The 72,089-nt window shown below is 44.1% G+C and overlaps 1 protein-coding gene across 2 annotated transcripts; it reads left to right on the forward strand.

Moving 5' to 3' along the window:
- Positions 1 to 14,194: 14,194 nt before the first annotated feature.
- Snx19 (sorting nexin 19) lies at positions 14,195 to 52,531 on the forward strand. 2 transcript variants are annotated; one of them, XM_021172128.3, is made up of 11 exons: positions 14,195 to 16,403; positions 19,009 to 19,147; positions 20,098 to 20,198; positions 20,304 to 20,423; positions 22,643 to 22,773; positions 23,617 to 23,713; positions 24,200 to 24,380; positions 26,875 to 27,004; positions 48,987 to 49,171; positions 49,964 to 50,051; positions 51,030 to 52,531. In XM_021172128.3, exons 1-11 carry the CDS (start codon positions 14,715 to 14,717, stop codon positions 51,160 to 51,162), a joined length of 2,994 nt encoding a protein of 997 aa, XP_021027787.1. In that variant the 5' UTR covers positions 14,195 to 14,714; the 3' UTR covers positions 51,163 to 52,531. The 2 variants fall into 2 exon arrangements, with proteins under 2 accessions (XP_021027787.1, XP_029337340.1); XM_029481480.2 differs by lacking the exons at positions 48,987 to 49,171; positions 49,964 to 50,051; positions 51,030 to 52,531 and adding an exon at positions 30,838 to 31,710.
- Positions 52,532 to 72,089: the final 19,558 nt, after the last annotated feature.

The raw sequence follows: 72,089 nt of genomic DNA on the forward strand, positions 1-72,089 counted from the left end.
TATTAAATGGTGTTTATCAGGAAAGTGGGGATTTTGCACACAGTTGAATAAGAGGCAGGGTTATTACATACAGTTAAACGAGGCCAGATTTATGGTATACAGCTGGTCAAGGAGACAGATGTAGCTAATCTTGGTAGGACTATTTTCTGTAGGGGGGCAGGCTTCAGGCAATGAATGTCTGGGAGTTGGGGTAAAGCCACAGACATTGTCCACACACACTAGTGATACCGACACTTGGACCAGAAGGGAGGGCTTTCAATTTCCTTCTGGATCTGAGGCTACATTGGCATGGCTGTGCCCATTTCATCAACATACACATAAAACTCAGACTGTTAGGGTAAGTATCTATAATTTCAGCACTCTTGTGAGAAGAAATGAGAGGCTGAGGCAGACAAATCCCTGGAAGCTGCTGAGCCCAATATTCTGATTGTATACAGCAAAACACCTACAAAAGACCTCACCTCAAGGTGGAAGGAAAGGACTGACACCTGATATATAGGCACTCTAAGTACAAAAGAGCTCTCTCTCTCTCTCTCTCTCTCTCTCTCTCTCTCTCTCTCTCACACACACACACACACACACACACAGAGAGAGAGAGAGAGAGAGAGAGAGAGAGAGAGATTTCACAGATTTGATTACAAAAACTCCAAGATCCAAGAAACTCAATAAACCCCAAGAAAAAGAAACTTGAAGAAAACTTAGAGAAATCTGTAAATCAGTGAAGCTATGTGAAATATTTTATAGAGAGGAGGAGAAGTTAATGATACTAGATCCTTAGGAAAAAATAAAAGCAACGAGATGGTAAAACACTACCTTTGAAGTACTAAAATCTAAAAACGGACAAAAAAAATTCCTCCATCCCATAATTCCATATCAAGAACTACATTTTCCCAAAGCCAAAACTATCAAATGTTCTCATTCATTTCCCATTGCTGTAATAAAGACCATGACTGAAGCCTCTGATCAGGAAACACTTATTTACTCTTACAACTTCCAAACACCGCCCATCATTGAGAGAAGCCAAGACAGGACTTGAAGGCAGAAACCTAGAAGCAGGCACTGCCGAGGAATCACGGGGAGTGCTGTTTGCTGGCTCGCTCATCCAGCTTTCACATCTGACCCAGGACACCTGCCTATGTGGTCGTTGTCCACCAAGAGGACTCCCCACAGACTTGCCCATGGGCCAATTTGACAGAACCACGTGGACAACTGTGGCTCCCTCATCCCAGATGACTGTAGCTTCTGTCAAGTTGAAAAAAAGACTTATCAGAACACAAGGCATTAAAAAAAAAAAAAAAAGGATACTATTTCCAGCATAACTACTGTATAAAACTTGCTAAGTTCTCTAGTCAGAAAGAAAACGATACCAGAAGAGAATAGGTCATACAAAGACTTGAAGTATCACCGGCATCAGTAATTGTGTGTGCTCAGAAATGTAAAGTGTGTCTTCATGACTTAAATCTCTTTAAAGCAAAGTAATGTAGTCTAGTCTCAGGATTTTAAAGTGAGTTGAAGTTGGAATGAATGTATAACAACAATAATATATTAGCCAGATATAAAGAAGTTAAAATCCACTGTTTCAATATTCCTAAAGTATATGTAAATTGTATTGTGTTACTTGATGGGAGACCACATGAAATAGACACTAAAACCTCCAAAGGGGAATATATATCAAATGGGATGACAAAATAGAAAACAGAATGCTTTTAAAATTGCAATTTAACCAAGAAAATAAAAAAGGAAAAAGAAACAGTAGAGATAAAACAAATACAAAGCAATTGGCACTGTAGTGGGTTTAAATTAAAGTAATCACATGTGTGCTTATGATAAATTTAAATAATTAAATACCTTATCTATAACACAGAGATTGACAAATGGGAGGAGGCAGGTCAATGAACTATCTTTGTAAACTCTCTTTATATGTAACTCACATATGACAAGAGGAACTACATGGTATATAGACGGTATCCTATTCTGAACAAAAGCAGGCTTGAGTGTAATCATCTGAAAGTTATCTCCATATCCAGTTTCATTCAGCTAGAGCATCAAAATGGATCATACCACATCACTGAAAATCAGAGGCTTCTCAACTCCACTCAATGTATAAGGCAGCCTTGCTGCCACACCCAACGTAAAGTCAGAAAGTAAAAGCATGCTGAAAGGAATATATTTAAATGTAAGTTTTTAATGTATGTTTTCCTTATGTTTTGCATTAATTAAATACTTTAATCATATTGCATTTTAAATGTTTCTATTTTACACACATGTACATTTATTCTTTATAAACTTTATTCTGTGGGGTATCTGTCCTGGTAAGTTTTTGTCAACTTGACACTATATATAGTCACCTGGAAGAGGGAACCTCAACTGAGAAAATGTCTTCATCATAGGGGACGTACATCCCTAGATATACTGCTGTCGGGAATCCTTCAGCTATGGTGTGAGGTTGGGTATACAGACAAAATTCTTTCCATTGTAGGAAGCTTCCCTGAGCCTTGGAGGATACCTTTCCCAAATCCTGGGATTATACTGCCCCTTGCTGCCTAACTGTGGATGATAATGTTATCTTGTTTAGCATTATTTTTGTTTGTTTATTTGTTTGTTTGTTTTGCTTGTGCAAGTAGTGGATACTGCATCTCAAGATGCTTGGAGCTGCACTGGTACCCAGTCGTTTCATGCACATAGTTGATTTTTCCTTCTTCTGAAGCACCATGGTTGGCAGAATTCCTACCCTGAGTGAACCTAAAGAAGCAGAACCTGAATCAGTTTGTAAATTTTTTTTCTGGGGCATCTGTAGTTATTTCTCAAACATGGTAATGTTTAAAGACATTTATTGTAATAAACAGTGGCACTGAAAACTGTTGGCATACTGTGGCAATGGAAGTGTATAAGATATTTCAGGCAAAATGGCACACACTTATAATCCAAGATCTAGGGAGACAGAGGCAAGGTGATTGAGATGTTGATAAATGCAGAAAACTTCAAGGCCATCATGAGCTATGTAACAAGTCTCTATTTCATCAACTATAAGTAAATATATATATATATATATATATATATGAAATTAAAACATATTTTTCATATATATGAAAATGAAAAAAATGTATAAATGGCTGGCCTCTTTTGTGATGGAGTCTCATAAGCTTTATCACCTAAGGATAACACATTTATCTCAGGAGATTGAATTACATACAGTCTGTGGTGTTTGAACAATGACAAAAACAAACAAAAACCACCCAATCACACATTTATCAGGCCAGCCCCTATTAAGCGGTGCAAGTATATGCTTATAAAATGAAAGTTTCTGGATGTTTGTATTTGATATTTAAAATATTTTATTGAAACTCTCTTGAATGATGAAACTGTTAATAATAGAAGGGGAAAAAAGAACTTGAGTCCCGGTATTGAAATCCCCAGCTCAAGCTTGGTATAAATAAGAGACAGTGTCTACATCCTCTCTGAAAGAGCCCTATCCTATGGGAACAGAGCTGAAATTTCTAAAAGCGAAACTCGAGGTTTTTTGATGAATGACAGCCCACATTAATTTTTGAACCTCACAGAGTACAGACAGCATCCTTAGGAATCGACAAAATGAATAGTAAAACAACTTTTAGATTCCATCACAGTGGCCATCAAGAAAATAAAGAGCAGTAAATGTGACACAGATTCAGGAAAAGAGGAAGCTTTACACACTGCTGGTGGGAATGTAAACTGATACAGACACTAGACAAACCAATATAGAAGATCCTAAAATAATACTACCACACGGTCCAACTACTCCACTTCTGGGTATACAGCAAATCACTTCACTACACAGATTCTTTCATATCCATATTGTTACAGCGTTCACTATAGCCAAGGTATATCAAGCCTAAATGCTAATCAATGAGAAATGGTTAAAGAAAATGTGAATATATATGTATACGTGTATATGTATATATATGTGTGTGTGTATATATATATGTGTGTGTATATATATATAATTATATTAGTTTCAGAAAATGTATATAACTGGACATTGTCATGTAAAGGGAACTAAACCACACTCAGATGAATATTGCGTGTTTTCCTATGCAGAAGAATACACACACACACACACACACACACACACACACTGGAAACAGAAGTGGGATTAAGTAAGAAAATTGAAGTGATCTTCAGTGAGAAGAAGAATATACACATATACACATATAATGTGTATGTATATATATACAGAGTAGAGATGTATGGACCGAGTGTCCAATGAAGGTTTAGCTAATGTGTATCTTACTATGTCATTCTTCTTCCTGGTTCTGGGGTGCATAATTAAAACAGACATTCTCAGCTCTGGCGAAATCCCCACACTGCTTCCCTCACCAGTGGAGTGAGAGCTGTTACTGCAGGCAAGGCCAAGTGCAATCCCTAGAGATGACTATGTCAGGAAAGCGGGAAACCAAAGCAGTTTTGCATCCCTGGAGGGCTTTCGGGGACTGGTGCCATGTCAAGGCCTTGAAAGCTGGAAGGATAGTGAGGTCCACCACATGGCCATTCAATCCCGCTGTTGAAAAGTTAGAAACAGATGGGTTTTGAAAATTCAATGGGCTATCATACAGTCTTAAACAGGTGCCGATTCCAATGGCACCTGCCGTTCCAGATGTGATTTCAATGTTGGAACAAACCGACATCCACACTGCCACCTGGAATGCAGCTATTGAGGGAGAAAATGCTTTTGTCCCTGTATCTGTTACTGAAGACCAGCAGAGCTTGGATGCTCTCGGATGGTAATACAACTGCACAGTCTTATTTCAAGACTCTATCACTTCTCATACCTTAGGTCACTATTTAGTCCACAGGGATTCTGATCACTGTGTCTGGTATAGGAAATCCACAGGCCCATCACATCTGCTGACTAAACCTAGTGCGCTCAAAGTGGTACCTAGTGTAAACTGCATGCCAGGAGGCAGCATAAACAAATTGACAACGTTTGAAGAGTCTTCCACAGATTCAATGTTGTGTAGTGCATGTCAACACATCCCTAGACACTATGGGCACATACAAAGTGTCCTTCTTTGTGCCAAATAGGAAACGTGTTACCGATCCAAGAGTGTCTCCTAAGCCTTTTTATAGAATCCTTCACACAGCTACTAATTTTGGGTGGAGCTTACAACTATCCAGAATGATGCCCAAGATGCTTGGACCAAACCATCCATCAGATCCAATGGATATTGAAGAGTCTGTGCCAAATAAAAGTGTTCGATGGAACCTCTGCCTGGCCCTTACAGGTACAATACAGAGTACACCTTTAGGACTGTAGAGCAAATTCTTAACATTACGAGAAGAAAACGACTTTCCTTTCCAGAGCAGCCTTTGGGTTGATATTGAGTCTTAATTGACATTGGTCTGCCTAAAACTTAAGCTGCCTGCTAACTGGGTATTGTCCGACTGTGCAGGCTGGGCATATACAACATAAACAACAGCACTTGATCATCAGATGAACAGATAAGACTGGGCCCAAAGAAGTCCTTAAGATAAAAAGGGATGTGAGGCATTGCTCATATTATTTCTAGTCACTCTTCCGTATATTACACTCTCTTTCCCAGTCTGCACCTCTGGCATTGTCTGGTATTCCCTACAATCAGAGGGTGGAGGAAGAGACAGCTCATGCTTGGTGCACAGGTGGTTATGCAGGGTGCTCAAACATCATACAGATATGCAGAAGGGCAGCATCTCTCTCTCTCTCTCTTCCTCTCTCTCTCTCTCTCTCTCTCTCTCTCTCTCTCTCTCTCTCTCTCTCTCTCTCTCTCTCTCTTACTGCAGAAAGATGGTGGTGAAGTGTAGCCTTTAAGCAGTGTCTCCTGATTGCTCTCTTTGTTTGAGATGAGAGCAGACATGTGACTATATACTAACCCACTGCCTCTAGCCAATTGTTTGGCTGGATGTTGAGACCTTTGAATGGAACATGGTCAGAACATGATACTGAGGATGTCTGATAAGAAACAGTACAAAGCTGGGCAGTGGTGGCGCACGCCTTTAATCCCAGCACTCGGGAGGCAGAGTCAAGAGGATTTCTGAGTTCAAGGCCAGCCTGGTCTACAGAGTGAGTTCCAGGACAGCCAGGGCTACACAGAGAAACCCTGTCTCGAAAAAAAACAAAAACAAAAACAAATAAACAAACAAAGAAACAGTATAAAGTTTTGTTTTAAAGCAAGTCACATTCTTGGAGAAAATATTAAAAAGGCACTTGTATCAAAAAATTAAGGCTTTAAAAATACAATAATAAAAAAGCAAATAACCCAATAATAAAATAGGGTAATTTTTTAACACACTTCATTGACACACATACACAGAACAAATAAACACATTGTAAGATATTCACCAATACTATTAGTTAGAGGCATGCAGATAAAGTAACTAAACTAAAGATATATGACAATTAGAATATTTAAAATCCAAGAGGCCATGAGGGGGTTTGGAAAGGCAGCTTAGCAGTTAAGAGTGCTTGTTGCTCTTCTAAAGGACCAGAGTTGGTTTCGTAGCACCCACATCAAGCAGCTCACAACTGACTGCAACTTAGCTTTACAATCTCTGAAGTCATCATATAGCTCTGCTACCACCTGCACACACACACACACACACACACACCTTAACAAAAGTAAAATCATTTTTTTAAAGAATATAAGAGAAAAAAATTAAAAAGAAGCCTGGATTCTTTCCAAGTTTGGGGGGAGAATACAAAATTGTAGAACCTGGTTTGAAGACAGGCTGTACGGTTTATCACACACCAGCCAAAAACCCAATCATTTTTCTAGTAGATAATTTTTTATGAAGAAATGAAAATGGCTGCATCCAGACATTTACACACTTACAGACATGCTAGATGCATTTGTCATAACCCAAACTGGAAAACAATGATCCACACACAGTTAAAAGAAGCGCATTGTCATGTCTGCTTGATGGAGTACTGCCTAGCTCTAAAAAGGCATAAAGTGTCGATAAAACAACACAGATGAATCTCAAAATAATAATTATGCCAAAAGAGAAATGCCAGTCGCAAAGAAAGTACATTATGTGTGGCTATGTTTATATTAATTTCTTGAAAATACTTAGTAAGTGACAGACAGCAAGATGGCATATCTGTTGGTTATCTTCTTGAATTTTGTTCAGTGAGTATCTATGTGTGCGATACACCTGTGTCAAAATGTATCAAACTTTGCACTTATTACGTATTTGTAATCTGTCTGCCAACTGTACCTCAATAAAGCCACTGAGATAGCCAAACATAAGAAAGTCAGTGAATCAGTCAGCTAGTGGATGGATCACAGGGCTCCCAAAGGAGGAGCGAGAGAAAGTACCCAAGGAGCTAAAGGGATCTGCAACCCTATAGGTGGAACAACATTATGAACTAACCAGTACCCCGGAGCTCTTGTCTCTAGCTGCATATGTATCAAAAGATGGCCTAGTCGGCCATCACTGGAAAGAGAGGCCCATTGGACACACAAACTTTATATGCCCCAGTACAGGGGAACGCCAGGGCCAAAAAAATGGGAATGGGTGGATAGGGGAGTGGGGGGGAGGGTATGGGGGACTTTTGGGATAGCATTGGAAATGTAATTGAGGAAAATACGTAATAAAAAATATTAAAAATTAAAAAAAAGAAAGTCAGTGAATGCCAGAGATGCTTCTAATGTGCCTCATTCAGATGCTGTCTGGGAAGATTCTCCTAGGCAGGATCAATGCTTGTACTTGAAATCATGAGCAGATACTGACTATCCTTTAATTGATTTTTTTTTTCTCTGCCGAGATAACATAATGGCTCTCTGCATACTGAAGCTCAGTGGTTCTCAACCTTCCTAATTTAATAAATACCCTTTAAAAGGTTCTTAGGGTTGTGGTAACCCCATTATAAAATTATTTTGATGCTACTTGCTAACTATAATTCTGCTAATGTTATGAATTGTAATAGAAATATCTGACATACAGAATATCTGTCATGCGATCCCTGAGAGGATCAGTTGACCCCCAAGGGGGTCAAGACCCAGAGGTTGAGAATCACTGCTTGCATTAGCTACTCATTGTGTGATTTTTATGAGACACCTAGAGGAGTTCACTTCATGCTCACAGTTGTGGACTTAGACAGCTTCTGACTTTAGGTGTCTCCGCACCCAGGTCAGTCAATGCAGTGTCTATACATTTTCTTTGCTGTTCAACTTTGATTTCAAGTTTCTAACATGTTCCCAAGTTACACCACATGTGCCTTCTAGCCTCCGAGAATTTATATTCAGTTCTACAAATTTAGAATGATCCATTCTATTTGAAATCAGTTGGACAGGGTGACAGATAGGATACGTCGGTATTTCCTAGGCAGTAAACTTTCAAAATGCTATTCGGTTTCATGAGATCTATTCAATCACTCCAACGCTCCTTGGGATTATTTTGTAGTTTTTTATTTTTCTAATGTTTTTCTCACTTTGAAGTTCCTACATGAAGCTGCATCATTAATCTCTCATACGTCTGCAATTATGCATCCTTTCTGGACTTAATGTTGTTTATTATTTTTTTCATCCAAAATCAATTTTCCTTAATTTTACAGCAATCACCCTTTGGGTTTGTTTCTCTGCTTTAGATTCCTAATGTATCTTAAAGCTATAATTCTATGCTTTCATCACAATTTGGGAAAATTTTCTGTCAAATGTTTTCTCTTAAATGTTTCCTTCTCCTCCATTTTCTCTGTTAACAGGCGCTGGAGTCCTGAGTTTATTAGAGTTTTCTCTCTATCCCCCATCTCTCTTAATATCTCCTTTAATCACCCATCCTACAGTTCTGTATGCTGCAGTCTAGCAATTTACTTCAACAAGTGAGCTAGATGGATAATTTTCTCTGCAGATATGCGCAATTTTACAATTATGACCTACTTTTACAATTTATTTGCCTGCTTATTGAGGGCCTTACTTTTTCTCCATGGTCACGCGACGATGGGTGCCCCATCCAGTTGTATTTTGAATCTGTACAGCCACCCTGACACTCTGGTATTGTTAGGCCCTATGTGTGTGGTGTTCTTTCTTTGGAACCCTTGCCTAGATCTTATATCAGATGGTGTCTGTGTCTACAGCCTTGTGTTCTACATATGCTACTCATGGGATCTTTCTGCCCCAAACACTTAATGGTATTGAATTGAGAGCTCATATTTTTTTCTATCTTAAGGTTACCTTATTTTATAGACTCCAAGCGCGATTATTTTCTTCCAGGAAATGCTTGTGTCTATAATTCACAAGCTTCCACTAACCTAGAATCTCTTCAAGCTTCCCTCCAAGACTGTAGCTCAAACTAGATGTCCAAAACTCAGTTGCTTTTTCTTCTAGGTACCTCAAAGCTCTCCATTAAGACGTGTCCTGCTAAGGACCTCTGTCCCTGTGATCTCCCTCATCTTCTCATCTGTTCACAGCCCACTACTCTTAGTTTTACCCCTGATCTCGACATTTGTCTCCATGTTTTATTTCAAGATTGGATTTACTTCAAGACTGGCTTACTATATGCATCCTCTTAGGAACCCAGCCATCCACCACAGTGTTTTCCCTTCAGTGTCTGCCTGGCTCAGCATGGGGAGCACCTACCAGAGCACCTAGCAGTCTGTGTAGGCAGATGTGAAAGCTAATCTGAGAATTGTTTCTGTATGAACTTAAAAGAAACATTGAAAAGTTCAGGAGCTATCAGCCTCCATTTCAGTAGCCTGAAAATCGAAACATGACCTTCCACATAGCCTACAGTAGGAAGGAAGGAACTGTCACGGACCAAATTACATCTTTTCAAAAGTCACATGGTAAAGCTCCAGTACTCAGTTTACCTGAGTGAGGCTGCGTTTGGAGATTGCTAATTATAGGTGAGCATAGACATGATAGTGGGACTCAACATGTTAGTGTCTTTCTAGGAGAAGGTAGGGAAGGCACAAGAAAGACCCAGTGAAGACCCAATGACAGCTACCTACAAGGAGAGACTTCCCCTAGAAGAGCCAACCACGTCAGACACTTGGAACTTCCAATGTCTTGCATTATAAGAACCAAATTCTGTTGTTTAAAAGAGTTTGTCTGTAATGTTTGTTCTCTTGGGAGTCCTAGCAATCTACCTCCTTCCCATAATTTGACATATTTCCATTATATGGTTTTACACTGTATCCATCTCTGTCTCTTATATCAAATGTGAATTCCTGAAGAGAAGTTACCTAGAGTCCATTTTAAAATTCCTAGTCCCTATGCCCATCCTTGTAGGATCTGTGGCTTGCTCGGGATAACACACTCCTTGCTGCCCTCTGGTGGCTATCTGCTCTCAACACATCACTGAAGGCAGAATGGGACAACACCCATGTTCTCCTGGCCTCTTTTAGGCAGTTGGCTTTGCAGTTTATAAAAAGCAGCTTCCTTCTCTGCAGGTGTTGACACACTCTCTTCCACTTTCTACACCACCTGCAACTTTCTGGTCATTAGCATTTATTAGTAACTTTTCTATCAAACTTTCACTATCTGCTTTATTTAAAAAATTGATGACTTCTAAACCTAGCTAGATCATACCACTTATAAACCTAGACTCACCCAGGCACTATGGTGCACACCTGTAATCCCTGTATTGGAGAGGTAGAGGCACCAGAATCATAAATGTGTGGGCTATAAAGTGGGCTTGAGACTTGTTAAAAGAGATTTAAAATCCTTAATAATGTATTCATATCTTACTTCAGAAACCCATTTGACTGCACTCAAACTTAGCCATCAAAACTCCTTTCATCTGTACACACTTTAGCTCTGTTGTAGCCCACACAATGTCTTCCCTGCTGACTCACACGTTCTGAGATCGCGCTGCTTTACTGGTGAGCTTGTAGGTGAGGTTAAGGATCTTGGGAGGGGACGATAGTTCTGAATTACAGGGGAGGGTCTGATGTAATCACAGCAGTCCTTATAAGAAGGCAGGAGAGTCAGGGGTAGGAAGGAGACATGACTGAAGAAGCAGAGGAGCGGAGGTGGCAGGAACGTGAGAGCAGGAGCCAGAGAGCACAGGTGTCCCCTAGACACTGGGAAGAACTGGAAAGCACAGTCTGGTTTCTGGCCTCCTGGGTGAGCACACTTCTGCCAATCCATTTGAGACTGCTAACTTCCCAAACTGTAAGAGGATAAATGGTGTTGTTATGAGTGGCAAGGCTCATGGCAGCTTGGCAGATCAGCAATCAGAAACTCCCGTGAACTGAGCTCTAGTTTCCCATGAGCCTTTTTCTGGTTTGCACATAAACTACTGCTACTACACTTGAGTACGTTCTCACAGCAGACTGTCCCGCTCCTGGCTCTCGTTCATTGCCCGTGTACTTAGACAGCATAGTTTTACGTTTTAGCACCTCACTTCTCGGGGTGTTAAGGGTCTGACTCTTTGCCATTTCTCTTTATCTATTCTAAACATTGCTACATGCTCCAATCCTGTTTGCTTCTCTCCTATGCTGAGGGGCAAAGCATCTGAGGAGAGAACAACTGAACAGCATACATTAATGCCATGAGAGACTCATGCTGCTGACCTTGGCTAACTCCTCTAAGACTCTGTCTTTTGTGTGAATTCCATTACTTCCTGTTTTCCAGCAACAACTCTACCCCATGCCCTGTCTTGGCTCACCTTCAGCATCATCAGAATTCTCTCCCTGGCCTTGTGGCTTTATTTTGGTTCCTGTTTTTGTTTCCAGCACCAGTGATTGAATTCAAGGCCTTGAAGAAGCTCAACAGCATTTAACGGCTGAGTAACAGTCCTGGACTTGTGTAATTTCTTTATTTTTTTGAACAAATAAAGTTTGAGTAAGTGGTTCAGGCCTCCCTTGAGCTCACACTGTAGTCCAGGCCCAGGGCACCCAAGTCTCTTGTAATACAGCCCATAACACCAAGCCTGCCTTATCTTCTATTTTTCAAGAGAATCTGAGGGCTGGTATGGACTTGTTCCAACCTGGCCTTTGTCACAGTTCCTTTTGTTCTCATAGTACCTGAAAGACCATCCCTCCCTCAGCTACTATTTTTTCTAGTTTATATTGTCCCTAAAACACACTCACTTCTTTTCTGTTTGCAAATGTAAGAGTAAGCAGGCATGAACCACCCCAGTCCTTAGGTCACTACCCATTCTTTGTGTTTGTGTTTTATTGTTCTGTCTTCTATTGCAGCATCATGTTACCTCATGTTAAACATGACGTCATGCTTAAATGCACTGCTCTTTTTGTGGCCTGTCTGTTGATGAGCCTGAGAATACCTTTGGGTGAATTGGTGGCTTTTGTCTTCTTAGTCCTAGCACTCTAGTACTATGCCTTTAATGGACTGAAAAATAGCAGGTCGGAAGGCAAGCGGCGTCTCTTGAGAGGTGAGTGACCGGTCAGCCTCCCCGACCACAGGCACACACCATTCTCTATCAGGCAGGGCTCTCATCTCCTCCCAATGATTAATCTGTTTGGATCCTAAGATCTGTCCTAAATCCCCAGGCAGAAGCTCATAGCCGTCCAGATGACAAGTGCATTGGCATGTCCATCAACTGTGCTGCAGAATCAGGAAGACACTCTTGGCTACCTCAGAGCTTCAGACCATCTGCTCAGGTGGCACAATGCCCACTGACAAGGTCAGTTCTTTGCTACCCTGCACTTTCAGTCTCATGATGCATGGGAAGTTTTTCTCTGAACTGCAGAAGCGAAGTCTTAAGTGGCACCATTAGTTCCTCCACCATTTAAGTCTCTGCTGTGACTCTAGCATGGGCAGCAGGGATATTTACTTCTCTAGAGCATTACTGTCAGGTAACTGTTCCCAGAACAACAGGACAGTTTGGGAGGACGTGACAGGCAGTCTGCAGGTCTCACATTCCTTTCCGTTGGGAGGAGGATACAGTGATAGGATGTTCACCCTGGCAACAAGAACTAGTGCTTTGTAACTCCAGAGATCACCTTGCCTGCCTAGAAACACTTTGATCCTAAACTATATTGTTGGACTTTGAGCCTGTTAGTTGTCAACCACAGGTTTCCTTTGTATTCAAATAAAGTTATTACCTCGACACCAGCAGTGGAGACAGAAAAGGCAGCTGTAAGATCTCTCTTGGTGGTACAGGGTTGTTTTGTTTTGCTTGGATTTTTTGGTGGGGAGGTGTTGTTTTTGTTTTTGCTTTTTGTTGTTTTGTTTTGTTGTTGTTGTTGGGTTGTTTTGTTTTATTTGGTGAATTTGCCTAAATCCTTCAAGGCTACAGCAGAGGACAGACTGGTAAAGAACGATGGCATTCATCTGCGTCCCAATAGAAAGGAGAGCCACAGTGCAGAGTCCGGAAGGACCAAGGTGGAGACTTACGCAGGCCTCACACAAAGAAGTCATAAATGCGTCTACACAGAGCCAGGGTCACTTTCACATACTGACTCTCTCTGTAGGTCACTCTTTTTTGAGTTGACAACTGGCAGATGTATTCAAAGCAGAACACAGACAGGGGCATATTCCAAACCAAATGTGTGAGAAGGTAAACTAAAAACTATGACAGCTCTTCCTCTGCCTTGCATGCCTATGCACTTGGGAAGAAGACAGGCAGAAAAGTCTTCAAGATTCAGCACGAAGGCTATCTTCTTAATGGGTTCCCTTTAACCATTGCGATTCACTAAAAGCATTCCCGAACATACTTAAGATTTTGCAATTCACTATATCTTATAGGAACTCGTTTTACTGAAAGCTGATTTACGTCAAATAAACTCATTCCCCCCAATTAGCTTCAAGGGTTACAAGGACCCACTCTTCAAGCCAGTGACTAAACATAGGAAATAGAAACCTGCCCCATATCTTAATACTTACCTTTGACTACTCCGGAAAACAAAAGAGGTGGACTGTGAATTGAGTAGAGTGGGGGGGGGGGGAGCAGAGGGTGGAGTGGGGGTAGAGGTGGGGTGTTCTGGAAGAAGCAAGGAGAATTTTAAAAATCCCTCATCAATCAAGCTCCCAACAGTACGTCTCCAAGGGAATTAAAACAAAGCTCATTACGGAAAGTTTCCCCGAACCTCTAGAGATATTTACAAACAACACTTTAAAGAGCCTGGGCGAGTATCCGTTTGGGGTGAGCACCGGCTCTGGGTTCTCAGCTTAGCAGAGCGCTGTGTACGCCCACCGTCACCACCGCTCCTCACCACCAGGGGGCGTCCGTGGCTCCGATCCACCGGGCCGCTCTCCCAGCGTACCCCGCTCCCGCAGGCCGCGACCCGGAAGCTGTCGCCGGCTGCCAGCCGGCCCGCGGCTCTGTCCACTTTGGAGTTGCGGAGTGTAGTGGCCTGGGCGGCCGGAGCTTGCTGTGGCTGCTGGCCGCGGCGGTCGGAAGGAACCCCCCACAATGAGTTCGTTCCCAGGGGCGCAGTCTGGGCACGCGTCCCCCGGCGACGTGTGACCCGATCTGCCGGCTGCTGCTTCGGAGTTCGTAAGTGTCCGTGGGCCGCGCGGGGCTGCGAAGAGACTCTCCGCCTGGGCCATGATGAAGGCCGGCAAAGTTTTCCTCATCTCGGCTGGGAGAGGCTAGTTGATGGGCTCTGTCGACAGAAGCGAGCGGGAGAAGCAGAGCTTTCTCTGTCGCTCTGCAGTGCCAGGAGTATCGAAGGTCCAGAGTTCACTCAGTAGCAGCCGGAATTGTTCTCTTCGGGGACAGTTCATGCTCCCACTCCTGACACCAAAATAAAATAGGAGGCTGTCATCTGTGGAAACATACCTGTCCTTTCAACCATGAAGGCACAAACAGTGTCTCCTACCCAGGAGAATATCTCCGAGTCCAGTTATGTCCACAGCAATCTATGGAGTAGCCGGAAGCTAATGATCGTAGGGGTCTTGGTGGGCTGGCTACTGGTCATCCACCTTCTGGTCAACATGTGGCTTCTGATCCTTCTGTGTGCATCGCTGGTAGCGCTGGGAGGATGGCTGGGCTCCACTGCCATCCTAGGGGCTTCAGGTCAATTGCACCTGGAACGATTCATTACCATCACCACCTGTCCTCCATGTCCCGAGGCAGAAAGGCAGCTGGAACAGGAGATTAACCGCACTATCCAGATGATTATCCGAGACTTCGTGTTATCCTGGTATCGTTCTGTGAGCCACGAGCCGGCCTTTGAGGCAGAGATGGAGGCAGCCATGAAAGGGTTGGTTCAGGAGCTTCGAAGGCGGATGAGCATAGTGGACAGCCATGCTCTTACCCAGAGGGTTCTGACTCTCTGTGGTTGTCACCTGCAGAGCTATATTCAGGCAAAGGAGGCCTCTACAAAGGAGCAGAGCTGTCCAGTTCAGCCCTCCCAGCTGTGGGATGCTTACTGCCAGGTTACTCCTCCCCATCCTGCCATGAGCTGTCCCACCACGGAGGTCACTTATGCACGTGGCATTGTGAACTTGATACTAAAAGAATTAGTGCCCAAGCCCCACCTGGAGACGAGGACTGGATGCCACGTTGTGGTTGAACTTATTACTTGCAATGTAATCTTACCACTGATCAGTAAGCTATCAGATCCTGACTGGATCCACCTTATTCTTGTGAGTATCTTTTCCAAGTACAGACATGATGCAGCCCAGGGAACTAAACCCCCCTGCTCATCCAGTGTCCTAGAGCAGCCCTCGGTGCCCACATCTCTGCCATTGATTGTTGAAGTAGAGAGTCTGCCAGTAGGAAAAGCATCGTCTCCAGCAACAGCCCCAGTACCCTTGACCTCCAGTGAGCCAGCCCCTTCCCCAGAGATTGAAGAAGGCCACGAAGCTGTAGAGGGAGATTTGCCTGGGATGCTCGAAGAAAAAAAAGTAGGAAATAGCTCATCCCATTTTCTACAGCCAGATATCCGAGGCCCCTTGTTCTTATGTGAAGACTCAGAACTGGAGTCACCACTGTCTGAACTGGGCAAAGAAACCATCCTGCTAATGACCCCAGGCAACTTCCTTTCTGACAGGATTCAAGATGCTCTGTGTGCCCTAGACGACTCCGGGGCTCTGGAGCCTAAGGATGGCGAGGGATCTGAATGCATGGAAGGAGCAGAAGCTGAGGAGGCCCCAGGGACAGACACAGAGACAGGCATGCTGGTCTCCGTGCTTAATTGCCCAGAAATCCAGATTGACACAGCAGACAAGGAGGCAGAGCAAGGAGACGACACCTCTCTTACAGCTTTGCTAGAGGAACCAGAAAAACCCTGCCCCTTACGGCCATCATGCTTAGACAAAGATCTCGCCAGTGGCGTGTGCTCCCTTGAACCTGCTATGCCCCCAGTGCCTCTTTCCTCCTCTCCACCTGGTCCTCTCAGCTCAGCCACCTTCAGCTTCGAGTCCCTGAGCAGTCCAGACGGCCCGGTTGTCATCCAGAACCTTCGAATCACTGGCACCATCACTGCCCGAGAGCACAGTGGAACTGGATTCCACCCATACACACTGTACACTGTGAAGGTAACAGGATGATGGCTGTGCTTTCTCACTTTGGGGATGGGGTTTAGAAAGCGGAGTCCATAAACAGATTGTTGCAAGGGCAGATAAGAGCATCCCGGGTTGATTAAATAAATTAAATAAGGTGGTGTGTAGCTGGTTTGGAAGCCAGGATCGGCTCTTATGGTAGACCCACACGAACAGCCCCAGAAGCTCAGTGTCAGAAGACTTGGGGGGGGGGGGGTCAATGTTTTCATTGGTTCTCAAACCTGCTTCCATCTCAGAATCACTCTGGCTGCTTTGTAAATACACTGACTCTGACAGACGGATTCTGGATAAGAATTTCTAAGAATGCATCCCAAAATTCTACATTTTTTTTAAAAAAACAACTTACTTATGTTTATTTTATGTGTATATTTTGCCTGCATGTATGTAAGTGCATTGTGTGCCTGATGCTTGTAGAAGCCAGAAGAGGGTTCTACAGGGTCTGAATCTGGAGTTACAAACAGTTGTTAGCTGCCATGTGGGTGCTGGAACCAAACCCTGTTTCTCTTTAAGAGCATCAAGTGCTTTTAACTGCCGGGCCATTTCTCCCCATTTCTCCATCCCCCCACATTTGTTTCTTAAATGAAACTTTCCAGTTAACTCATCGCTCCACTGCCTGGCCTGAGGGGAGACCTGCTACTTTAACCAATTTTCTCCATATCATCTCTGCATATTCGTTCCCAAGTCTATGCATAGACGCCTCAAGGAATGAGGAACTTGCCACCTTCTGACTTAAATATAAGTATTCTACCTTCCTAAATATATATATCTATGTGTATATATATATATATATATATATATGATATTATCATTTTTAAAGGAAGAAATTAGGAAGAAGTTCAGAAAGAGAGTTCCTTGGCAGGAGCCGCTCTGTTGAACTGTACCTGCCTTCTGGAATTTCTGTGATTATCAGTCCAGCGCTAGGAGGGCCATGCTGCTGCTCCCCTGGTGAAATCCAAGAGAACCAAGGGGAAGTGTCCTGTGCAACTTCAAGGGGATCTGGCCTGTCAAAAGCCACATGACATCTGAAATGAAGGCAGTCTTGGAGCTTGAAATCTCTCCTGAATCCTACCTGTCTCTTCTGCTCGGTACTTGTCTGAGAGACTTCTTTGCTCGCCTCAGCTCATAGGACTGTGTCTTCCTGTCCAGCTCTAGAGATGTTCAAACACCAGCCCCTTTAGAAGTGGCTAGAGTCACTACTGTAATTCGAAGCACCTGTGCATTCATAGGCACGCCACACTCACTCCCATGGCCTTTATAAAACAGGCATTTTTCAAAAGCACAGACGAAGATCTTTGGGGTCACAAGTGAGAGGTGACTGTCAAACTGCGTAACTTGAGCAGTTTGCTTGCTTGTTGTTTGGACTCCAGGTGTCCTTCTGCTGTGCCCTGTGCTCACATACAAGTGCCAGGTTCTGGCTATTTCATCTTCTACTTGTGACATATTTGTGAACTGATAACAGTTTTTCTTTCTTATAACCAGAAAAATCAAGTTGCTGCTCAAGGGATAGGGCAGAATATTCTGTAGAAAGCTTCGCAGCTCCCGAGCGCTCCTAGCTCGAAAGCTCAGTCCTGAATGCTGCCTGTCTCCTTCTTTCTTGGTACTTATGGGAGAGACATCTTTGCTCACCTCAGTACTTAGTGAATATTCTTCCTCTCTAGTTCTAGAAATGTTCAAACACTAGCTCAAGTTCTTTCAACAAGGAGATTTTTTGTTGCTTTATAGTATTTCAGCCAAAGAATAGCCAATTTCTGATAAGAGCAAGCACATGCAGAGTTGGTCGCAGCATCTATGTATCTTACACTTCTTTGTCAGAGGGCTTGCCCTGTGTGGCCAGAGCTTCCGTTCTCTTCAAGCTGCTTACTTTCCTAGGAGTGCAGTGTGGGTCATCTCTCCCACCCTGGCCCTTTATGTATATGAGGCAGCAGACTGACCTCACAGAGCATGTCCAATCATCATGCCATGTCTAGTGATATAGCTAATATATGCTTAATCCAAAGAATTTCAATTCAATTTCCAGAATAACAATTAAAAAGATTAATTTTCCCAAAGCTACAACAACAAAAAAGAAAGAGAAAGAGGGGGGAGGGAAAGGAAAAAGAAAACTAGTCCAGGCCAAGTCGTGAGTGATGCTTATCTGCTGTTTGGGACTTTTCTTCCCAAAACTAGTATAGATTGTTAGTGGCTAGTTGTCATGGCAAAGTGGTTTTCTCCTGATGAGATCTCTCCTGTGATTTAGCAGTGGTCGCTGTTGTAGGTATGACTTCTGCTCTATAATGTCTTTAGGATTTAAAAATGTTATGGAGCTACTTTGGGAGTGGGAACTTCTGGTAGAAGCAATCATAAGAAACAGTGGCAAGTCTTTCTGACTGAGCAAGGGGTAGCAGGAGGCGTAGCTCATTCAGCCGTGGAGTTTGGATTGTCAGTTACAACTAAGGATGACCGTCAACACAGTGGCATCTGCAGCATAAATGAAGTTTTCCCCTTTCCCACACGCTACTGTCACCATTGAACAACTCATTAACCCCAGAATAGATTCCCTAAATCTCACTGGTTCTATCAATAGCTCTGTTCCTTTCCACAGTACGAGACTGTCCTTAATGGCGAGAACAGCAGCGGCCTACAGCAGCTGGCCTATCACACCGTGAACCGCCGCTACCGGGAGTTCTTGAATCTGCAGACCCGCCTGGAGGAGAAACCAGATCTACGAAAGTTTATCAAAAGTCAGGTGTTCCCCAAGCTCCCAATGGCAGCTTACATATCACCTCTAGCTGCTCTCATTTGCGTGCTTGGTGGCCTGTGGGTTTGTGGGCAGGAGAAGGCAGCACTGGCTGTCTCATCCCCAAGTTTTCTTGAGAAGCCTCGGGTCTAGAGTTGGACAGCTGTGATGGATTCCCTTCTGAGGTTGTCCTTGGTGACAGGTGTTGCTCCAGTGTCCCCACATAGTTTACACTTAAGAAGAAGAAGACACATCTTCCTGTGCCCATAGAATAACTCAAGGAACTAAATTAGTGTTTCCAGGTCTGGATTATCCATCTTAAATAACCCAGAAGTCCTTATCTTCAAAACCAAGCCTTTTGAGTGCTGTTTGACACATCCAGCACACAGTGAAAAGTTTAAAATGTAATCATATTTAAACACAAGGAAGCTGGGTACTGGCCATGTTGTTATAGTTGCTTTTAGATGCTAATGATAATGCAAATAAATGGTAAGCTGAATGTAAATTATGTTTTCTTAATTACATAGCTAATATTGGGACAAGCTTCAAAACTGCCTGGTTCTCTTCTCCACACTTCCCATGCATTAGCTCGTGTAATCCTCTAACAGCCTGGGGTAGATATTGTCATTCCTTATAGAAAAGCAGTTGTTACCAATCATGCAGCTTGCCTAAGATCATTCTTATAGCAGGAATTGGAGCCCAGACTTAACTCTGGGCCTCTGGGCGTAAGAGGCCTGATGTCAGTAACTGCTGCACTGTGTCTTCTCTTCAGATTGAGGCGAGTAGATTGTTGCATCACAACCCTGAGGACAGTTGGAAGTCCTGAAGTTAACAAAAACCCAAAGCCCAAACCTAGTGAAATACATCCAATAGTTCTGTTTGTTTTCCATGAGATGTCTCTGTGTGCATGCTAAGTGGATGAATTTGCTGTTTTTGTTTTGCTTTGCTTTGTAGATGTGAAGGGTCCAAAAAAGCTCTTTCCAGATCTTCCATTTGGAAACATGGATAGTGACAGAGTAGAAGCCAGGAAGAGCCTCCTGGAGTCATTCCTGAAGGTTGGCATCTTTTCTGGCTTTGCTCAAATCCTCACCCCACACATCCAACCCAAGGCTCTGAGATCCAGGGCCTGGGATTTCTTCTAAAGTGTTTTTCTTTTGCAGCAACTCTGCGCCATTCCTGAGATTGCCAACAGTGAGGAGGTGCAGGAGTTCCTTGCTTTGAACACAGATGCTCGGATTGCCTTTGTCAAGAAACCATTCATGGTCTCTAGGATAGACAAGGTAACAGCAGAGCCACTGTGCTCAGCTTTGTCCCTTCTGCAAGTGGGAGGTGTGCATTAGGGTGGAGACCATGCTGAGGAGATCAGAAGGGCCTCAGAGAATAAGATGGGCCTCAGAGAAAGAGTCAATAGAACATGGACTAAAATTTTCAAGACCTGTTGCTAAATATTGACTGGATCATCACCTTGCTGAATCACAGCGAGCAGCTGTTAGAAGACAATGACCGCATGATATAGATATAGATACACATATACATATATGTATATACACATATAGATATGTGTGTATATATACATTTGATATTGTTCTAATGGAAGCATATAAGGCTAGAAGTGGGCCTCCTCATCTTGACTGGGAGAAAAAAAAATAAGATGGAATTCTATATGATAGGTATTAGGGGACATTCTTCATGACGAAGAACCCAAACTAGAAAGAGATCAGCAAGACAAAAGCCCCAGAGTTCTGAGCCGATGTACCCATTGGTGCCTTCCTGGTTTCCTTATGGGGACCTTCCTTTGCGGTTGCCTGGTTCTTTGCTTTTCACCTTTTGAGTCAGCTCTCATTAGAGCCCAGTCTGGCCTGGAACTACCCATAGTCCCAGCTGGTCTCAAACTCATCATTGTCCTCGGCCTCACATTCAGGGAGGCTGACTATTTTGAGCAAGGCACTGTACTAATTTACAGTAAGGCCAACGTGGAAAGCACAGATGAAGGCCCTCACATCAGCTACAGACCTTAAGGCTGAGACGAAAGTTGTCTTACAGGTGTGTGCCTATGCAACTGTGCATTCACGCGTACATGTGTGGAGAGCATAGGATATCTTCCTCCATTGCTCCTAGTTTTTGAGACAAGGTTTCTCACTGAACCTGAAGTTCTCTGGTATTGGCTAGAATGGCTGGCCAGGAAGTCCCTGAGATCTGCCCTGACGCCAGGAGCATGGGAGTTACAGATGTATATCACAGAGTTACAGATGTGTATCATAGAGTTACAGATGTGTGTACAGAGTTGCAGATGTGTATCACCACAGCCAGCTTTGATGCAGGTGCTAGGAACCCTGAGGAAGGACTTTGCCCGCATAATCTTCTCCCCAGCCTGCAAACTCTATGTGCTAAGCTGCATTACTTATGTCTGTGCCGTCCTATCTCGTGTTCCCTTCCTGGTTGGTTTTCCTAGTGTTCCCTGTGCTCTTGTTAGTTGTCCAGTGTGTCTTGGCTGTACTAGGTGTGCTCTTGTGAGGGATTACGACAGGAATGAGGTACGGCAGGCCTGGTGCTACTCTGATCCAGCAGCCTTTATTAACGTATGCTCACCTCCATCGCCTTGAGTCTTTTTGGTTTTGTACATTTCCCTTTATAGCTAATATATGAGTGCCACTTTCACATGCTGAAAAATATAGGTGATTCTTGTTTCTTACAGGTATTTTTTTCTTTATAGCAATTCCAGATAGCTTAACCACAGGCCTGAGGGACTTTTATTTTTTCTGTACCTAAAGAAGAGAATTGTTTGATTTGACTACATTTCTTTCTCTTTTTTTAAAGATTTATTTATTTTATGTATATGAGTACACTGTAGCTGTCTTCAGACACACCAGAAGTGGGCATCAGATCCCATTACAGATGGTTGTGAGCCACCATGTGGTTGCTGGGAATCAAACTCAGGACCTCTGGAAGAGCAGTCAGCTCTCTGAACCACTGAGCCATCTTTCCAGCCCTTGATTTGATTACAAACCCAACTTGTTACCCACAATCCTTGCAACATGTTTATATTATTTAAGCTGCAAAACTGTATTTTCTTTTTTCCACTTACCATCTTCATTTTTCTTCCCTTACATACCTTCTTTATTTCTACTAATTCACACTTTGCTGTTAGTATCATCAATTTGGAAACTGGGAACCCCATGTTTATGTAAAAAGGAAAGAAACTAATTAAAAGTATTCTTTAGCCTGAAGAACTCTCTTGAGTTTTTCTTTTTCCTTCTTTTCCCTGTGGCTTCTTATCCCTTGGTATTGTTTGTTTTACTCTGTAGAGAAGACTGTTTTAGACAGAGAGACAAAGTATTGATGTCGTTGGCTGGTATCTGATTTTCTCAAAGGCAAAGGCTCTAGCTGGCGAACTCTTTTCACCCTGTGCTAAAGCCCAGAGAGGTGACTGTCCTGCTCTCTGTCACTGCCCATCAGGAACGTGCAAAACCATTCTGATCCTGTACCTCCAACCCTGCAGATGGTGGTGAGTGCTATCGTGGACACCTTGAAGACAGCATTTCCTCGCTCTGAACCCCAGAGTCCCACAGAGGAGCTGAGTGAAGCAGAGAATGAAAGCAAGCCCCAGACAGAAGGCAAGAAGGCTAGCAAGTGAGACGCCCTTCAGTGGCCCAGGGCTTCTGTCCTCGCTTCATCCCCAGCCCTCAGCCAGAGCCGCTTCCATTCTCAAGCCCTAGAAGAGAGGAGGCATGCTGCCCACCGGGTTCTAGCAGAGCCAGAGGCTGGGTTCCACAGTGCTCTGCCTAAGGAGTCTAAGCTGCCAGGAAAACAGCACTGCTAAGCATTTGCTCCCATGAAACCCTGGGCCCAGAACACTGGGAATGTTTGACTAGGAGGGAAATCTGTAGAGTCTGATACTCTTCTTTCTGTAGAAATTGAGATGTTTCTTTCCTACTAAGAATCAAGGCTTGTGATCTATTTGTTTGCCATCATTTCTGGAACTTTTGGCTCAGAGAGTACTTATCCAAGCACTAAACAGGAAAGGGCTAGGACGGAAACCTGCAGGGTGTATTTTAGTAACTGATTGACTGCTGCTGCTCTCTGCCATATTCCCGCCCAGCTGACCCCTGGCAGCATCCATACCAGCATGCGGAAGGCGAGGATGGCACATGCACCCTGTCAGAAAATTCTGTGTAAATGTGGCCCGTTGAGGAGAGAGCCATTGCAAACTAACCACTATTTTACTTGACAAAAGTCCTTTCATAAGTACCCTATAGACGCAGTAAAATATGACACTGCCTTTGAAAAATTGTCAAGTATATATTGTTTGGGAGATTTCATCTCCTAGATAGTTCTGAGCACACTAAGCGCCACAGGTACCCTAGGGAAAGCATGGCTGTTTCTGTTTCAATATGCTGTCATTACTTGCCAGCCTCTCTTTTTAGAGAGCAAGATCATCGACTGCTTTCTGTTCTGCCTTTGTTTTTGTGTCAGGTCCAGACTGAGGTTTTCATCCAGTAAAATTGCCCCTGCACTGAGTATAGCCGAGGCACAGGACAAGATTCTGTACTGCCTCCAGGAAGGCAATTCGGTAAGAGCCCCAACCAAGAGAACAGCTAGAGCCTCAGACTGAGGTTTAATCCTGAGATATAGTATGCAGAAGGCTTCTCTAAAGTCAAAGAAGAATCGGGTGCCCTGCTCAAGAACTTAGCTGATATCTGGTTCTTAAAATTTTATGCTAAAATTGTTCCCTCTGAGTGCTTTAGAATTCTGTCAAGTCTGGATTGGCAAGTTGGCTTCTTAAGGGAGTGGGTTTGAGATAATAGTAGCAGGATGATAAGGGAAATCGTTTTCTAAATGAGAACAGGTGATCCATCCATGTACAAAGGTGATTATCCCAGAGCAGGCTAGGTGTACTTGCAGCCTGGGTAAGGAGTGGAAGCTTTCCTGAGGTGGCCATGGGTTAGTGGACTCTGTGCACGTGGGACTTTTTCTAGTGAGAGTTGGGAAACCCAGATGCTACCTTTATTCTGACTTCTGCATCCTTGGTGATCTTTGTTACTTGCTGTTTCTTCAGGAGTCAGAAGTCCTGTCCATGTCTGGGATGGAGTCTTTCATTGAAAAACAGACAAAGTTACTGAGAATGCAGCCAACAGAGGTCCCAGATAAAGATCCCCAGCAAGTCCCCAAAGAATATGTGGATAGCGGTTTGCTGAACAAAGCTGTGGTAGCCCAAGAGCTAAACAAGAGTGGCCCGGGTGAGTGACAAGACCTTTGCTTCCATAGCAGAGAGCCAGGGAGATGTCCACTGGGCCTCAGGGTAGGTGGACTGTGCAGTGCTGATTTCTCTTGTGCTCAGCAGAGACATCCATGTGCTGAAGTACTCCAGAGCTGGAGGTGCAGTGGTCCAGAGATGGAGATGGGATTTTGATCCAACCAAGCAGCAGGGAAAGATCTGTATGCATAGCATCAGTGTGTTATTTTGGGCATGGGGCTACTCTTTTTCTAGACAAATCCATCAGTGTCTGTGGTACCACTTTCCTGATGTTTCTTTTTCCCTCCCTACTTTTCTCTCTTTCTCTTTCCCCCTCCATCCCCTCTCTTTGTTTCTGTCCCTCTCAGTACCTCTTGGGGTCCTTTAACATCATTCTTGAGGTGTGGTTTGGCTTGTGTTCTTACTCTGTACTCTCCAAATGATCACGTCTGCTCTGTCAGCTTCTGCCTGTGCATGTGTGCCAGTGACGCCTAACTACCAAACTGCACGCATACATCTCTACATGGATAGAGCACAGAGCAGCTGAAACACAACAGCATCTCATGGATTCATCTTCTCCCAGATCTGCCCCTGCTTTACTTCTTGCCATTGCAGATGAAGCTTCCTAGTTCCCAGGACAAACAGGCAGAAGAGGGTCTGAGTCCCACTGCCAAGTATTGTCTTCCCGGGAGGAGGTCAGGTGTTTCCTACAGAGGAAAAAATCAGAACCTGGCTTCTAACATGCTTAGTGACATAGGACTTTAAAAGAAGAAAGTTTTATTGATTAACTAAAGCAAAGACCTGCTAAGACTAAATAATGACAACATCTTGAGGGAAGATATTGTGGACTGAAGAAGAAAAACTAATTTCATATTTACTCCCGGATGCTCAAAAAAAAATCACCTGGCCTCTGCTATAGGAACCTCAGTTTAAGTATGTGACACAGTGGGGCTGCTAGTTAGCGGTCATTGTCAACAGGACACCGCCTAGGGTCATCCGAGGGGAAAAACCTAATAAGCTGGTTGAGGAGTGGCCTAAGTCAGATGGCCTGTGGACATGTTTGTGAGAATCGGTCTTGATTACTAATGTCTTTGTGTCGTGTTCATCATTTTCTTCAAAAGGACCTTGTGATTCCATTTGCTTTACTTCTACTGCACTGACTACATGTCACCACATGGTGGCAGCTGCAGATAGATGCTATTCTGTGGCACTGAGGAGGCTGTTTGCTGAGGGAAGAATAGTCCACCTTTGAGCAAAGAACTAGAAAGCAACTCATGTTTTCCACACATGACACTCACCAATTTCTTTCCCATTTGGAAGACTTGAGGGGCCACAGATGAGCTCATGTTTTTGCTGGGCTTGAACATCTATTCACTGGAAAGAAGCATCTCTTCACATACATACATACACACATACACACATACACACATACACACACACATACATACACACATACATACACACATACATACACATACATACATACATACATACACACACACATACATACATACACACATACATACACATACATACATACATACATACACACATCACAGAAGAAAATATGTACTGAACAGAATCTAGAAGTGAGACTCAGTGTTAACCGATCTGCCCAGACCCCAAAGTGATTTGTGTTCCAAAACACCCTTAGAAGAGGAAAGCTGGTGCAGGCTGGTCCAGAGAGTCCCCATTGAGCCTAGACTAGCAGAGCATTGATGTTGATAGTGATAACATTAATCACAGCAGAAATGCCAGATTCTCCTAATCATTATGGAACATCCGCATACCCCTGGGACACTGACATGAGGTGGGAATCCCAGCACAGATTTAGAGAGTAGACACTTCTTTCCAATGGGTAGATGTTCAAGATGCTTCAGCCCAGTGTAAACATGAGCTCATCTGTAGCCCCTCCAGTCTTCCAAATGGAAAAGAAATTGGTAAATGTCATGGCATTTTACCAGAGGTGTGGTACTCTTCCCAGAACCATGTGTTATCTCAAAGTCAGACTCCAGCCTCCCGCACCCCACCCCACAACTCTGTGTAATCGAGGTGGGTCTGTAGGAGAATGAATCTTGGTTCTTTCCCTTAATCAGCCCATTCCTTTCCATTATCCACTGTGGGGGCGAGTGGAAGGCACAGTGCCTTGCCAGTTCCAGTTAGTCAGCAGTTGTGAGCCCCTGTGTGGAGTAGAATGGAGTCACCATCCTGGAGAAATACAAGGGAAACCAAAGCCAGATAGGTAAAATAATTACGTACAGGACCTGTTAATACGATTTTAAAAACCTGTCATGACAGAACATTAGAAACAAAAATGTTGTAAAAGCATACAGAGCTCATCACTGAGTGATAGATACAAGCATTTTTTGATTTATATTATGCAAAGGGATTTCAAAACTCTAGGATAATGACAAGAAGCTAGAGAAGACCTGGCTGCCACCAAAGCTCTGAAAGAGGAGAGGTCTCTTCCCGAGTTACCAATGATGCTTTGTCCCCAGGAACAGAGACAGAGTTAGCCGACACGGCCTTTGATCTGATCCTCCTGCTGTTGATGGAGCAATGGAAGTGGCTGTGTACTGAAAGCATGCAGAAGTTCCTGCACATTATTTTTGGCACTCTAGTTCAGAGGTAAGATTGCTGAGCTCTCTGTCATGTTAGAGCCTCAGTTTGCTAAGAAATTGTTTCTGTACTAGGAAGGTTTAATTAGCATTTCAAGAGCCTGCAAACTCAGCATTCTAGGAATGTGGGGAAGAAGCCCCTATCAGAAGCCTTTTTGTAACCAACCACCTTGTCTAAAGTTTGAGTGTATATAATTCTCTAAGGTTTCTGACATATATAGCACACTGAACATTGCCTCTGTTCTTAGAATACTTTAAGTTAGTCTGCTTACTTTAGTACATCAATTCCTCATGCGAGGCTCCAAAATGTGTCAACTTAAAAACACTGGTGATCGCCACTATACATTGGTTGACATTAAGGAAAGAAATCAAAGCACTTTCCCTTGGGGTCATCTGATCAAAAGTGAGCCCAATTCTGCCTCATGTATTCTGCCTCTTTATAGCTTATGGTTCCTGGCCTATGAATCTGTCTATTGTATGAGTATGAATCTGGATCCCTATGCTTATCTGAATGCTGTGTCCTGTCTGTGTATGTCCATAACAAAAGACTTCTGCTCAGACTTTGCTGGGCAGCACCAAAGGCATCATTTGGGGAAGGAATGATGCTTTATAGAAACCTTTAACAGGTTAAGGATTTTACAGGGATTAAGTCACTTAATCGAACTGACCCCAAATAACACACTAACAAGTTATCCAGGACACACATAGGTTGCTTCCAGCATTTACAGTGGATCTTTGTTTTATAAGGTTGCTTTCAACCTACTTTCTGTTTTCAGCATTTATTGTCATAACACACATACACACATGAGTTACTTGTGGGTCAGGACATGAAAGAATATATAAGATTAAAGCTATGCATTTTCTCAGGTTGTAAACCTCAATTACATGGGAAAGTCAAGGCAAGTAAGGTTGTACTACATTGTTCACTTAAATCCAAGTTAAACAGGTGGAGAATGTATAGTTTTAAGTCTTATGTGACCTCAAAGTATATTATTATTAACTCAGCTTCAAGGACCAGCAAAAGTTTCAGTATCCTAGAGTATAGAGATAGTCTCATAATAATGTGGTACCACGCTCTGGGGTCAGTTTCACATTTTTACATCCCCAAGCCCTGTGTCATTCTTTTATTTCTGTGCACTGGGCATTTCTTTTGATCGTGCATAGTGCTTACAGGATGGTAAAGCACAGAGAGAAACTTGGACTTGCAGCTTAGCTTTATCTGGGCCTTAGAGATAGCCTGAAAGATTTATGACTAGATGGAAGCTTCTACGACTGATTTCTTATCCATCCTTATGATCTTCCCCATTCTCTTATACTAGACATAGTGATAAACATTTCTTTGGACCCTGAAGACCAGATTTCAGTCACCATTTTTGTACCATCTTGTCTCGTTTTTCCCTGAATTAAGGAGACCTCTTCTCCACTCACTCTGTTGACAGGGATACTTATTATATTATAGAAGTTATCCGGGTTCCCTAACGTCATGATGCACAATAGATTCTTTTGTTCCCAGGAGATATTTAGCAACACAGGAGGAGGTTTGGGTTGTCACAACAGGGAAGGAGGATGGAAATGCCCCTTGGAAAATATCTGGTGGGTAAAGATCATGGATGCTTCTTGCCTTCTGTGTTACAGAGAACATTCCCTGATGTACTCCCCCACACACCTCTCTGCACACACAGTGATGACATATTCTTCCCACAATGCCTCTAGTGCTAAGATTGAGAAATTGTTCCTTCACTGTTAGCTTAAGGGCCACAAGGACCTACAAGGTGCAGGGCCTGGTACAGCCTCTCGAAATATTTGGCTGTATAAACATTTTCCTTCTTGATATTTTTTGCAGTTATATCTCTAGTTCTGTTGTGTTCTACTCTGTTACCTGGGAGTGTTGCTAATTGGGCTTTTATTTCTCTTCACCCTTTATTGAACTTCCCTTTATTGATCTTAATACTTTCAAGGGTGGAAAGATCCTTAGTAGTGAAATCTGAAGTCTGGTAGTGTAAGGTTAAATGACATTTAGTAGTAAGGGGGTATACTGGGTACCCCACTCCTCAGACCATGTATGTGATGAGTTGGCTTACAAACTCAAGAAGCTACTCAATAGGAGCAAAACAGCATTGAAACATTAGGAGAAATTGGAAGATTGAGATTCATAATTTAGAATTTGGAAGAAGTTAAGTTGCAGTGTGAATAGCCCAGAATATTAAAGGACTTGGGCCAATCCAGACACAGGACAGAGACCTTTATCTAGATCCAGGAAGACCACTGAAGAACTGGTATCTCACAGGGAAGTTTGATCCACAAGAGGCACACCCCCAGGGATAGGCAGAAAAGCCAGCCTCATTTCAGGATTCAAGCCAATTGCAGTGCCTCAGCTGCAGTAAATGGGATCGAAAAAGTCACCATTGTGCTGGCCTGAGCTTTCTCTTGCCTCACTGGTAGAAATTTGTCTAAGCAGTCTTATAGCATTCATTCAACTCTACTTTAAAATACTGTCTTACTGTCTAACTGGGGATTCATTTCAGTCTTCTATCTTTAGTCGTTTTTAAAGTATTACTAAAGGCTGGTCAGTAATGTACAAAAGACACAGACCTACTGTTGTAAAGTTTAAAATGTAATGAAGGTGAGCACAGAAACTCAGGCACCACCTTGGGTTGAAAGTGAGTGGGCAGGGAGCCTGCATTCAGCCCCACTATTCCAAAGCCTGATCTGCACTAACACAGACTACTCCCCATGGTTTATACTCTGAGCTTGGTTTCCTCATCTGGGAAATGGGATTAATAATGCTATTTTTTTCTTTATGTATACTACAAAGTATCAAAAAAATGATATTTGTTCTTCAGTCTAGGAAATGATGAAAACATGTCTTATGTTTCTGATGGCTTCAAATTAGTTCCCCTCTGTGGGTTTAAGATCTCCATCTCACACGAGTCTACTGTTGCCACCTACAGTCATCCCTTGTGGGACTGACCAACACAGCATTAAGTTTCCAAACAATGCAGGCTCCACTAGGCCTTGAAGCTGATTTATACCAACCAGTGGGTTCTTTTGTTAAAACAGCAACCAGGAAAGTTCCAGACCTAACTCTGAAGCACAGTGCCTGAGCCCTGGTCCAAGACACAAACACATATAGTACTCAGTTTTCTGATGTTTTCTAGATTTACTGGATAGGGAGAGCTTCTGGAACCCAATCTCTTCCTGATGAGAAGAGATTGGGCGTCAAGCTCCGTACCTTCTCATTCCACCTCTCCTCCTAGACACTTGTGTTAGCCCAGCTAGCCAGGCAGACAGCTATCTGGTGAATGCAGAGCAGCAAAGCCCATAAGAGTCTCTAGCTGTGATGGAACCAGAGAGAACGCACCTACGAGTGCCCCTGACTCCTCAGCTTTTCACCTTTCATCCTCCGGGACTTTGTTGTTGCCTTCTGTTTAGTATTATGGTGGAGGCATCATTTGGAAAAGCAGAAATATTGCCATGTCCTCGATGACTGTAAGTGGCCTGAACAAAAAACTGTGGCTACCTTGGAAAAATCTGTGACTGGTCAGTACTACTTGCTTATGCAGGTATGCCAGGCTTTGCTGTTGTCGTTGTTCTTTGGGTAGCTTCTTTACATCTCTCCACTTTGTCCTTTGCCATTCTCCTGTCTGTTAGTGCCAGGTTTAGAACTGTGGTGGTTGGCACTCCACCCCACCCATCCATAGGCTGACCTTAAAGGAGGACCACCTCCTTCTCTGCTCAAGAACTCTCTTTCCTCATAAGTGATCCCCATCTTTTTATAGTGTTTTCATTTGGCTCTCAGGATGCATTCTAGCTTTATAATGTTCTGGGTACTTCTGTTAATAGGAGTAAGAAGAGGGGGAAGTCCTGGTCTTTCCAGAATGGACCATTTCCCTCCATCCAAAGGCTTCAAGGATTTGACTCCTATGGTCCACAGTCTTCCATCAACAAGTCGCCATATGTGTAGTAACGTGAAGAAAACAGGGCTCACTTCAGAAGTTACTATTTCAATGGATAATCTTATTGGCTTATATGTATTCACTATGCAGCAAATGTTTATTGAGAGGTAATTCACACGGATGTTATATGTGACACCTTGAGCATATTTTATAGTTTAATCCATTTAAGAGCTCTGTGAAAGAGGTGTTATGATCCCCACTTCTAACCTGGGGGAATCTATGGCTTATAAGGAATTGGGGTTATTAAGTCAAACCATAAGGTTCATAAATAACACATGCAGAAGGTAAAACCACCCATGCTTCTCCATGTTCATCTGTAGTGATTCTCATAACTGTCAGGGTTAGACCTTTGCTCCATGGCTTCACGGGAAAACCTGAAAGTCACTGCTCTGAGCAGCAACTATCCCCTAATCCCCCTAAGAGGAGATGATCAGGTAGTCTATAGATTCCAAACTGCGTGCCTATATCTACTTGGAGCGAGGAGAGCACCTATGACCTCAGACGGTAGCCTCCCTAACTGCCCCCTAGGGAAACCGTAGTCATTATTTTTTTAAAAGCTGTTTGTGTGGTAAGCAAAAAAGCTGGGAATTTGACCTCTCCTGAAGCTGCAGGACACACACACACCCAACACACCCACCCTGACCCCACTACAAGGGATGGCATATAAGGGCCTAGTGTCCCCATGACTGTCACACACATTTCTGTCTGAAACTTAAATACTGGAGCCATATTCTTTTGCAGGGTGTTTGGGCTCCTGCCTTCTCTGTGCTTTAAGGTACATGGTGGCTGTCACTGGCCACAGATGGCTGCTGTGGCTGCTTTACCTTTCCTGAGCACTGTGCAGTCTTGGTGTCCAGGAGGGGATGCCACCTAGATGTAGGTACTGTGCCCCTCAAAATGTCCTCCCTTCCCACCATCGGGAGTCATTATCTCCATGCAGACATGCTTGCTTCTGCTGCTTCCAGCTTCCTCCAGTCCCTGCTCCCTTAAAAGACCTATATAGAGAACTGCCTTAGACTCCCGGGACTTCTGCCAGATTGTAAGCACACTCTCTCTAGCTGCAAAGGCGGGGCAGGGGGAGACAGAGTAAATTCAACCTCATGACCCCTCCTTCTGAGCCAACGTTGGAGGAGCTCTGGGCTGTGCCAGGCTTATAAATCTCCCTTGATTGTTGATGGTGTGGAGAGAGTGGGGGAGGGAAGCTCAAGAGAAGTTAGATGCCCAAAAAAGGCATGGTTAAGTCAAAGGCAAGTGTTGCACGCATGCGTGGCTGACCTCATGTCAGCTTCTGTGCTGGGAATATCCAATTATGTAACAAGGAGAACTCCTTATTTGGGAGGAAAGGGGAGTGAGGATAGCAGTCTAAGCCAGGGAACGAATGGATCCAGCTCATGCAAACGTCTTGTGTCTGAAACAAGAAATTTTACAGTTCCCTGTATGCATCAGAAATGGATTTAGGAAACTGGAAAAGTACTCAGAACTAGTCTGGGTTGGAGGGAAGGAGAGAGGTAGTGTGCCCCATTGATGGTAGAAGGCTTGGGGCAGGAAGACCCAGCCAAGGTAAGGGGTAGAATTATTTTGGAGCCCTGATGTAGAGAGTAAAGGAATGAGAAGAAGCTGGACCAGCTCCCTGCCTAGATGCCCAGAGCCACGCCACGATAAAAATAGGAGCCAGGCCAGCATCCGAGTACGTGAATGCCACGTCCATTGGCTCTGCCCTCCCCATGGCCCTGAAGATGGCATCAGACCCTATGTCAGAAGGGCAGCAGACACATTCTTGGCATCTCTGTCTACATTTCTTAAAGTGTAGTGAGAGAGGAAATGAGTATGTGTTTGTGTGTTGGGGACATATGGAGAGGAACTTACCTGACATGGTAGAGAACAAAGTTTCAGTGACCTGGGAGGAGAGGAGAGTTAAAAGTTCCTAAAGCCACTGTACTGAGAAGAAGAGAACATGCAGGGTGAAGGAATCCGACAAGCATTAAGCCCAGGAGAAAATTAAATAGTAAATGGCAATTTCTAGGGCTTCTGATAGGTCATGGAGTCCTCTTAGGAAAGGAATTGCCCAACAAGCCAGCTCTTGAGAAATTCCAGAAGGTGGTGCAGAGGTATGATCACTGAAGAGTGTGGGCTGCCCAGTGGGATACCTGTGTGTCTCCCAAGGACAATCACCAATGGCTGACGTGAACACTACTGCTACTCTTTTCTTATGTCCCTCTGGAGTCATAGGCATTATATGGGTAGAACTCCACACAAGCTGACTTCCTTGGTGTGTATGTGTGTAACAGCCTGAGGGACCTTTGTGACATTAGTTACTTCTTAAGGGAAACTCAAGGCCTGACACCTAAAGGACACAAGCAGTTACAATAGGAAAGAACCTGACATTTGTTACCGTCTCACTGGCAGGGAAGCCTACTATTACTGTATGTGCTGATGTGCAGTTCTGCCACATAGACATCCTGCTTCACTGCCTGAACAGTTCCTTCCCCTCATGCTGCCTGCCTCCCTTTTGTACAAGGTTCCTCACAAAACACTGCCTGCTAAAATCCCCCTCACTAAGCTCCAGGGTCTTAGTCCTGTCTAGTCTTTAGACCCCAGACTGGTCTCTGGGTCTGATGCACCTGAAGGTGCTACATACACCCATTTCCATCAGCAGACTCTGACTTTGTTCTTAAGCACTCCTGGGCCAGGGGTTAGTCTTTCCTAGTGGATCTTTTCTACACTCTGGACACAACTAGAGAAAGAATATCAAAACAATTCCGAGTCACCAGGAGACAAGTGCTGTGTCTCTTTACTCTAGACCTCTCTCCGTCCAGTACAGCTCCAGCGCCATGCGTTGTCTCACATCTCACTTCTTCCTATGACAGCTTCTCTAGAAAAAGCATGTGCTTTTGCTGGCACACCAGATCCTTTGACTCAATAAGTTTTCAATTTCTTGTATTAGGTTATTTCTGGCCCAAAAGTATCATTGACCTGGGCTGTATTTAAAAGTGCTGAAATTAAGGATTTTGTGTAGTGATGGCTTCCTTCAATTGTGTTGTGTCTCCTTGGTTGGAAGGAATGTGTCTTGCCATAGCTCGCCCACTAGGCACATTACAGGGAAGCCCTCTGTGGCTGGGCCAGGAAAGGACCCCAACAGTTATGTCTGCCATATACCCTGTCTGCCTTGCATTTGAGGGATGTCACTTGCTCTAAATTCATATTATGTTAAAGACACTGTGCCCTATCCTATTACATGAGAATTTCCACTTAATGGAATAAAAATTATTATAATATATTACAATGTAATATAATATTGTAATAGATATATAGTAACTGAGTATCTTCTGTCTGATTGTGTGTTTGTTCTTCTGTGTATTTTATAATGTTCTTAAATTCTCATATGTTTCGATGGAAGTACAGCACTAGTCATAATAAAATGAAGAGAAAACCAGAATATTGAGGCATTTAAATCTAAAGAGAATGCCATTTCCCAAGCCACATTATTGGTACCTGTTGCCTACCTGCAACAACAAATAGGAACCTGAAAGTGTAAGGTTTTGGCAACAACATTAGACTACGTAAGATCCTTGAGGGCAAAGATAAAGCGCATTCACAGTTGTGTCTCAAACACCTCCTCTGACATATAGAAGACACTGACTGAAATTATGTTAAATGAGCAGATGTGCAAGATCGCATACAATTCCATGTCTCAGTACGTCTCTCATCACCAGTGAGAACTCCAAGCATCCTCAACAGTGCTAGGGGACAAAAGGTACCCAAAGAAACAAAATCTCCCCAGGCTGTTCCCATAGAATGTCCCCAGCTGATAAAGTGGGCATCTTCAGTACCCAGAGCTATGGTTGTACCGAGCCACAGGCTTGCCCTTCAGGCAACAGTACCATTTCTTTCTGAAGCAGCACAGTGCCTTGAGCACCTTGCCCCACTGTGAGGACCCACCGATCTTATGCTCTCTGGAAGCAGCTCCTGCTATTGCACTGTCCATGTCCACTCCCGACCCCCTTTCCACATAGGAAGAATGTGATCGTTGAAATCAGACAGACCTGCCTCACTTGTTTGTCTTACCCACTGTATGGAGGTTCTTTAGGAGAAAGCTAATGCGGAACAAATTGTAAGAAGAGGAGGTATGTGTTTGGAGCTGGACCTTATACGCCAGGGATCGTTTAAGCTAAATAATATTTCAAATAGTGCAGCAGGTGTAAATGTAGTACATTACTTGCACTTTTAAGTAGAAAGCAACGTGTAATAATTCTGAATGCTTTTCATCTAGTTCTCTGAATGGGGCAAGTCTGTGGCTTGGAAAAGGAGTACCAAAATTCTCCCTGTAAGCACCAGGTGGCACTGCAGGTTAGAAATACCATTCTCTTTCTGTAGGGAAGACTTATTTTGCAAGAGTAGCTCTGCCCCTTGATGATGATGCCTAAGCATTGCTCCATAATTCAGAAGCCACGCCATGGTGCCAGTGACATAAACAGGCTGAGTGTCTTTCATCTTTCACATTTCCCCTCCTCCCTGACCTGATGGGGCCTCAGCACACTGTTCTCTGGTCAGTCTCGTCAGAGATGGCCTTTTGAGTGGGTTCCATCCTTTAAGAGTTCAGTGCTGGAACTGATATATTGAGAACAGAACGAACAACAGGTCTGTGGTAATAATGAGCCGGACAGACATCTGAATTGGGAGAATTTTGTCAGTACTCTTTAGGCCATATTTAGGCCCTTTGGACCCCAAAGCCTTAAATATGCATGATGATACGTCTGTATAAAGTAGGTGGTAGGCCAGTGCTCTACCACTGAGCCATACTCTATTCTGATCCTCAGCATTGCCTGTCCTTAGCATTGCCATCATGTGCCTTGCAGAGGAGGAAAGTGACAGTGGAGCAGTGAAGGAGCAGATGTGCACATCCAGGTACAGGCTTCAGTCTCACTCCAAGGGCACGCCAGCAGCACTGGAGTGAGGTTCTCAGGGAGTTAGGGCTCCTGTGCAGGAGCCTTGCAGTGTAGTGCAGCAGCGTCAGCATTAGCCCCAACAGCCCTTCCTCTCCCCGCTGGGATTTTTCCCTTTCTAGTTGTATGCATTATTTCCCTCTGCTTTCTAACTATTGCTGATTCACACAGAGTTGCCACCATGCAAAAACCCTGGAGCTGCCACAATGCTGTCCTTGTGTCCTTAGGATCTCTCCTTGGTGTCAGGAAAGCCTTCACCTTGAGAAGCTTTTCAAAGGCATCCTAAAGACAGGAAAGCAGAAGCCGGTGCCATTAGGTAACTCCCCCAGCAGGTGCTTCCCAGTCCTGCTCACGCTTCTTTCTCTCCTACTCCCAAACCAAACTAGGATTTTCCAGTTTCTTTCTCTTGGACATGTTTCTCCTGTTGATCGTTTGTCTGCAAGATTGATCTTTTCTAGCCTTCTGTAGCCATTTTCACACCCTGTCTTGAAGTCCTGCTGTGTCTGCTTATTTAAACAGGATCCCAGGTAATTCTCTTCCAAATCTTGGCTGAGCACACTAACTCTGGTACTTCTTATACTGGTGACATTTGGAAGCAGGACCCCTCCTGATAAAGAGCTCATAATTAGCCAGCTCTCTTTCCTCTGCCTCCTTTCTTCTTTTCCTGGGGTGGTGGCTCCCCTCTCAGCCAAGAGGGGAACACCCTGTGACTTAAAGTCACCAGGAACAGTAGGGGCCCTAGTTGTCAGGACAACCCCTAACTTTCTGCCTCTTCCTTCCTTTGTGTCTGGCCTTTCTTCCTGGTGCTAAGGACTTCCCACCCCTCACTGCCCTTTCCCCTTGGCTGACTCAATCTTCTTCTGAATGGGTGGCCCTTTTAATTACTGGCCCACCTCAGCCACCTCCCTGCCTTTGCCCTCCACTGAAAGGCAGGCTCAGGATTACTACCTGGGGACTGACTGAGCCAGACCTGCAGTTCACATGGGGCAAAGAGGGGGGATGAGACAGTGTGCGTCCTCTAGTCTCTGTAATGAAAGTGTCCTTGTTTAGTAAACAGAGCTTATGCTGGGGAGAGGCTGACGTAGTTTCCTGTTCCTCTAACTTAACAGGCTTCTCTTCAGTCTGCTTAGTTACTCTGTAGCAGTGCTTCCTGTCTCTCTCTGTTTCCCTGAGCCTGCCGGGAAGGAGGGAAACTGAGGCATGAAGCGCAAGCCTCACTGGCTTCTTCCTATTCTCTGGATCTGATAGGGCTGGTACAAGGGACGGGTGGGGTCACTTTCTCTGTCACACACACAAACACAGCATCTTCAAAAACATTTTTAGTTTTCATTTTTTCTCGTTTCATCTTGGTAACTTCTTGAAGAAGATAACATAGGAAGTCTCCTGGTTTAAAAGTCCGTCAGAGGTGTTTGAGGTTATGCTGTGGTTACTAACAAAGGGGAGGGCTTGACCATCTTCAGAGGCAGATTTGTATAATATATCTTCAAATTAAAGTCTTAAAAGTGTCACAGTGTCCAGCCCTGGAACAAATATCTTCAGACCACCCTTTGCACTTAAGCCTTGTTTTTGCCAGAACCTACAAGTGTCTCCTTTCTGTGCCATACTTCTTAGAAAGGGAGCCAGCTTCTGCTGCTTGTCTGTGTCCCCCACCCCACCCCCATCCGGCTACATTCTTTTCTTCTTTCTAATTTCAAAAACTGGGTTGGAAGCAGCTTGGTGTTGTTCCATCCATCAGAAACACTTCCTAAAACACATGGGGGACTTAGTCATCTAGACATCTCTCTCATGTTTGACTTTCAGTCCTTTCTGTCCTCAGGGCTTATTTGCCAAGAAAACCAACAGAAGGAAGCATAGGCAGCTGGCGGCTGTCTCCCTTCCCCAGGATTTATAGTGTGGAGAAAGAAGCCATGGCTGGGCCACGAACCCTTGCCTTTCACCCCTTGGCCCTTCCAGCAGGATGAATAACTATGTGTAACTTGCCTATTGCATGGATTTTTCATAATAAATTCTTCATTCTAGATCAGCTAACTTATTACCAACATATTCCTGACAACAATCACCCTGTAGCTGGAGTTTCGGCACACATTTTAATTTGATTGTTAGCTTTCAAAAAGTCCATTACTAGGAAAGTAAATCTAAGGTGTATGGCCAAGCATTTATGCAAATACAGAAATACAAAGCATTTTTATATTGTATGCAGTCTACTGACGTCTTTGTTTTGTTTGGGTTGGTTGGTTTGTGGTTTGGGGGTTTTGTTTGCTTGGGTTTTTTATTCTGTTTTTCATACTAAGGCCTCACCATGTAGCCCAGGCTAGCTTCAAACTCTTGCTCCTTCTGTGTCATCTTCCCAAGTTCGGGGATTGCAAGTGAATGCCACCATGCCCAATGCTTGCTTCTTTGCTTGTTTTGAGACAGTCTCACTTTGTAGCCTAAGTTGGCCTCGCTGGGGATGCTCTTGCCTGAGCCTCAAAGTGCTGGGATTGCAGGTTTGCACTGCCTTATTCCATCTTGTCCACAGTGTTTTAAATCTGTCACTGTCCTCTACCATAAGGGTGAATAATTAAAAGCTTACAACTTGTTCCCTTCTTTAAATATTCGGGTATACTTTGTTCAGAGGTTATTTTGAACTATGGTCACTCTAAAACCAGAGATTTCCACATTACAACACAGAGCTGATACTCAGCTACTCTTTTTCAAGTGTAGTCAGTAAAAACACATTAAAAGAGCCACACATCCCCACAATAGGATGTTGAATATCCGACGGGAGATGCCAACCTATAAATGAGGAGTTCTAGTGTAAAACTAAGGCCTTTACAAAGGAATTCTGTGTGGCTTGGAGGAAGACTAAGCAGTCACTTACGAGAAGCCCAGAGAAGGCTTCCAGACCAGGTGATAGCAGAAAAGAACTTGAAGAATGAGGGCAGGTGGCAGCAGCTATGAAGATCCTGAGCATCGAAGCAGAGCAGGAAAAGTGTAGCTTGACTTTGGTTCTCATTGGAGCTAAATGATTCAGAATGTACTGCATACAAGACAGATGAGAGCTTGCTCACATGGAGCCCTGAAGATTCACACGGAGCCTCGTGAAGAACATAGCAACTGTCCACCACTGGATGGGATGCAACCTACAAGCTTACCTCATGATGACATGATCATGTTGGAAAAAATCACGTTAACAGTGCTGTAGACAATTCATGGAAAGAGGTAAAGCTTCATTGATGGAGACAAATTAGGAAAGAGGTAAACTGAAGGAGATGAAAGTTGAGAAGCTCAGCTTTGGCCACTGCCACAGGATGCTACAAGTGATAGGTTCATGAGATGTTGAGGTAGTAGGGTGTAATGTTGGATTGGGGCCAAGGACAAGAAGAAATTGAGAATGATTTTTACAGCAATTCTGCCTTGTGGGTTGAGAACTGTAACTGATAGAGTGACATCTTTCTGAACAGGGCACCTGGATGATTATTGACAGGCTGCCACTGCCTAAAGCAGTAGCTTTGCCTGGAATGCAAACAGGTACACTTAAGGAAGCATACAAGACTCTGTCTCTAATAGTTACTAGAATCTAGATAGAGAATGTATTTACCCATACATCTGTCTTTAGAGTTTTTTTTGGGGGGGGTGGATTGTTTGTTTGTTTGTTTGTTTGAGATAGGGCTTCATGTATTCCAAGCTGGCCTCAGGTACAGTATGTAGTCAAGGATACCCTAGAAGGTCTAATCCTGTTGCCTCCACCTTTTAGTGCTGGAATGACAAATGTGAGTCACCACACCAGGTTTATGTTCAGTGTCATAGTCTGCAGTAACTCATGATGGATTCTGACCACAGACACCAGAAAGTCTAGAAAAGAAGTTCTGCTGGAGACCATCATTCAAGGATAAGAGAGACATTGAAGATAATAGATAAAGTAAAAACTGGAAAGGTGTTGCTTCAGATGGAAGATCAGAGTGGATGAGAGATAGTAGGATTCATAGAAAAGCAAGACAGAGTGAGACTTTAAACCATACTTCTTTATGAGATGTATAAGCAATGGAATTGAAATATTGGCACCAGAAATACTCATGAAAGTTCTAGAATAGAATTGAGGTAGATATTGGACAGATGACTATGTGTTTGTCACTACTATGCTAAATGCTCCAGTGAGAAAGCCAGACTCCTGCCCTCTGAACTGGAAATCTTATTCTTTTGGCATTTACAAAAACCTATACCAGTACAAAGGCTCAGTACTGTGTGAACAAATTGTACTCTCAAGTCTAATGAGGGAAAACAGGAGACTCAGCATCCAGTGAGATGAAGATTGATCTTGACATCAGATTCTAGATGAACACTGAGAAATAGAGCGGGGATATAGACTGAATGATGCAGATCAAGTAGTAATGGAGCTGATACAAACAGTGGCCAGCACACTAACACACAGGAGCTAAGACTGTGGTTCAAACGTGGGACAGAGCAGCCTTTTAAAATTGATTCTGAAGTCATGCTGATTGTTTGGGATAAGTGCTGGACTAGCTGCTTACACTGAGAAAGCATTTATTCACTCCCAACAAACAAATGGTGTGTATTCTAGGTTGGATCATTTCTGTTTTGCTTTCTTTGAAAGGAAATGGTCTAATAAGAATGAACAAACATGGGGCCGGAGAGATGGCTCAGTGGTTAAGAGCACTGACTGCTCTTCCAAAGGTCCTGAGTTCAAATCCCAGCAACCACATGGTGGCTCACAACCATTTGTAATGGGTGGTGGCACAGGCCTTTAATCCCAGCACTGGGGAGGCAGAGGCAGGCAGATTTCTGAGTTTGAGGCCAGCCTGGTCTACAAAGTGAGTTCCAGGGCTATATGGGGAAACCCTGTCTTGGAAAGAAAAAAGAAAAAGAAAGAGAAAGAGAAAGAGAAAGAGAAAGAGAAAGAGAAAGAGGAAAAGAAAAGAAAGGAAGGAAGAAAGAAGGAGAAAATGAACAAACATGAAGGTAGAATTGAAGTATACAATAAAAATGGAAATAATAATACTAGAGTATTTAAAGTATAGTGTGTGTTTTCCCAGGCCATGCAAATGGTATGCAAGCATCTTCCTCTGAGTTGTGTTTGCAGGCTGGAGATACAGCTCAGCCAACCTGGAACTCATCATCCTCCCACCCCATCTCACCCCACTGATCCTTTTCAGCACTCCCTTCCTCCGTGTACTTCCAAACTGGCTGGATGCATTTCACATCCATGTACCTAACAGACAAATTCAGTCTGTGAAATTAGATGAGTTTATATTTGCCACTAGAGATCTAAGGTCCATAAAAAGGATCATTTGTGGTCATTTGGAAATGGATTGTATATGGACAAATGTCTTGCCTTAAAACAAACAAACAAAAAAATGGTTAAAGGTTATGGGTCCTAACATCTATCTCTGGAAGTTTCTGAAGCACGTTATGAAATAGATGTTATCTGAATACTCAGGAAAGAAGACAGTGAGTCCAAGACAGTGGAATAGACTCTGTAGGGAACATGTCCTGCCTGGTTATGGTAGCTTCTTTGACAGGATTATGAAAGGAAATAGTGATGATTACATGTGTCTGAATTTCAACAGCTGGTTGTTTGTTATGATGTGTCTATAGAAAAGATGGACAGACTGGACACACACAAGAGAGACAGAGACAGAGACAGAGACAGAGACAGAGACAGAGACAGAGACAGACAGACTGATGCTACTCCGGGAAGCAATTGGGAAGCAATTTCTAGTGGTGGAATATTGTTCTTCCCACTCCCCTCTTCAAAGTTTTTTTTCATAAGTAACTTTGGAAGCAACTCAACCCTAGGGCAATGACAAGGTGAATATTGCTGGCTTAGCTAAAGGCTATGAATGTTTTAAATGTACATATGTGGACTGCAGATTCAGTATCAGTTAGTGGTTTTTTTTTTGTGTATGCCCAAAAGTCATGGACTTTTGACAAAAACCATCTAGAGCAAAGAAGACTCTGTTCCCAACACACTGCTGAGCAGCTCATGTCTCAGGCAGGCTTGCTTCTGGGCCCTCTAGTTAAGAAAGCAATCATGGCGCAACACAAATCCAGAGGATGGAGTCCTCTTTTTCTCCATCATTCAAAACATCATTAGGTGGCTGGGTGTCTAACTTTGTAGTTAAAAGAGTAGAATATGTATAGCTTATAGAAGAAATGTAAGAGAGGAATGAAACTGTAATGTGCCATCTTTAGAGATAGATTTACCCTGGTACTTATTAACCCAGAGGCTAAAACTAAAACAAGTGAGTAGAATTCACAAGGAGACAATATTTCGAAAGCACTTATGATATTCTCAAATTATACTTTTAATTAAGCTTCCCTAGGTTACAGTGCTAGTAGATGGCAGAAATAAAATAAAAGTCTATTTCTAGACTCAACAGACAAGCCCTGTTTGTGCCTTGAACTTATAGAGAGGGGTCTGCTTCAAAGGAGGTTGAATTGGAGTAAGTTCCCTTTCAGTTCTTAAGTTGCTCGTTCCTCATAGCCACCTATCATAAAGCTTTTCACTGTTCTCAGCATGGACGTGTACAGAGTTCCTGAGATCTCACTGTCCTCAGCATGGACCTGTGCTGTGACTGAGAACGTCACCTTTACAGTTCCTGGAGGACCTTGCTTAAGATCTTCAAATTCTTAAGGCATAGTAAATTGGGATCTCTAACTTATAGATTTCTAATTTAAAAAAAAAAAACTATGCAAGAGAGAGATAGCTGGAAGGTTAAGAGCACTTGCTGCTCTTCTAGAAGTCCTGAGCTCAATTCCCAGCAACCACATAGTGCTAACTCCAATGCCAGGGGATATGATGCCCTCATATGACCTCACAGGTACCAGCCACATATGTGGTACATAAACATACATGGAGGCAATATACCTATGCACATAAAATAAATTTTAAAATTGATATTGCTTGCAATTCTCAATTATTAAAAATATATTTTTTATAAAACCATTGCCTGATTGCCCTAGATATAAAAATAAGAAACCAGATTCTTAAGGTGTAGTGTTAAGGTCTTGTTTGGATAGATATGTCTTACAGATGTGGATGCATGAAGCATGGCTCTAAACACAAAAGCTAGTCACAGAAGGCTTGCACCTACTCAGTGAACCATTTTAGGTTTCACAGTAGACTCATGGAGGAAGCCGCTAGGGTTCCTCACCCTCAGAGTTCATTTCCTCCCCATTCTTCTCCAATGGAGGACAGGAAAGGATGGCGACCTAAATCCACAGTCAGAGGGCAGCAATGTTGAGCTTTCTCAGACACACAGAGGAACTTGGGTCTGGCTGGGTTATCAGACTGAGAGGGGTAAAGCTGTGGACTGATGATGCAGGGCTTGTGAATAAACACAAGAAGGGGCCATGGCAGCGAATCAGGCTGAGAACGGAAGCCAAGGGAAAGAAGCTGCGTTATCAAGTGTGAAATCAGCAAAAGCAACTTACTTAATGGAAAAGGCCCCAGTCGACACTGCCTCCCTGAGGCCTGCTTCCTCTCCCACTCTACAGATTGGTGCTACTGAGCAGTGACCCAGTGCTCAGTGTGCTAAGTATATAATTTGCAGGGTACCATGAGATGACTGATGCTTCCAGGGGAACAAATGGCTTGAGATGTCTCAGAATTCCTAGTCCACTATACTGTATTATTATATTAAAACTTTTCTGAAAACATCTGTCCACCCTAAGAAACAAATTTTATATTGAAACTTTTATACTGAAACAATTCATATGTAAACAGACATACATACAGGTACACATGCATATTTAATCTATACATACTTAGGCACATACATGCATGAGAAATAAAAGTATTCTAATATATATAATGCACTTCTATATTTTCTATTCGATTTCTACCTAGATTTCTTTAAATGTTGATACAAGCACTAACACATGTTCTCTAATGCTGTCCAACCACAATTTGAAAGATATTGTACTAAACTGCCAAGGTTTTAAAAAACCACTATAAAAGTAGCCTGATATATTTGATAGAAAAGACCCTAAGTCTAGGGTAGTGATTCTTAGCCAGAGCCATTTTGTTCTCAGAGGACATGTGGTAATGTCTGGAGATACGTTTGGTTGTCATAGCTACCATCTAGTTAAGGTAGAGTATCAGAGATATTAGCTCAGTACTTCCTAATATGCAGAATAGATCCTCACAGTGAAGAATTAACAGTCAAACCATCAGGAAGTATTATGGTTGAAAACCTTGCTTCAAGGGTTATAGGGTGAGTCTCCAGTTTTAATCTCCTGTAGGTCTGTTTCAAATGGTAGAACGTGTCCATAAAAAGAAGAGCAGGTCATTAAAGGTCAGCTTTAACCTGGTCATCTTTTCTTCTCTTTTTTTTTTTTTTTTTGCTTTATACCAGTAGATAATTAAGAGATCTTTTATTTTCATTCATTTACATTGCACTGGGAATTTTTGTTAGAACATTACTATTACACATATTTTCTATTTCATGGCTTCACTTTCATTTCTCAAGTGTTTAAGCCACATCAATCCAGAACCTTTCTCACTAAGCCTGCAGCTCTCTTAGACAAGAAAAGAGAGGCAGTTTAACTACCTCCATTAGACACAGGCTCCCATATCTTCTCCTCCCCCCCCCCCCACACACACACACAACTTGATTCTACTCTTTGGATGGAAAGTGACCTTCTACTCACCTTGAAGTGCCATCCTAAGCCCTGGTATTAAACAGTCTCTGTTTTAGGCCCTGCTCCATTTCTCTATTTGTAGCTATTTCAGACCAGGTTCTCCAGAATGCAATTACATGCATTCCTCTATAACTGCAAGCCCTAATTTTCACATCCTCCTTTTAATATTTGGCATAGAAGAAGGCCCTCCAGTGTCCCAGATGTCCCAGTGCAATCTATTTATCCCTTTTTTGTTATTGTTGCTTTGTTTTGCTTTGAATTTGGGTCATGGTATTTACTATTTTGGAGTCTCCTAATAAGGCTTCCATTCAGAGGTGACTTGACAGACTAAGCTTGTGAGTGAGTGACAGTTGGGGTTGAAGCAATAAAGGTGCAGTGACAGAAAAAGAAGTCTCTCTAAACCAAATATCAGACCTGGAATAGTGATGGCAAATAAAACCTGCTGGAGGCTATTCTCTACCGTTTATTTCAGTGTGTTTACTTCATGTGTCTTGTGTTACATAAACAATGGTGTTTGTGTTAATAAATGATGCAGCAGAAGTGACTTCTGATAACCCGTGAAGAGTGTGTGTGTTTATAGCCACCTTGAAACACTAGATTTAGGTCAGGCAAAGGGTAAGTGAGCTGGTTATTGTGTAATCCTCCCATAATCCCAGCATCACAGGGTAGAGGTAGAAAGATGACAGGTTCAAAGCCAGCCTGGGTTACATGAGGCTAGAAACCCCACTGCTCTACAACAGTCCCATCCTGTTCCTTTAAGGGAACTATAGCAATACAGCTATCTTTTTAACCTGTCCATTCTGCTGTTAAGAATAGAATAAGACAGGACTGGAATGATGGCTCAACAACAAGAGAACATAATGCTCTTACAGAGAATCAAGGTTGGTGGGTCACAGCCTCCTGTAACTCTTAACTACATCCAGTAACTCTAGGTCCAATGGAGTTAAAGTCTTCTTATCTCTCTGTATGCCAACATGCATTTACATACACACATCACACATAATAATAATAAAGTATGTTTTAAGGAACTAAATTTTAGAAGACTGGGATAACATAGGGAATAGAGAGATGAAATGAACAAACAAGGAAGGGTAACAGGGTCATACTCCCTTGAATACTCCTCATGTTTGTCTTCCTCGTGGTAGGTAGCTCAACTTCCGAGTGAGCCCAATAGGATTCAGGAGTTAAAGTTAGATGGAGAAAGGGAAGAGTGGAGCTAGAGAGATGGTCCAGGGGTTACGAACATTGGCAACTCTTACAGAGGACCTGAGTTACGTTCCCAGCACCATATGGTGGCTGGCAGTGGTCTATAGCTACAACCCTAGGGGCTCCAACCCCCTCTTCTGGCCTCCACAGGCCCTGTACATATGGTGCACAGACATGCATTCATGTAAAATACCCATACACATAAAACAAAAAAAAAATCTCAAAGCAATTTTTAAAATGAATGGGTATATGAACTTTAGAGAAAAATTACAGAGTAAAAGAAAGGGGACTTTGGGATAGAGAATCTCATCCCTTGTGTTTTCAAGATTCTCCTGGTCTTTGCTTCTATCTAGACACCAAGAAAGGCAAATTATACCAAATATCTGAATCTACAGGCTTTGAAATGCATCCTGTGTAATACTGAATGAAGCACATCTTAGAGACTGGAATTGATGACAGTCTAGACACTGAAGCAGCACTGGTCCCTGAGGAACATGACTTAGGCAGGAGGAGTTATGGTGGCAGCCTTCTTGGTTTGCACTTTGCTGTTTTTCTCTGCTAGACTGAAGTATTCATTGTCCATGAAGCAGGGCTGCAGGAAAAACCTAGTCAAGAGGAAAATTCTGGAAAGAACAGGTGTTTAAGTCATGTGTGATCCATGCGACCTTTGAGATCCGCTCCAGGACCTCCTTCCTTTGTAGACCTGAATTCTGTTTCTGCCAGTTTGCCACAGGCTTGCTTCAGACATTCCTGGGCTTGACTCGGGGCCTCCATCTAATCAGCTCTGCGCTCTAACTTTGCCCTGCATCCCAGTGACTCCACTTCACTAGCTTGGAGGTTCCAGTCCCCACTGACAGTTCCTCTGCTTTGCCTTGCCATGTTTAGCTTCCCAACTCAGCCGTATCACCACGAGCTGAATTTTACCGTTTTGGACTTTGGTTCTTCTTCCCTGCATTCCTAGGATTTGAAGAACTGTAGTCAGACTTGTATGTGCTCATGCTGTGTGACACACGAAAAGTTGTTTGCACCCCACATCTGTGCATGAAGATGCTAAATCCATGTGGAAGAGAGGACAAAGAGAGAGAGCAAAGAGGACATCCTTGTCATAGTGAAATGTGAGGTCCTATCCTCACTGGATAGATTACTATAGACCCAAACATATCCAACTCCTGTCCTCTGATAGGTACCTAGAAGATGCCTGAGGTACCCGGGTGCTCTCTTATATGAGGAAGGGTTACATGGATGCAGAGGTTGCCTGGAAGAGTTGGAAATCTTGTATTACTAGCCCCAGAAGACAGAAATAGAAGCAAACGTCCTTATTTCATGCTTATGTGAACACAAAGCTGTGCTAAACTTCATTCTGGCTAATGTATCTTGTGCTAAGATTCTCTGGTCTCCTTGAAGTTAGCAAGACTTTGCCCATCCACTCCAGTCTTAGATGAGAGCTATACCAGTGATTCACCTTAGTAAAAAGTACAACTGTGAAGAAGGAGTCCTGAACCACCTCATCCCCTGCAGAGAACCTGATCAGGCCACTGCAGCCTCCTCCCTCGCTGCTGCTCTTCTATAAACAGGAACAGGAATTCTTCTTGCCACTAGATCTGTCTTGTCAGGCGGCTTAGGAGCGCTGAATGAAAAGCCCCCCACCCCCCATGGAGAGGAGCTGTGGCCCTAATAATAACAGACATGCTCCTGTCGGCTATTCTGGGCAGGAACGGCTTTGTGCCGCTCTTGATCTCTATCGAGGCTTGCCATTCTTGCCCTGCTGTTACCTTTGGACTTCCTATTCTTAGAATGAGTTGTGAGTCCTGGACTTGGGGGAATTGCAGCCCCCAGGACTGGAATGTCCAACTTGAGTGGAATGCAGACAGTCTGACAGAATGGAGGTTAAATAAAGTTTGCCCTGTCAGCCCCTCTTCTCTTGGATGGATGTCAAGTAATTTGGATATAAGAGCAACGGCATGAGCTGCCCTGGAGTATGGTCCCAAACAACCCTCTGGACATAAGTAGAAGCCGTTGGTGGTCCGTCCATGACCAGCATAGCCATGCCAGTCCCCAGGAGATACGTAGTAAAGAGGCCTCAAACAGTGACTATGTGACACTATGAAAAAATACAGAAATAAAGAGAATAATATTGACACACCTTCTAAATTTTTAGCTGAGCTCCACAATTGGCTTATCTGCTCCTTAGAGTTCCTGACTTGTGTTTGAAATCAAAACAAAGGGGAAATCTTCATAACATGAAAATAGATGTCTATCAACAACATATCTTGAGCCACAAGGTACTTTGGGGGACTTTTCAAGTAATCTAAGATGTAAAATTCTGGTAGTACTAGTAGTCTATTTAAAAAGCAAAGCTATAAATACATGGTAAAGGAATTCATATTCCAGAGTGAAATATTCGCTACACACCTTTGTCACAGCATCAAGTGCCAAAGGAGGCACCAGGAGAGCTCTGTGGCTGGACCTCTCAAGGGGGATTTTATGCACCAGTGTTCAGATGCAGAGAAGAGAGGCTAGAAACAATGTGTGGGTGTAGACCATACTGAAGACAGGTCAGAGTCTTGCAGGTCCCATTGCATACCAGAATGGCAAGGAGAAAAAGTAAGAGTGTGTGTATGGAAACTACCAAAGCCTTAACTCCTAGGCAGTGTCTACAGGTTACTGAGGCCACAGTGGTTTTCACTAGAGCAGAGATAAAGTTGGGTGCAGCCCTGCTCCAACCTGAGGACACTTTAGCATCTTCTCTGATGTAGTGCCTAGTATAGTATTATCACAGTTGCTTATCTTGAAATGATGCGATCCCGGTGTTGATCTGGCTTAGTTTCTATTATGAAGGTCTATGCTGGCACTGTCAGCCTATCAGGACTGTAAGAAAATACAGTGAAAACTATAGAGCTTGTGAACAGTGCAAATCCACTGCTCACCCTGCTTGAGGCTGTACCAGTGAGGGTCCAGGCACTGACAAACTCAGTTATATTTTGATTCCACAGACTCTATCTCCTGCCTGTGTCCTTACCTGGTAAAGGGTGAAGTGTCTAGAGGTTTGTACCTTTTTGAAAGAGCACCATATTCACATTCACAAAGGCTGTGGCCCATGCCCTAATTACCTCAAGACCATGCTCACGAGTACTGTCCTCTCACTGTGGAGATTTTAAAATGAGTCTGAGAGAAAAGGCAGACACGCAGCCCATTGCCTTGAAAATGCTGGGTTTCCTGAGCTTCCTTCTCTCTTCTACCACAGGTGGCTAGAAGTGCAGGTGGCTAATCTAACATGTCCCCAGCGCTGGGCACAGTACCTCCGTCTTCTTCGGGAATCTATCTGGCCTGGTGGAGTGCTGCCCAAGTTTCCACGGCCTGGAAGGACGCAGGCACAGAAAGCAGCTACTGAGAAGCAGGCTTTGCAGAGCTTGATGGGTCTTCTTCCAGGTAATGAGAACAGTGAGATGGTGACCATGGGAGTGTACAGTTTTCCTCCCAGCCTGCCCTACCACCACTGCCTGACATCCTTTCCCATCTTCAAAAGGGTACCAAAAGTCCGACTGAGCCATTTCTCCAACTGATGGAAAGGTGTTCCTACTGTGAGTCTTCTAGCCCTCACTCAAGTGATAGCAAGGAGTGGAAGGGCCACTTTGGCCACAGACACTAAGAGACAGTCCTGCAGACATGTGGGTTTAAAAAAGCTGTAACTGCAGCAGAGGGTATGCAACATATGAAGATGTTAAATTCTCTACTAACATGATGTTTGGGGACCAAAGAAGAAAATGATGTCTCCTGCAGAGCTCATACTTGATGAACTGTGTCTTTAGCAACAGTAAACACAGCGTGAGAAGGGTGTTTTTCTTGTGTGTGTGTGTGTGTGTGTGTGTGTGTGTGTTTTTCAAGGGCAGGGAAAACAGATTGTTGCCTGTGGCTGTTGTAACGGAAGAGTAATGAACTGGGCCCTGGATAATCAGCTTGAGTTAACTTTTTCCAACCTAAACAGTGACAGTGAAAACACCTCTGCACCTTTGTGGCAGATTGTAGAGCCCTCTTGAAGCTCTTAGTTACACACTCAAGATTTTCATGGCTTTCCTCTGTTCTATGGAGTTTCACTTGGCTGTGTAGCTTAGGGCTATTCCAGAAGTAGCCAACCTGTGAGATGGTAAAAGTCCTGGAAGATGCTCTTCTGTGATTCTAAGGCTGAGGTGGTAACACAACTGTCTTATTTGTTTCCTTCAGATTTTTTGGTAGAAATCCTGGGAGTGAACAAGTGTCGGCTGAGCTGGAGTCTTGTCTTGGAGTCATTCCAGCAGCCCCTCATCAACAGGTAGGCTGCAGCATGCATGCCTAACAGGCATAGGTAAGGCTGTGTGCTGTTGTGGGTGGCAAGGTTGGTAGGGACAGAGCCCATTATCAGAACAGCACTTGACATGCAAAGGGCCCAATATCCAGATTCTGCACACATTCAGTGAAAGCCATGCTGCCAGCTTTGGAGTGGATTTGTGGTAGTAAACAGCTGTAGGACCAGCCACTGTTTGTGTTTGGAAGAACTTAGTACAGACCAAGCATGAGCTACTAAAAATGCCTGTTAACCTCCAGGCAAGAATATTCCTTGTATCTAAATGTCATAAAATGCCGTATGTTCTATGCAATTACATTAGCACTTAAGCACTGGGCTGAAGAAGTGTGATCAATGGTTTATCCAAACATCTGCCATCCCTATGGCAGGAACTTACCCTGGCCTTTACAGTTCAGGTTACATGATGACTTTCAGCATAGGGTCCCAGCCTCACAGCAAAGCTGTGGTTAGTATTGAAATCAGAAATTGTCATTGTTTAGTGGGCAATAAATGGGAGTAAGAGCAGAATCATAAAAGGGACTAGAACCTAGAAATTTTCAGAAATGATAGCTTCCATCTCTAAGGATGGAAGGCTTTGGGGAAGTGTCTCGTGCCCTTACATCTGCCCTCCCAAGCCTATGCCACAATCTCTCAGTTCTCGGTCCCCAAGGGTTCAGTTCATGGAGACTGTGTCATCAGAAGCAAGAGTGAACTGTAATCTGACATCACAGTAGTTCTTCTCGGGTTCTGCAGAGTAGTGCTAGTGTGCTGGTGTAACTGTAGAGAATGTCATTTCATACAGCCTAGTCTCGCGTCCTGCCCTCTATGTGTTGAGCTGTAGCTTTCAGTAGTGCAATAAGCACTGATTCGTGGAGCTGCCTCACAGACTCTATAAGATGGGAGCTGTAAGACATCACTATAAAGCAGGCCCTCTTCTCAATTGGTTGTTCTATACATTTGTTTCAGACACTTGATTTACTGCCTTGGAGACATTATCCTGGAGTTCCTGGACCTCAGTGCCTCTGTTGAAGAATGTGCCCCAGCCACCTCTGCCTCAGATTCCCCAGGAAGCCTCAAGAAGATGGCTGTCTCCACTTAGCTAAGAGAGCTGTTCAACTTCCAGAGACAGCTAAGATACCTGTGCCCTCTGGAGCTAGGCTAGCTTAGCTAGCCTCCATCTCAGGGGCTCAGTTCCCCTACCAGGTCTCCCTTAGTAGCACATGACAGAGCTACATAGCCTATTTGCATGTGTACCTGTTTCCATAGTCTTTGGCATGTGGATTGCTGTGGGGAGGAGGTCTTGTTTCCTTGAGAACAGAAACTGTGAAGCAAAGGCTATTCCTTTGCCTTCTTCTCACCATCATGGTTTGCCAACAGCATGGCCCTGCGCCTGCATGAACCTAATCCACAAATGTACAAGTGGTAGGTGATACAGGAGAAAAACTGTAGCCAGATTTCCTGGGAGGAGAAGCAAGTCTCCTGAGCTCTCTTTCCTACCTGGAAACCAAACGTTCATTCAGGATCACTCCCTCACCCTGCCCAGTTTCCCAACAATTCCAGAAGAAGAGGGAAGGAAAGTGTGTCTCCAGGGACTTGCTCTTTGGCTATTTTCTGACACAGTGGACTTCTAAAGGATGTCAAGAACGCTGCTTCCTAGAGTGGCTATACTTTTCCTGTTCAGAGGCTTCAAAGCACACTGTCAAACTTCTGGTAAATCCACTCCACCCTTCACACCCTTTCCTGCGAGGGATTACACAGCAGATTTCCTTAACTTTCCTCCCAGCCCCTACCCAAAAGCAAATGCGTTTTGAATTTGTAACTTTCCTTCTATCAACAGAATTGCATGGCAAGTTACGTATTTGGCCTCAGTATTTCCAAAGAGAAAGGAAAGTGCTTGTTCCATGGCTGAGGGTGTACAAAGAATAGAAGTCAGGGGATAAGTGGGGATCCCTCCACAAGATTCTGGCAAGAATAATATAGCAAACTTGCGGATAGAGAGTTTACTTTCTGTTCCTTAAAGATTGAATTAGTCCTTAGGAGGCCAGGAATAAAGGCAGAACAGTCTGTGTCCACTGGAAAGATGGAGCAACTGAGAACAGCTGTTAGAAGAAAAGGGAGTTGGAGGGAAAGTCACAAGGCGAGTGCTGCTGACCAGTGAGTGCACATGAGTAGCTGGCATCCCCAGGGTACCCATGAGAGACCTTAGCCAACCCTCAGCTCAGGAGGTCTGTGTTGTGTAGCTCTAGCCTTGCTACACTCAACTACAGAACCCACAGGGATGGAGGTCATGGGGAAAGCCTGGTGAGAATTGGGAAGGCATCAAGAGCCAGCATCAAGGTTGTCACAGACTCTGAAGTATGTGATGAACACACAATTAAAGTTGTTCATAGAAAAAAAGGTTGTGAAATTGTGTTAGTCTCCTGGTTAGTCTCCTGTCCTGAGAGGCTCATAACTGTACATTAAACTCTGATGTGACTGGGAGGGTTCTTGCTTAAAAAGAAAAAAAAAAAAAAAAAAAAAAAAAACCACAGTGAATGAGATAAAGTTTTATGGCCTCTTCTGGCCTTGAAGCTTGACTTTATGGCTCCATAGTTTTTGAAGTATCCCCTTCCCTAGACCCTCAGAGGCAAAGATAATTCAACATGTCCTCTGAGTGCCTGCTAGGGATATGGTTTCACGGGGACGCCTTAGAACCAATCCTGTGGCTCCTAGGGTAAAGGCTCCTTTATTCTGTATTGATGGAATGAGCAAGCCTGATTTCTGAGCAGGCTTCTCTCCCAACACCCACCCCTTCACATGACTACAGCCACCTGTGTTCACTTGAATCTGCTACCAGTCCTGGTACACTTGTGCACAAAAACTGTTAACCCAACACACCACGAGTTCCTGTGGCAATGAAGTCTAAGGGATCTTTTCATGCCTGCAGCCCAGAGAACTTCCCTATGCTTCATTTTATATAAGAGGACACACTTTTACTCCACCTGCCCTCGAAAGATAAGCCATCCTCAAGAGGGAAATAATAAATATAACCAAGGATATATCAAAACCTGTCTGACTTGGAAAAAGGTTAGTAGCAGGCTCAAACCACAAGATCATCAGCATGTGGGAGAGCCATGGGTGTTGGGATGATGCTCCAGGCTGGGAGTGGGAACGGAGGGAGAACTGAGCCACACCAGTCCACTTGATTTCTTCCCTTTTGTTTGGCTTTTTAAGGACCCAGTTTGTTCATTTAATTGAGAATATTAGTTCCTGAAGTAAGACCAACACCCATTCTGTCTTGATTGCACATTTGTAGGAAGAGGAGAGCTGGGTGGATACTGAGCTCTTTCTGGCAATTTCTAAATGCCATCCTTGCTCTCATTTATTAAAGTTCAAGATCGCTGTATGTAATTATACAATTTTATATAAATATAATATAAAGTAGCCCGTGATTTTTATTTCCAAGCTTCTGGATTAGGTTTTGTAGAACCTAGAGGGAAAACACTCTCCTAAACCCAACCCTAGGAAATGTGAGAATTGAACACCAATGGATGTTGCCTGACTGCCATTTTGAAGTTTCTAGCACATGGCATGCTCTTTTGTTGAAAGGGTGCCATGGAGTTTTTTCCGTGAACACTGTTGCACACCACATTTCTAGATTCTCATTGTGTATAACTTTAGACTCCGTGAACAGCAAGCTCCCCTGTCCCCTGGAGGGTGGTGGTGGTGGGTCTGGTGTTCTCCATTCCACATTCTGTGTATGTGCATCTATACACTACAAGTGAAGTTATGTAGTGTGTGCCCTGTAACAGACTTACTTCACTTGGCATTATAGCTTCTGGTGCATCTCTGCTGCAGCCTGAGAAAAGTTCTTTCTTAGACTCAACAATGCTCTCTTACGAATATGCTGCCTTTTCTTCAGCTATCTTTCCAGTGGTGAACACTTAGCCTGCTTTCATGTCTTGGCTATTGTGAATGCAATGGGAAGGGGACTGTAAGTATTTCTGTGGATCCCTGCATTCAAGACTTCCTTTTAGGTGAAAGTAACCTAAAGTAAGATTTCTAGATGATATAGCTGTGTTTGAATATTTGAAGCACCTTCACACTGTTCTATGTAGCAGCTACGTTTCTACCAAGAGTGCCTAGAGGTATGTGTGCACTCGCACATTTAATAATGCCTCTCGAACGCATGCCAAGCATGCTGGGTGCCACTCCAATGTGGTCTTCATCTGTATAGCCCAGATCTTCCTGAGTCCTCCATTGCCTTTCTCAGTCCATTCCTTTCTCACGACCAATCTTCCTTTGCTCTTAGCACCTAACAGCTGTTAGGTCCTAGATGGGGTGACAATGCAAACAAAGTCCCTGGCTGTGTGAGTTAGGCTGTCCCCGAAAGGAATGAAGGTGCTAGGAACATTGTGTTTTCTTCCATAAAGTCAGTGCACATAAGTTAATGAGTCCCAGGGGCTCACTGATCCAACAGCTCTGGGACCTCACAAGAGCTGTTTTGTTGTTTGTTTTTCTGTGCTCCCATCTTAAACAGTTGAGGTCTGTCCTGAGACTCCCTGATCGATGCTTACTATGCTTCCTGACACTGCATCCAGATCTACTGCCTGAAAGGATAGGCCATCTCTTTCAAAAAATAAGGGAGCCATTCAGGAACCCCTCCAGGAATCTTACTTATCACTCCGGCCTCAGAGCCAGTCAGTGCACATTAAAAATGGCGGGCTTGAAACAGTACTTTCCTCCCACGAACACGGCACATGCTAAATGAAGGTCAGAGAGATAAGAAAAGAGTGTATCAAGAAAGAGGCAATGATAGGCATTGCCTCCCTCGGGAGTCATTCTACCCATAAGTCTCCATGGAAGTCTAAGAGCTGCCATTTGTTGAAGTCATTGCTTGAAGCACTGCATATATTGTTCATCCAGAAGTTAACACTGTGAGGTTAAGTTCTGCCATGTTCTATTTTATAGATGTAGAGCATGACACCTATGTCGACACATGACGTACCAGTTACTTGCAAGAAAATGACAGAGCCTAGATACAAATCTCATCAGTCCTCTTCAGACACGCTTAGGTAACCTCTGTACTAAGCTGCCTTTTTTGCCTCACAAAGACCCAACCAGGTTCTCATTTTCTGAGGCCACTCTGGCCTAATACAGTGGCCAGAAAGCTTCTGTAGAGAATCAGAAAGCAAATGTGTCAGGCACTGTGACTGCACGCTAAGCTGTGACCACTCGGTCCTTCCATGGTAGCATGAAAACAGCCACCAACAAGTCATAACTAAGCGAACTGTGTTCCAGCAAAGTGTGAGTTAACACAGGCAGCTCGCCAGACAGAATCCATGAGTGGTAGTTTGCAGATCCTGTCCAGTGCTTAAAAGAGTGCTTCCCAAACTGTCCTGCTTGCAGTTCACCTGGAATCTTGTTTCTTTTTTTTTTAAAAAAATGCAAATTTTGACTTGGTAGTCTGGGATGGGACCCAGGAAAAATACAAATGTCATGCTGTGAGATGTCGATGACACACTTCCCACCCGTTGGCTGGGGAGGCAGGTGAAAGGCTTCCTTCGGAGACCCCAGGAGTGCCTGTCATGTGTCCTTCCTGCCACAGCACCAACTTTCCCCAGCTGTCCTGGATGGGAAAGAATGGGTACTAGGGAGGGGCTGGTCATTGGCAAAGAGGGGACCTATGAGGCGTTTGTAGTCAAAGGCCCAGCTGGACAAGTTCTGCCTTAAGTTGGCCTCCTCTGTTTCCTTTCCCACTGGATATGCCAGAAATCACAGGACAGTCGTTCTTAGTGCCTTTATGGAAAAGAGAAAGGAGCCATTGAAGGGCAAAGTTCAGCTAGCAAGCCCATATCACTACAGGAAAAAAAAAAACAAAAACAAAGGATTTCTCAGGAGAGCATCAGGACTGAGGCAGTGTCGCAAGCATCATCTCACATCCTGAACCTTACCTGATCTGTCCCCGTTGCACAGACAGCACTGACAAGTCTTTTTAAATCGGCCCAGGTTACTGGAGACTTGGCTCAATGATTGGGTACTATTCTGTAAAGAACCAGAGATCAGCTCCCAGCACCCATGTCAGGGTGTGAAGCTCACAAACGGGTGTTATTCTAGCACCAGGAGAGGGAACATCACTTTTAGGCTGCTGGTACCTGCACTCACATGTGCACATTCTCCTGCACAGATAGATATCCATCTGCATAGACACATAACTTAAAAATCCAAACCCAAAAGGATGTTCAAGCACCATGAAAGAAGCAAATGGAGCTGGGTAGGACCCATTCCTGCCGCTGGGTTCCAACAAGGAATGAGTAGATTCTGCTCGGAGGTGGCAGAGATGCTGTGGACACCAAGTCACCGGGCAGGTCCACAGAGCTGCTCTCGCTCTAGCTGAGGCTTATGGCCGCCTCCCCAGGACGACTCAGCAGACCAACGGTCGTGGCAACTCTGCTTCTTTCTCTGGAAGCAGAATAAGACTAGAGGACGAGGACAAGAGCAGCTTCTGATCTGTCCTCACATGTGGCACTGGCTTTCTTCCTGCGTTCTGCTCGTACCTGCAGGCGTGTCTATAGATGTAAGGATTATAGATCTTGAAATGTGAACCATTGGGGACTGGGAGGCACAATAAATGGAAAAGAGGGAGGAACTGAATCAAGATCCAAATATAAAGAACCTAGCTTGCTTCTTCAGGCAGGTCTCTATGTTGCCCAGGCTAATATTGAACTTATGATCCCATCCTTCCTCCTTTTTATCTCCAAAATGCTGTGATTATAAGTACCATGGCCAACCAAAAACCATCTCCTTAAGTAAGATTATCTACTTAACCCAAAGTAGCCCCCGTGGTCAACAATGTTTGTTTAGGAAATAGAAGCTAAGTTTCGTATTAAAGTGTTACAGTGGTAGCCAATAAGTCTACATGTTGATAATCCACACTGGGGCCTTTCCTGCCGGCTCCATTACTCCGTGTCTCCACTGCACTTTGTTGTCACATGCAAGGGAGAATTGGCTATGATTGCCCTCAGAAACTTTCATTCATGAGGAGGAAAACCAAGCTCAGAAGTCTCTGAGAACAAATAAAGGGACTAATGTGGAGCTGGAGAAATGCTTCAGGGGTTAAGGGTGCTTGTTGCTCTTCCAGAGGACCAAGTTCAGTTCCCAGTGCTCTGAGTGGGCAGCTGACAACCACCTAGAACTATAGACCCAAGGGATCCAATGACCTCTTCTGAACTCTGAGATGACTGCACACCACACACACACACACACACACACACACACACACACGAAGACCATACACAGAGAAAGAAAAATATATATACATAATTAAAATAAAATAAATGTGAGGAGAGACTCTTGAACAGAAACTATGGCTTGCCTATGAGGGTTAACTGGGATTAGAGACCCATTCCAGTCCACCATATCTTGCCATCAGGAGAAATAGATCTTGCTTAGGAAGAGAAATCTCTTCTACAGTTCACAGCCTTTATTAGTGCCACTCCTGTGAACTCCAATTGCAGCAATATGAGAGCAGGCTAGCTCCTTTTCATCGCAACGTGCTTGTGGTGAACCAACCCTCTATCATCTTGGAAAACAATTATTTCAAGTAGAAAGATAATTACTTTCATTAAAGCTTCCTGGGCCACTGGGAGGGTCACAGGTTTGTTTGACGGTAGGACTTTTTCTTGGGAACAGACTCTGTTATGGAGATGGTTGAGGCAGGGAGCTGGGTAAGAAAACTTCACTGAAATCTTGAGGTTAGTGTTATGCCTTAAACAACCATGCTCTTCTCTGATTCTTTCTAGCCTCTGTCCTCTTACTTTGCTCTTGTTTCCATTGAGGGGATTACCTGATTCATGGCCAGGCTCTGTGTGGGCCTGTGGCTTCCCCTCCACCTGTCAGGACCAATTCATGTCTTATCTTCTCCAATAAGTATCATGTGGTCTTACAGCCAAAGCTGCCCCTCTCCTTCTGGGTTATTTGCATTATCTCTGCAGTCATGCCACATACACATACTGTCTCCCATAAAGTTATTTGAGGGCAGGGAGTACAAGTATCTCCTTAGTTCCCATTGTATTCCTGGGTCTGTTTATTTGTCTGTCTGTCTATATGTATATAGATATATAGCTGCTATTACATAGCTGGTACAACATAAATACTATTTACTTGGAGATTATATTTATTAATCCTAAGATATAAAATATGCGAATAATTCCAAAGAAGTAATTCTCAAGAGAACAGAGGTAGACACCAGAAACAAAGGTGGGTGGCAAATTTGCATCGTGACAACCTTATTATGGCCTCAATCCCAGCAAATATCAAATAACAGAAGTCGATTCTTGTGTTTCCTAAACAAGAACCTGTACAAGTTTAGGGTGTACTGTGTGATGTGTAAGTACATAGGCCAAGTAAGGTTCAAAACCTGTAGTCCAGGCTGACCTCAAAGTTATCAGTCCTCTCGCTTCTGCCTCGCAGAGCTCAGATTGCACACATATGCTACTCTCTTGGTCCACCAAACAAAACAAACAAACAAACCACACCAAAATGGGTCCTGCCATGCAAATGTTAAAGTCAGTGAATGACAAAATAGCCAGCATCCCCACTGACTCACTGAGATCAGACAGTCCATGTCTACCTAGAGAAAACGTGCTGTGCACATTCCCACACCCAACTATCTGGAAGGAAAGCTGCTACCAAGATGAGAAAAGAAAGACAATCTCCCTGGGCTTCCACTCACTGAGTTCCTTAACGTTTCCCTTGAGTTCCTTTAGCTTCAAGTTTAGAGACCTGTCTCACACAACTTCTCAAATCTAAGCAATGGCCTTGGTACCACACGGGAAACCCTTGAAAGTTGAAGTTGGTTTTTTTGTTTTGTTTTGTTTTGTTTTTTTAAGGAAAGAGACCACAAATTCCTTACACAAATGGATGTTTGCTATCTTCCATGCTGTGTTTACTGCTGTAGTCATGTATCCAGACCTAGATAAAAATGAGACCACTGCTATACACTGAAAACTGAGGGACCCAAGTCCATCTGGCCGCCTGTGTAAGGTCTGTAAGGACATGGTCACCTGTTTCATTCTGTGGATACATAATCAGGTGGTCTGCAGCCCCCAGGCCATGGAGGGAAAGAGGAAAGAGCAGGTGGATGGATGGAGAAGGAAGTTCAGCCAGTGAGAGAATCAAGACAATATTGGTTTTCATAAAAGGAATCTAGACACCTCAGTGCTTGGGTCCTATGTTGGAGAACACTTGCATAAGGCATTTGTCTGCAGTGGAATAATGCCTGTTCCTTGTTCCAGGGCACATTTGCACAGCACATGATGGGAAATTGTATGGAGCCAAGGCTGATTCTGTATCCACCCTTAGGGCAGGTTGGTCATTCTCCAGGGTAAACCTCCTTGGGATTAACCACTTATTCCATTGGAGAGCACTGGATAATTAATACCAGACCTGCTCCAGCCCACACCGAATGTCTTGCATATGGGTGAGGACCCATAGTTTCCTCAGCCTATTTGGCTGAGGTAGAATAATCTGCCGTTGTACCATGTGAGAGGAGAGTGTTTCACTTGCAGAGATGCACCTGTGCGCAGTGACTATGCATTTATAGATGCAGATCAGAGGGCAATGATGCACATGTGCCAACCCAGCAGTGATGCCAGTGAAATTTCTGCTTCCTAGCAACAGAACTGGATCCTTCATTCTAGCATTCTAGAGACACTGAGGCAAGGGCTTGTGTTTCTACAACTCTATACCCTACAGCTCAAGAAATGAAAGGCTGAGCCAAGTTCTTTGTGGGTTTGGGGTTTCTGTGGGGTTTTTTCCCCAAATTATAGGAATTTTCCTGATTTATTTCCTTTTGTAGTAGCCATCCTTGAGCTAACACTAGGCACACAGCAACAGAGGGAAATGTACAAGTTCTTCCTAACTCTGTCATCTCTCCTTCCCTTGTACAGTCCCCAGATTGAATTGTTCTCAGCATATCTTCTCTTCATTGACTTGGACACCCCAATATCTTTTTGATAGTTAACATGGCCATCTGATTAAGGATATGTTGCACATTTTTTCAGTTGGTAGTCTACCGGGAGAAGGTGGGCCTGGTGAAATCAGAGGTTCTGTCAGGTTAAGGGGAAGTGCTTTGATGAACTCTCTCCACCACACACACTATTCACAAGGCCAGAGCTTAGCTTCCCTTGATTTTCACCTCAGATTCCAAAGCTCAGGGGCTTTAGTGACTTGTTGACCATTCTGCTTTGAGACCTGTTTTGATGCTGGACTGGGTACCACAGCCTTGAGAAACACTGATGGAGCTGCTTCCGTCCCTGCATCCCACCCCAGTTATTAATACAGGTTGAGCCTCTTAGAGGAACTGTCCAAAGGTATGAACCAATGCTGAGCAGTTAGGGCTTGGGTAGAACACAATGACATGTGAAAGCAAAGATGCTTATAGTTGGCCACTGCTCCACTCTGCATCCCTCCTGTGTGCCTGCTGAGGGGCTATGTCAATAAAGAGATCCCTTTGAGAGATGCTCTTCAGGTACCTGCTTGAAACACGTATGGCTGTCTTCCCTGAGAGGTACCCAGCTGGCACATTTCCTTTCAAGTCTGCCTTCAGACTGTCTACAACATCTGTCTTCCTTTCTGGGCTGCAAAGTCCTCACAAGCAGACTGATGTACAGTCTCTCCAGCACCTCACAATATGCCTGGCTCCCAGAATCCTCCTTGTATATCCTACCACGTAGCAAATTCTCAGACTCAGCCCTCTGCCCTCACTCGGGCTAGTGACGTTGGTGACACTTTGTGCAACATAGCTTGATGCATGTGTGTCCTGTGGTAACAGACTCCTTTCTTCCCTTCTGGTGGACTTAGAAGGCTCAGTGCCATCTGGAAGTTTTCTTCCCAGCTTCTTACAGATGTAATAGCCCCTGTGCACCCATGTTCCCTTCAACTAACCACAGACAGCAAGAACACCCTGTTCTGAGCAAGAAAAGGGGGGAGCATCAGGTTTTGCTTCCCCTAGAACTCCCTTCTGCTATGAAAAGATGTCAGGGAGGGGAGGCCATGTCACCTTTCTCTCAGAAGCAGAGCTCTCGAGCGACTTTCACAGCTTCAATCGCTTCTCTCTGAAACTTTCTGACCTCCTGAGCTGTTGTCATGTAACCGACTAGCCTCTATCTCCAATGCTTTTGAGTCAGCCTGTCTGATCCAAGATGGAAATGGATCTCAGGCTGGCAGCCCTTCACGCTGGTCACCTCATAAGTACGCATCCAGCTGCAAAATCTCTCAGCTGCTTCCGTGAAAGGACCTCGATACCATGGCGGTTCAGATGGGCTCAAAGAAGGTGCAGGCTCTTTTTCAGTACCAGACTGACCCCAATTCCATGAGCAAAGGGCTTTCTAAAAATTATTTTATTTTGAAATGCTTTCTGGTGTATTTGTGCTATCTAATAGCTACAACTGGTTCTTTCTGCTCGTAAGAGGACCCAGCTCAGTAAGCAGGTACTGTTTTCAAACCCGAAAAGGAAGACAGATGATTAACAGTACCGACAAGACTCATGTAGATTATCCATATTCAGCTCTCAGGCAACACAAAGGAAAAGATGGGCCATTTGAGAAAGGAGCTGAAAAGCAAAGCCTCGTACTGTGCTTTGTGGGTGACATAGGGCACACCATGGCTCTTTATTAAATTCTTCCTCACCCCAGCCCATCCAGAATTGTCCCAGCGCCATGCTCCCAAAACTAAGATTCAGATTCAAAATACATACAAATACCTTGGGCATATAGCTAGGCTCTTCTCTGACTAGATATACCTTAAAATATCCCATTTATTCTAGCCCACATTCCGCCACTGGGCTGCTTACCTGCACTCAGGTTCCATGCATCCAGCTCATCACATCTTTCTGGCAAGTCTTGCGCCTAATCTCCCACCTCCTTCTCTACCAGAATTCTTTCTCCTTCTGATGTCCCACCTTCTATTTCCTGCCTAAGCCATAGGTCATAGGCTTCTTAATTGACAGGTGATATGTACATACAAAACACAAGATGTTTTCTCTACAGAGAAACGTGTCTTCCTGTTATGGGAATGGCTGACTTCACTGGTGCTAGGGACTATGGATGAGTAATCTCATCAACCCAGTCTGATTTCCTACATACATAAAGGTTGGGTGGAACCATAGCAGCCCTTGTCCCATCTGACAACTTTATTAGAGTTGGACCTAGCCCAATCTTGGAACGATGATGGTCGTCTCCGAAGGATGTCATAGGATGAATGGATGGTGACTGGGTTCAGCTTGGCTTTTACTAGTTTTCTTCAAGTCCATGTGGGTCTCAACCTAGGGAAGGAAGAACAGAAGCATAACAAAAGATGAAGGAGAGAAAGAACATCTTAAAGAGGAATGTGCTTGGCTTGGCTCTTCTAGCCTGCTCAAAGGAAAGGTTCGTTCCTGCATTTTTCTTCTCTGAACCTCACACAGATTTGGGGTGCCATAGAGGTCTGAAGAAGCCACACCCTCAAATGTTCATTAAATGGAAGAACCTTACCTTCAATTGCCCTTTCCCAGGAGAGATGGGGTGTGGATCCATGGGGCTTACACTAGTATTTTATACAATTACCCATACCATTTTATCTTTTGATCATTTTTTGAGGTATATATTTCAAATGCATATGAGGTTTCCAGAGTCACAAAGTGTTTCCTATCTACCATCCGGCTTATATATTTTTTTAATTTATTATATGTAAGTACACTGTAGCTGTCCTCAGACACTCCAGAAGAGGGAGTCAGATTTCGTTAAGGATGGTTGTGAGCCACCATGTGGTTGCTGGGATTTGAACTCCTGACCTTCGGAAGAGCAGTCGGGTGCTCTTACCCACTGAGCCATCTCACCAGCCCCCCGGCTTATATTATACCAACAGTTTTCAGGCAGTTTAAGAGTCATCCATGTCGTCGTTTGACTAAAGAAAAATCTGAAAGGCACAGGCTTGCTATCCTACTGGACAGGGATTGGAGACGTGAAAGGGCTGTGCCAACAGACAGCCAAGGAGCATGCCAAGTCTGCCAGTGGCCAGCCCAGGACCCATGGGTAAATCGTGTAGACACTCTGCAGCTTACATTCCTTATCTGTGAAATGGGAGCAAGCATGATGCTCTCACAGAGATGGGCTGGCAGGAGATCTAAGTGAGTCAGTGCATGTAAGGACAACATCTGGCAACGGTGTGTAGCACACATCCATTATTACCATTGGCAAAAATAAGCCTGGAACCTGAGCCTCCCATGCCCCAATGCAACGATGGATGTCCCTGCTGTCCTACACCAGTGTTAGCTGTAACAAGTAGATGCCAACCTCAGCCTCCACCTTCCAGGGAAGAGCAACTCCTCAGGCTTCCTGCTCCATAGGTCCAGGAACAAGGGCAATGCTCAGGTAAGCTGCTTTGCAGCTCTTGTCTCTGCACAGGTGTCAACCTTCTTCTGGATTTTAGATTACAAGCTAGACACTCTCTTCCCATATGACGGTCAGCTGAACAGAGACTGTCCCAATTCTCCTTACAACCTCATAACTCATTGTACATTTGTATGCTAGCTGTTGACCACTGTTCCTTGGCCTTTTCTTGGGTCATATTCTCATTACAGTGACCCAGAACACCAGACTGTAGTTTCCTGAGTTGATCTCTTGTTTCTGTGTGCTCTCACTGAGATTGTAGACTACACGGAGCACAGGAATGTCAACCTTCCACAACAAAATGCTTGGTGAATAGCAGGCTCACAGATAGTTCCTGCTTTACAAATTGGCTGATGGGATAACAGAGACTTTTCAAAGACAATAGTAAGGTTCCTTTCTCTATGTCACAAGTTCAGAGTGATCAAAGGCCATGCCTAGATGCATTCAGTACCACGGTGCCTAGGCTCAGGGAGAAGTTTCAGGGCCTGGACATGGAGAAGAGGTTCATTCTTCCTGCATCCCAGCTTTGCTGCAGAATCCTAGACTGTGACCCATGCCCATTGTCAGCCGCACACTGAGCACAGACAACCAGTCCAGACCCAGGGCTCCTGCTCCCTACAGTGTCTGTACACCTTGTTATGTGCTGTCAGCCAACGTAACCTTGTTCTCCAGTTCAAAAACAAGTGAAAGTCATCTCCCAGGCTCACCTGGCACCAAAGCCCTGGGATGGAAGGGGCTCTGGTTAAAGGGCAGCTCAAATCCAGGCGTTAAAATAACCCAAATGGTGATGTTTTCTGATCAGATTCCTTTCCTTGTCGGGTTTGTGATTCTTGAGCCCGAGAATGTCCTTCTCGGCTCAGGTTTCTCTGTTGTCACGCTCGTCTCAAGCCTGGAATGCAAGCGCTGGCCATTGAGATCTGATGTAACTATGTCACCATCCCAAAATGGAGAGACATTATCTCATAGATGGTGGCAGCAGGCAGACACCAGAGTGTTGCTGCTGGCAGCCATGGCCTACCTCTCAACTGTGGGCACCTTGCATATCCACAGTTCTCAGGGACCATGCCCATACTCCAGTCTCTGCTCTTGTGAGCTGGAGACTTGCACATCATCATCCCTGGGAGTGGAGGATATAGAACTAGACTCAGGGCATCCTCATTTTGGGTAGCCACATTCATTGTCAGATGATCCCTGGACCTGAAGGCTTGGACAGAATGCAAAGACAGCCATTCACATGGTTGAAGACATGCACTCAGGGCAGTGCTAAGCCTCTATCCATTCCCAGACAGCCCCAGGGACAGGACTGCTTGATTCAAGGGCAAGTGGGTCCGCTGACCTATGAGGTAACCATCCCTTTCGGCACTTGGAGAGGATGAAGCCTCTGGGGAGCCCATTAACCTCTCTTCAAATAATAGCATCAGAGTCCTGGTCACTTTGACCCTGGATGAGACTCTGGATTAAGGAGCAAAACTTACCTAGCATTGGAAAGAGGAGACCTCCCTGCTGTCTTCCTTCTTAGTTTGCTCTCTAACGTTGGGTCCCATTACTCTGTTATTAGACGTTTGACTCATTTACCGACTAGGCCTTACCTACTCTTCTCTTCTCCTCCACTGCCCACTCTTTCTTAACTAGATGGACTTTCTTCTCGACATCCAATTTAAACTGTTCCTGCTCATCTAAATGTGCCTAAGTACCCCGTCTTCTCCTCATCTCTAGAACTCCTTCAGACTAGCGCTTTTACATGCCGCACACTCTCCAATTGCAACAGGATCTCACAGGTGCTAGACAAATGCTCCCTCTCAGCTGTGTGCCCCCAACCCCTGAACATGCATTTGATACTTAGCCCACACCTCCTATCACCGTACACTTCTGCCTCTTATATGCATGTCGTTAGAGCATCCTCTAGTATAGACTAGGGACACAAGGGTTCCCAGGGCCTAGCTTGCTCACCACTGATTCAGGAATGCTTCTGTATCACACTAACTCTAGTTTCTTCTTAGAATCAAAGCCCGCCCGACACTGATTCCTGGATGTGGTCTCATGTCCCAGCTCTACCCAGTTTCCTTCTCGTCTTCAAGCACACCAAGCACCCCCCTGAATCAGTCCTCTGCTTGGAATGATCTTCCCTGGATGGCCAATGGCTCATTCTTCACTATTCTTTCTGCCTCACCACTGCCTTCTCAGAGACCACTGGCCTGACTGTTCTATCTGAAAGACAGCACGCATCCTTTTTAACTGTAATGCTGATCTGCCTAGTTTTCCTTCATAATACTAACCAGCAGTGGATTTGCATGATAGCATTTTATATTGAAGTATACTAGATCATGCTACATTTGGCAAAATTTTAAATTGAAAATTAAAAATTGTGATTTTGGGGGGCAACGCATTACATTATGGTATGTATGAATTAGGAACTGGACAAATTATAGTTATACATATGTGTGTATGTATATATATATACACATGTATATGTATGTATATATACATGTATATGTGTGTATGTATATATACATGTATATGTATGTATATATGTGTATATGTGTGTGTATATATATATATATTTATATAATTGTCATTACTACCTTTGTAATGAGAACAGTTAAAATGTATACTCCATGTAATTTTCAAATGTATCATATGCTTTTATTTCTGAGGTCACCTTGTGATGTGGTTGATCCTGTAAAGTTATGTGAAATTCTGTGTCGTGAGGCCAACATCTCCTGAATCCTCCAACCCCTTAGCCTCTAGAAAACATCATCTACTCTGCCTCTGTGGTCTGATTTTTAAAAAATACTTCCTTTTAAAAGCTAAAATGGTAACGGTCTTTAAAAACAGACCAACTCCTGAAAGGGAGGAAAATGGAAAGACCTGCTTGGAGAATCGTTGTCTTCCAAATCAACAGTAACTCCTCCCTTATTGGATGATCTGAAGTAGCGATCTGTCTGGCCATATTTTGACTTTTCAGTGTGTTTGCAATAGAATAAATTTCACTATAAACAAGATTAAATTAAATAAGAAAATAATGGCAACAGGATAAAACGATGCCCTCTCTGCTTTCCCAGATGTTTTGAGAAGAATTCTGGAAAGGAAACTGCTGTATTTATTTGCACCGTTGTCCCTGAAATAGTCCAGTGCTGAACAAATACTGCCGGGATTCTGTTCCCCCATTCTTCCTTACCTCTCTGTTAGGCCGGACCCTGCAGGACTGTGTGCATTTGGAATAAAAAGTAAAGCCAAGCATATGGTCAAAACGAAGCTGTGCTTATAGCCATAGGTCTCCATTTGGTCTCCCTGGGGACCTATGAGATACTAATGGGGGCCTTGTAGTTAGTAGGACCCTAGCGAGGGAAGCCCAAGGATGACTGACTCAGCTGCCTGTCTACAGCCATCCTAAAGTGTTTCTGTTGTTTTCAATTCCCCCAGATGGGTCTAGGGAAGTCCTACAAAGGCAAAAGCCTTCTCTTCCAACAGGCCTTCAAGGGTAACTGCCTAGTACTTTCCTGGGAAGATTGTGTTTGACAGCAATGAAAACCAACAGTTTAACAGCAGTAATTTCTTGGCAGGACAGATTGGTATGAGACTTGTCCCCAAACAAAATAAGCCTTTCAGGGAAGTATATTTCAAGCCTAGCTCACGTTCCCAAGACACTGAGATTCTTATATGGCTGACACAGGAGCCGAGGCTGAGCCCCAGCCAGGGACAGCTAATTATTGCCAATAACACAGAGGGCCCATCAGTTCAAACAGGGAACTGAACACGCCATGGAACGCCTCCTGGGGAAAGGCCGGCTCCTCTGCACTGGTCTTGTTGATGGCTCCAGGATGGGACAGAACAACACCCCCTTCTCTTTTCCTCTACCTTGCCTCTATCTCAGCTCCTTCCCACCACGTTCCATAAATCCTGTCTCTCCATCAACAACATTTCCACTGCTATATTTGTCACCAGAGAATATAAGATCTCATGTGGGTCTGGAAACTCGCCATAGCTATGCCTCTGACCCTCTGCACCTAAGTTGTTGCAAAGCCTTAATTTCTAGGCTTTCCTCTACACTAGCCAACAAAATCAGACACCATGTGGGAAGTTCTCCAGCCAAGTCTCTCTGTGCCTCATCATCCACAAGTCCACAAGAGGGCACACAAGAGCACTCAAGAGCACCACCGCTGTGGCACTAGGACCAGAAGGTGGCGCTGTTGCCTCAGTCATGGAGTAAGACCCAACAGTAACAGCTAGCCTGAGGGCAGAGCTTTTGTGTGTGGAGAGCCATGGAAAAGTGAAGCCAGGAGGTGCTGTACCTTCCCAGACTAAGGTCACCAACTACCCTGGGAAGCAACAACAAGTCCCAATCTCTGTGTATGAAAAGAAGAGATCCAGAGTCTTTTTGAGGAGGCCCAGCTCTCTTGGGCTCATATTCTGGCTGTGAGAGGAGACTGAAATTGGGATCCCTTCCACCCTTTTTAACACAGCATCCTCTGCCTTCTCTGCATCCAGCATAAATCTGTAGTGTCAGGTAGCCGGGAGTCCAGACTAGAAAAGGCTAAAGTCCTGCTTTGGTGAATTTATCCTGAATACAATGGTGAGGATGCTGGAAGCCTGGGATGAGGAGTCCCAGTGTCAGGCAACCCCTGGCACTTAGGAGAAAGACCTCAACGGTGTATCGAGAGCTGCAGAGGCAGAGTTAGACAGCACAGGCTTCCTTGGGAAGGATTTAGGAAGGGCTTCTTAGACATGGGTATGAGGAGATGGACAGCACAGAAGGTGGTTTCCAGCGTGAAAGATCACAGCTAAGGAATGAGTTGGGGACCAAGAACCAGCAGGGCAGGGCAGCAAGTGGTGTGCAGACTTCCCTGACAGACTTCCTCCTCAACAAGCTTTGTACAATTACAAATAGCAACAATGTCGCTAGTACATGCATGCATCCATTTGCAAGTATGCAAATGATCTTCTTGTGCAGACATGTAAGTAACTCACAAGATTATAGGAGACCTGAATAGGACACTGCAGCTGTGTCTCCCTTGAGCTGTGGTTAACCTTGACCTGATGTCAACTCTAGGACCTCTTCTCTCCTCCTCCTCTGACTTCCCTCCCCTCCCCTTCCTTTCCTTTCTCCTCTCTTCTCTTCCTTCCCCTGCCAAGAAATACAATAAGCATTACATGATATCAATTTGTTACTATCCAGAATTAAAGCTCTGTCATCTGTTGACTCAGTCAGATCCATATGCACATCTTTTATTACAAGATGAATAGTCACCGTCAGTGAAGAAGGCACATGCTCTCATTCACTCATCTTAGGCTTCAATTTTATGGAGGAGCAGCTGAGATCTGCTGAGTCTAGATGGCTTCCTAAAGTCAGTAGTGAGAGTCAGTGGGATGGTTTGTATAATAGTGGAGTGGCACTATTATAAGGTGTGGCCCTGTAAGAGTAGGTGTGTCACTATGGGTGTAGGCTTAAGACCCTCACCCTAGCCGCCTGGACATCAGCCTCCCACTAGCAGCCTTCAGATGAAGATGTAGAACTCTAGATGCTGCCATGCTACTTCATAGATGATAATGAACTGAACCTCTGAAATTGTTTAAATGGTTTCCTTCTAAGAGTTGCCTTGGTCATGGTGTCTGTTCATAGTGGTAACACCCTAACTAAGACAGACGGTGTTGGTTCCCATCCAAGTTGTCACACCCAATGTCATGCTGCCCTGCCACACATGATGTGCCCCAGACTGGTTCACTCAGGAGCTTGCCACCTTGATGGGGAGGGGAAGCTGACTATCGCTAGCAGCCAGCACATTCTGTGCAACACACCATGCTGCATGACCCACGGGTGTAGAGACAAGAAGCCACATCCACGTGCTGCTATAGAGTCATTAAGCGATTGGTGTCCCTTTCCTTTCTAAGCCCCACTGCCATGTCAGGGTGAGCACTGAGTGGTTGTCCTCACAGATGTGGCAGACATTGTGCTGTCAGGACTAATGTGACAGAGAAACAGAAGCTCATCCTCACCGTTCCAGAAACTGCTGGTCAAGGTCAACGTGCTGGGGGTCAGCATCTGCTAAAGACCATTTCCCTGTGAATAGTCTTCTTGCCAGGTCCTCATGTGGCAAAGGGGACAAACAAACTCTCTCCTGCCTCTTCTATGAGGGCACCAATCCCAATCTTGAGGGCCCCACCCTCATGATCTAATCTCTTTCCAAAGGCCCCACCTACCAAAACCATCACCCTGAGGGTCTTAAATATCACTACGTAAATTTGAGGAAGACACAGGTATTAAGTTCACAGTGTGGGAAGGTTCACAGCAGTACCGCTTTGCAAGGTCACTTACTGAGGCACTATGGCATCTATGACAGTGTGGCGGGGAGGGTCATTTAGGAGCGTGTATGAGTTGGTACACCCAGAGTTAAAGTGGCTTCTTTCCCAACTGTTTGCTCTCCACACAAAGAGGCCTGTAATTTCATTCTTGGGAGTTTCTGTGGCAAAGATCCCTTGCCAGTGTGTTGAAGTTTATGGAGAGAATGTTTTTAATCAGTGAAGTGTATCGAAGTGGTGCACAAAGTTCCAGGAAAGAACAAAACCCACCAGTGAGGCAGAGACCTCTCGAAGAGACAAAGAATCCCATGCTAAACTTCACTGGGAAGAAGAGAAACCCAATAAGCAAACTGTGCTGGGGCAGATCATGAGGAATATCATGGAACAAATAGCCAGGAGTCCACAGGGTCACATGTGCACTCGCTTTGGATTTCCTCAAAGAATTTGGTAGGGAGAAAAGCCTAGGAACTTTCTTTCAACTGATAGTGGTGCTGAATTAGAGAGGCAATGGCCACTCTGACAGGAGTAGCTAACATCCAAATGGACTTACAGGATGTCAAGTTCTGGCTTCGGTGCTCTTGCTAGTAAACTCTCCAAGATTGCTTTAACTGTGAAATTTTCACCCATGTTTATACCCTTGTAGATGGAGACATAGCTGCTTCAAACTAAAATAATTTGCACATCTCGGTAAGGAAGGGACAAGACAGGGACTCAAACCCAGGCCACCTCATTCCCCAGCACATCCACATAGACCCTTTGCTATATTGCCAGGTCCAAAGACCATGGCGAATTGACAAGAGAACAAGGGCCAATCCCCAATGTCTCATCTCCTAATCTTCCCACCATTCTACGCTTACTAAAACTCAAGCTCCACAAAAGCCAACATCTTCATCTTCTTCAATGGCGATACCTGAGAACCTAGCACATATAGACATTCAGTAAACAGCTAATAGATAACTCAACAAATCAGCAAATAAATGTGGAAGAAATGAGACCATCCACACACAGAATAACTATGAACACTGTGTGGTTGTTAAAATCCTCCCTGGATGCTTCTTACCAAAGGGCCTGGATGTTCCAACCACTTCAGGTGGTTCCTCTCCGTGAAACCCCCTTAGTCGTTCCAGCCCCTGGCCAAGATGCTGACCTTGACTTTAACATCATGTACTACGAATCTTCTCTTAAATTAGGGCTAGGGACTTCTGAATGAGAGGCATAATACATCCATAACTAGATAACCAGCACACTTTTAAATATATTAAAATAATACCTATACCCTGCCTTATGGAGAACAGATCTGAACTAAAGTGTAGCTAGCATGAAGTGAGTGTGGAGAGTGTTGCCAGCTGTGGTGCTAATTATTTTACGTGCTGGATAAAATTCCAAACATCTCCAACTCTGCTTTCCTGGCACCACTGAGAAATGTACCATGCAGACCTTTGTGGTGGGATGATACCACATGACCACTTCTAGCCAACCAGGCTCAGGAGGGCTTGCTACCCACCTAGGGTGCTAAAGAGATAACCCTTCAGCACTCTTCTTCTCTTGGCTCAGCCAGCCGGAGACCTTGCAGACAGTGTCTGCCCCATCAGCTTAAGTTCCCAGTTACAGTGATGAGCATGACCCTCGTCCCACTCACGTCCCCAGCTGAACTGCACAGCACTTTGCTCCACAAATCAACAAACTCTAAGTGTGAAACAAGCTAGCCAGGTTGCACATCTCTACGTGACAAGAGCAGGAAGTCGATCCCAGGTGTTAGATGCTAGAACACAGAACTCGTATCTTCTTGTTCTCTCACCTAAATCCTCTTGAGTAGAAGTAATATGCGAACATATAAAGATAAATTCTCTGTAGAAAATAGAAGGGGTTCTTTCAGGACACCATGGGGAATCATGAGCGTCAAGAGGAGACAAAAGCATACCACGGTACTTGGAAAGGGTTTTGCCCAGCATGGGTTGTGCCGCATGACCCACTGGCAGTGCTGATAAGCCCACAGCTACCTGGCACTTTGCTTGTTGAAGACGAGTATCCTCAATCTTGAGTTTCCTTGTCTCACAGTAGAATTGCCAGCAGAAAGCTCACACCCAACAATGCAGTGACTCTGCTCAGGGTAGAGTACTACAATGAGGGCCTGTCAGTGATGTCAGCACCCAGAATATCTGCTCTTAGAGGCTCACAGGTTATCAGTAGGCCACTTCCCTTGTCCTTTCTCACAGAATATGTGCATCACCTTTGAGATAACAGACATCTGTGTGCTCTGTAGGGTGCTGGTCAGTGGTTTGCAGATAGAGGTCCTAATACCAAATAAAGCTCAGCTCTA

The sequence above is a fragment of the Mus caroli genome, unplaced genomic scaffold (genome assembly GCF_978045245.1).
Source record: "Mus caroli unplaced genomic scaffold, Mus_caroli_1 scaffold_11, whole genome shotgun sequence".
NCBI classification, from domain to species: Eukaryota; Metazoa; Chordata; class Mammalia; order Rodentia; family Muridae; genus Mus; species Mus caroli.

What these genes read in the sequence shown, in the direction of transcription:
- Snx19 (XM_021172128.3), top strand. Translation starts at nt 14,715, where the DNA reads ATGAAGGCACAAACAGTGTCTCCTACCCAGGAGAATATCTCCGAGTCC. An exon ending in TCCTGGAGTCATTCCTGAAG is followed by an intron (nt 20,199 to 20,303) that starts GTTGGCATCTTT and finishes TTTCTTTTGCAG; the next exon opens with CAACTCTGCGCCATTCCTGA. An exon ending in CAGCAGCCCCTCATCAACAG is followed by an intron (nt 50,052 to 51,029) that starts GTAGGCTGCAGC and finishes CATTTGTTTCAG; the next exon opens with ACACTTGATTTACTGCCTTG.